The sequence below is a fragment of the Lutjanus erythropterus genome, chromosome 2 (assembly GCF_056507025.1).
Source record: "Lutjanus erythropterus isolate fLutEry1 chromosome 2, fLutEry1.hap2, whole genome shotgun sequence".
NCBI classification, from domain to species: Eukaryota; Metazoa; Chordata; class Actinopteri; order Lutjaniformes; family Lutjanidae; genus Lutjanus; species Lutjanus erythropterus.
This window is the reverse complement of record NC_139318.1, coordinates 13285832-13351150: the sequence shown is the minus strand read 5'-3', so window position 1 is coordinate 13351150 and position 65319 is coordinate 13285832. Positions and strand designations below refer to the sequence as shown.

Below are 65319 nucleotides of genomic sequence, written 5' to 3'. Positions count from 1 at the left end.
TCCCCCCACTTCCAGTTCTTTTCAGCAGATACATTCTGTCAATGTTCAGCATGTATCTTCATCATGGCCCCCAGCTGTGAGAGGTCAAATACCAGCCAGGAAAGGTCACAGGGATCTCCTACCTGCCCCATGACTGCCTCTCTAATTGCTCCTCTTTCTCTCATTTACTGGGCTTAATGGGGGCCGGGGGTTACAGAGCCCGGGTCAGATGAACAGAACACGGACTCCCCTTTCCCACCCTTATAATCCTCAGTGTTTGTCCAGACTGCTGCTCATACATGTGTGTGTCAAGCACATGGTGTCACTCCAGACTTAACCATCTCCTCCTCCCTCCATGCCCTGCATTTGAGCCTCACAGGCCAACATGGCCAGGCCTTGATTTGTTTCTCTTATTGGTACATCTGTTCTGTTGTTGCAGTGGTTTCCAATCTTTTCCTTGAGGGATCCCTTTTCTGCTGTTGGATCAACTGAATACCCCTAAGTGATGTATCTGATGGATATTTCATATTATATTCAATGCATAACAACAACAGCAGAGAACAAGTAATGAACTTTACAATTTATCCAAATATTGAACACAATATCTGCAAGTTTGTGTAAAATGAACAATTTGGGTGAATTCTGAGCTGATTATTGCATCAGAAATGCAGGGCCTTTTTATAAAATTTTTTGTTAGCATTGTGGGGTTTTTTTTAACAATCATAGATACTCTTTCTTCTCAATTGGCAATTGTCCAATTAGCGAGAGCGAAGTGAGAGTGAAGGTGAATATACCTTGGGTTCAAGTTTTTATCTAATAATTTATACTTTAAAAAAATAAAATTTAATTTAGTTTTCTTCACACACACATCTGCACACTGTGTTTTTTTATTTTCATAAAATGAAAAAGGCCTCGTGACCCCCCATGAAATCCCAGGTAGGGGTCGAGACCTCTAGGTTGGGACCCAGTGTGTTAGATTATGTGGATTTGGACGATGAAGGTTATGTTAGTCCAATACAAATCAGTCACACTTTGTTTTGGCATTTTTTTATGGAGACTGTGTTAACACAGAGTAGGATCTCATATGATGTTATCCACTGGCCACAGGAGCAACCACTACAAGCCATGGTTAATAGGGCGTGTTTGAGTGAAGTACTGAGGTCAGAGTTAATGATCCTGTTGAATTTTTGAAGAAAGACTCATAGCTTTTATAATAAGCACACAACTGCACTCAGAAAAACTTTGCACTCTTTAACATCATGCAATACATTTTATTTTAGTCCCCCTCCACTCAAAAATGTGTTTTTTTTCCCTTTTCTACAGTTTGATCTTTTAACTTAAGGAAGTTTCTAGGTGCTCACTTGAAACCTAATTTTAATTGGTGGGCCTATATGAGCGTGATTTGTGACATCTTGACCAGTTTGGAATGTGTCCTGGTCCAGTTTGCCACTTATATACTCTAAGTATGGTATATAACCCCAATTCCAAAAAAGTTGCTACGCTGTGTAAAACGAAAAACTGAACACAATGATTTGCAAATATATTTCAACTTGTATTCATTTTAATACAATACAAAAACAAGATGTTTAATATTCAAGGTGATTAACATATATTTATATGTATATGCACTCATTTTCAATATGATGCCTGTGACAAATTGGAAAAAATCACATTAGTTGAGACACAACAACAAAAGAGTGGCAAAGCTGTGGAATGCTCAAAAAACACCTGTTTGGAACATTCCACAGGTAACAGGCTGAAGAGCAACGTTTCTCAACACAAAACTGCAAGAACTTTAGGCATTTCACCATCTACAAAAAAGTGTGCTGTGGCCTGACAAGTCCATGTTTTAAACTGGCTTTAAAGTGGCTTTGTAGTAAAAGATTGTGGGTGATAGACTGGCCTTTCTGCAGTCCAGATCTGTCTTCCACTGAAAATGTGAGGTGCATTATGAAGTGCAAAATATGACAATGGAGTTCCCGGACTATTTAGCACATATAGTCATATATTGAGCAAGAATGGTGAAGAATTTCTCTTTCAAAACCTGAACATTTAGTGCCTTCAGTTCCCAAGCACTTACTGAGTGTTGTTTAAGACAAGGTCATAATGGTAAACATGCCCCTGTCCCAACATTTTTGTAACTCATGCTGACATCAAATTCAGCATGAGTGCATATAAACAAAAAGCAATCAAGTTTGAACATTAAATATATTGTCTTTGTACTGTATTCAACTGAATATAGGTCAAAAAGGTTTTTGCAAATCATTACATTCTGTTTTTTTTATGTTTTACACAACATGCCACTTTTCTGGAATTGATGTTGTAAAAGCTTGAAACCACCAGTGCACATACACTGAGAATGGACTGGAGAATGGAAAACAGGAAATGAACTAAATCTGCATTTTCATAGATTCTTGAATTTGTAATGAGGTAGAAGCAGTGCATTCCCACATATTGTTCTAGGCAGACATTTGCATATATCCTTTATTACATGTCTGGAGAGGATCTTTAAATACTTTACCCTGAAACCTCTCACTTAGTTTTGTTAAAGTTAAAAGGTCAAGGTGATAGGTCAGATGCAAAGGTCTTAAGTTCAAGTCCAATAAAACCAAAAGGACTGTATTTCTTTAGGATAGTTTTGAGTTGGTCTGGTACTTGTTTATTATCACCATCATAATTGGTGTGGACAGCTTACGAAGAAAGTCTCCTTGCTGCTGATGTTTGCTATGATTCTCTTGTCATGGAGGATTTTTTAATAAACCTCAAACAGACAGATTAAAGTCTGTTAACATGTGCATGTGTGCATCTACCTCATGTGCGAGTGCATTTATGTGCCAACGTGATAGGTTTAGATTGCATGTTGCCTCTTTGATGTGAGAGGATGAATGACACAGATTAAACTGTCAGACCAGAAACTGATAGAGGCCAGATGAGGCAGGATGGCAAGTCAAGGCCTCTGTGGAGCACTCGGGCAGCCTGCCAAACCAACAGCATCTGTGAGCTTATGTGTGGATTTGTGGGTGTTTGTTCATGGAAAAGTTACGGTCATACACTCTCACGTATGTGTAAGTGACAAGAAAATATGTGGAACCATTTATTTTTTATTGATTCTTAACAAGGGGGAATGTCAGGAATGTTAAAGGGTGGCTGCTCCTGAACAGTGATGACTTATTTATAGCTGACAACCCCGTTTAATATCAATTTAATTCACCTCCTGCCCACAAGCACACTTGCAAACACACACTCATCTCTTCAGTCTCGTGTCCCTGCCTGACTCCTTTATGTGTTTATGATGTCATCAAATAACAAGCTCAAGATTTACTTTTTTGTGCGTCATCAACCTGCTCATGTAAACACATTGTTATTATGACACACAAACACATGCACAGATACAATTTCTTGACAACTCTTTCTTGGCTTTCCATCAGCCACCCACATAAACAAACTGGAATGCCAGAGTGCATTCTTCTACCACAAAACACACATGGACATGTGTTACGGATTCCACTCACCGCTTTCTTATTCTTCCAGCTCATATACGTGTACACCCACTTTGATACGGTATGCTGACTTGGCTTACATAACAAACCTGCTGTCCTAAAGAATTTCAGTGGATTCAAATGAATTGTAGTTTGGCACTTTAAAGGGACAATATGGATTTTTGGAAGTGGAAAAAACCCACTTATCACCCACCAACATCAGATTTTTGTCTGCAATGGGAAAAAGGTACAACTGGCATTTATTCCTGGGTCAGATGACCCTCCAATAGACACAGGTATTTATCAGCTCCAGCTGTGATCGGCAACAATGCAAAAATGACGTGGATGGACTTGGCTTGTCGCCTCTATCTGTAATTACTGTGACTCTTTTGCCCCTTTTTCTATGCACGTGTTTTGCCTGGATTGACTTGGTTTGACTCAGTGTCTCAAAGCACCAGCACATTCTTCTGATATTTAAAAACTTTTTGTCATGAAGCAGTAAAATTAGGAAATGCTTTGTTTTCTTTAGCAGTAACCTTACACAACTCCTATCAGCTGAAAGCAAACATGAAACAGCAAAATTAAGCAGATAACTGAATGTAAAAACAGCAACACAGGAGTGAAACTAAACTTTAGACTACAGAAATTCAGTTAGAAGCTACAAAAGTACTGAGAAGTGAACATGCAGAGAAAAAAAACTCTATTACTTTCTCCAAAGCAACTAAACTCTTTGGCGACAACAGTAATTTTAATTCACAGAACACAGTAGATGCTGGTCTATCGCTGCCTTGATTGATCAATTTGCTTGCATTATTGTGCAGCTTCAGAGTTTTAAGCGGTTAGTTCTGACTTATTGAAGTCAACAATAGCAAAAACTAACTGTTCAAGGTAGCAATGAATGAACAACTCCCATTGTACAAAATAAATCTCAAGACGCCCTCTGCAAGGTAAAACTGCTGTTTTGCCAAAGTCTGGTGGCTTTGGAGAACCCGAAATTTGGCTTATATAACAGCATTGTAAATTTTAAACTGATAACTGATATTAAACTGATAGTGATTTATTTATTTATTTATTTTTTTGGCTAAAATACATTTTGCTCCTGATCCTGTCCACAGCAGTACAATGCTTAGCTTGCTAAATTAGTATACTCTGCTCTCCCATCTAATGTAGGTAATACACTGACTATGGATTAGTATCTCACACAACCCACTTCAAAAGACTAGACCAGACTATCCTTTTAAAAAGTGACATAATAAAAGGGGTAAACTAGCTGGACAAAGCTAACTAGCATTGGTATTCTAGGGGTCAGAGTTCAGCACAGTGAGGCTGAGATAACTATTAGACATAATGGTTATGTTCACATTCACACAAACAGTTTTAGTTCTTCATCCCTGAGATTCTCCCACTATGTTGAATATTTTCATGACCACGCTGCCTGACTTTGGTTCCCCTCCTATAAGTCACACTGAGAAATGGAGCAAATGAGAGGAAAAATCAAATGCAGCTGTTGGAGGTCCTTGGCCACAGGTTGGGGGTTCCAGTCTGTCTCTCATGTCTGGCCACTTTGCTGCTTTTTAAGGCACTTCTCAGCTCATTAAAAAAGTCTTTATTGGCATGCCAAGAGTCCACCTGTGAGTCACCAAAGCCGTGACGGCAACTTCAATGTACAGCCAGCACAAGGGTCACCATTAAGCAACAGTACCTCGTTTGACCGGACAAAGTAAAAAATCAAATCTGCATGGAGGCAACCTCATGTTTGTTTCTTGTAAAACACACTGCCACAAAACACTACGATGTCACCATGACATTTGCTGCCCTCCTGGTGGTTCTGTTTCATCTGTGAACTGACGCCAGTGACATTCATTGTCCACAGTGGGGTTGTCCCTCAGATCAGATGCCCTTTAAAAGAGACAAAGTACTTTGAAAATGGTGTGCAGTGATGGGTATTAAGTTGCAAGAGGTAGGTGTAAATGATTCTTACAATGTGTCCAGGAATTCTATTTTCTCCTAACTGCAGTGTCAATGTGTGAATCAGGAGGAAGACTTTATCACTCTGTGGCAAATACAGTGGCGGAAAATAAAGTATATTTACTCAAGCACTGTATGCTACTTAAGTACAATTTACGGAAATCAAGATTATACTTTTTACTACACTGCATTTGTTTGATGACTTTAGTTACTTGCAACATTGCAGATTCTGATTATTAATATAAAATATAAATAAACTAATAAAACATGATGTATTACCATAGAAGAATCTACCCAGCAGTGAAGAAGCTGAAAGGAGCTACACCTATACCAGCCGCAGAGATCAACACATTAAGGGATCATAAATTATAATCCAGTAACACAGTAGCGGGGGACCTGGGAGTGTTGGAACATGGGGCTAGTTGTAACCCTTTCAGCCTGACCAATCAGAAAAGTGTTGCTGTGATCAACATGGTACACTCCCATGTCCGTCTTGAGCTTGCAGGAGTGGTGTGTGTCATTGAGCAACGTTGTAGTGGTTAGGACCATAAAACTGATTTTCAGGTAAGAAAACAAAAATTCTATTGTGATTATTTTTGCCTAGCATTCATTGTATTATAGATACAATCATTTGACTTACATAGCCTAAAGTAGCAGTTTCTCTGGTTTAATTTGATGCTTTGTATTCATGCTACCTTTAAGGCCACATGCTAAAACAGTTAGCTATTGAGGCATCGAGGCTAAGTTGGGTGCAGTGTGTGCCTCATATTCCAAGGCTGTGGGTCCTCTGCAGCAGCATTAGCTGTGTAATGGCTGCTTGGGTTGGGGATAGTTGAAAGCTGTGTGTGTGAAACATTTTGCAAACTCAAGTCAAGTGAACAAACTGTCAAGTGGGTCAAGTGAGGATGCTGTCAGTTCTGGGCCCACCAAGTCTGCACCGCAGGGGATAGTCATGTACATTTTCCACAACTGTGGCAGTGACTGAATGCTTATGTAACAATACACATTCAGGAATACATTTAACTTGCACACAGAGTGCTTCTTTGTCACTTTAAATTGTTCACTTTATTCAAAAGTATCTATTCTTTATTCTACACTCATTTTATTTCATAAATTGGATAGTGTGGACCTTCAATCAACAAATTACCTCTTATTGTTAGATCTATCCCAGCTAGTGTTACAACTCACCTCAGTAGTGGGGTAGGCTGTAACACCAGAACTTTGATTCTACTCTATTTGACATTAACTCACATAATCTGTGACTGTGTAGATGTCCCAAACAGTGGACAAATATGGGTTAGGGTTAGGGTTAGGTCATGTATAAAAGTTTTAAGTATATTTTTATGCTACTTCTGTACTTTTAATTCAATTTTTTAACTGATTTTGAAACGGTCTCAATTTATCACTGATGCCTGTAGATATGACCCTCTGCTCCCGAGTCGGATTCTCTGTGAAATCAGATGAAACGAGCCTGTTTACATATTCCTAGGCAAAGTTATGATGAGTAGTACCTTAGCCAGTTAAAAAGTAGTAGGTGGAGATTTTTCTTGAGATAATTTTATTTTTGACATTAAATTTTTTGGTGGTAATTATAGTGCAAACACCACTACTTTTCTCCACAGAGGCCTCCAAAGTCAACAGACTATGAAAGTTCTTTGTAGTAGCTTTAAGTAAGATTGTGAATGCAGGGCTTTTAGTTTAGTTGTAACGGTATTTTTACACTGTGGTAATAAAGGACCAGTGTGTAGGATTTAGTGGCACGAAGCAGTGTGCTTGCAGATTGCAAACACTGCATCTCACTCTCCCCTTCCAAGTGCATAGGAGGGTGGCCACAAAAATGCAGAAGGTTGTAAGTCAAGTTAGTGTTTGGTTTGTCTGTTTTGTGGTACTGCAGAAACACGGTGGTGCAACATGGTGGCCTCCATGGAAGAGGGCCTGTGGTGTGTATTCATATAAATGGCTCATTTTAAAGTAACAATAACACAGCTATTCTCATTTCCAGGCGATTATACAGTAATGAAAACATACTTCTTCATACATTTCTACCATATTTCATCCATGACTGGGCAAATGATCCCTTCATATTTTCATCCTTTTTTCATGTAACTAATCAAAATTGGTCTATTTATTGAGATATTTGTAAACTACAGCAGGCCTTTGTATGTTCCCATTCCTGTGTACCAATGCAAAAATAAAATCACATTCCAACTTAAGGGTGTGCCCACATTTGTGGTTGGATTGTGGGTTTCTGCAGGAGAAAAGAGGTATGTGGGAAAAAATTAAACTGTTAAACCCTCCTGGCTTGCCCAACAATGTGACAGTAAGAGGGGATATGAGCCAACATCTGGCCCTCAGGAGGAGCTAAAGTTAGAAACACATGCTGATGTCATTACCGTAAAATGGGAGTTGTATTCATAAAGGCATGACCCTCACAACATCCCGATACTGTAAAAGTAGGACAGAGGGAGGAAGGGAAGTGGATGAATAATATGAGGATTTTAGGCTGAAGAGAGGAGAGGATGGATTATACATCTGGGTGATTATGTAAGTGACTAATATTGATGTTCTTTAACGGTTGATGTTGAGCCAGATCTTTCATGTCAGCATATATCTGCTGCTGGACTGTGAGAGCAAGAAGTGGGAAACAGACGAGTACAGGGCAGATCAAAGCTGTAACAAAGCTTGTTATGGTTTAATCAGTTCCACTCACCCTGAGCTGTTGGCCACATCTGTCCAATCAAGTCCCATTATCACCGTGGTGGGCTCCTGGCTCCAGAGATGGCTACAGCACTGCCAACCAAGCATTGGTAGGCCACCATATTTTGAGGACCACCACCTCATCAGAGACTTGTGGTTTTCATGAGATTTTCCATGGAACCTCTCTGGTCTGGATCTCTTCAGTCATTTGATCAATAGCATTAAACATGTGCTAATGATTAATAGATTGTGGTCAGTGTGCTTGGAACGCTGAGGCCGCTCTGATATGATAATGTCATTATTAGATGTGGGTTATTTAGACCCTTGGGGAAGTCTTTCATTTGGTTTAGGCTTCCTCACTGAGTGAGGTCATTGCATTGAGAAGAAGCAATTGAAGTGGAAGGCTCTTATTAAACATTTCAACAGGCCTAATCTGAGTAATGACTGCTGCATAGAATTGACCTTTCCTAAGTTGCTCTATGCTCCAATAACAGTTTAACAAGCTTGGTACCCAGCGGGCCCTAAGCCCTTTGTCTGGTCATATCTAGACGGGAACCCAGGATTTGCAAAATTCACAAACAAACACACGATTCACAAGTTACTGTATTATAATGTCCTTGTTTGTATTATTTTAAGGTACTTTACATATGTACTCAAACACTTTACATCTTATTGGGTTATACATAAAGGCAAACATATGCAATGATAGGCTATATGATTAGAAAACAAAAAAGAGAACATTTATAATAACTTAAATATGACTGTTTTTCCTGACTCATAGTGCTGTTTACTTATCTAGGCTGTTTTGGTGTGAGTTGTAGAGTTTTGGAGATATTGGTTGTAGAGATGTCCGCCTTCTCTCCAATATGAGGGATTAAATGACACTCTGCCCGTGGTGCTCAAAGCACAGAAAATATATTTGAAAAATTCAAAACCAGTGTCTCTTTCCAAAAATCATGACCTGGTTACTAAACATAATCTACAGACCTTGTTGTGCACAGTTTCATGTGGGAACTACTTTGTACTAGACAGAAAGTAGTTCCTACTTGAAATTGCTCACAACAAGGTCTGTAGACTATCTTGGGTCATGATTTCTGGAACAAGACATGGCTGTTGAATTTTTCAAATGTTTTATGTCTTTTTTTGGCTCTTTCAGCACCAGAGAACTAGTGCCATCTAGTTCCATTATATTGGACAGAGGGCAGACATCTCTACGGCTGATATCTTCAAAACTATGGAACTTATACTAAAACAGTATAGATGAATAAATAGCACTACAGGCCAGAGGAAGAATATGTATTGTTGATTTGGGGGTTAACCATCTGTTTAAGTTTGCTATTGTGAGCAAAATGTTAGGTAACCAGTCAGCTAAGTGATGATGAAGATTAACTATCTAGTTAACTTGCATTTTACCAACATTAGCTATCAGATGTAACTAACTAACAATTTATGGAGATTAGCTAAAACACTAGCTAACTAGCTAGCTAATGATTTATGATGAATGATATATTTTCTGAGAAAGGAGAAAGCTGACCAACGTTTCAAAAGGGGCGGGACTTAGGAAGGGTCAATTGAAACATTTATGCCTTGGCTCCACTGTAAAGCATTTTTAATGTCCTTCTCACAAAGCTGAGTATAGCAATGTAGACCTACTGTCACCTCTGACCCCCCTGTCCTCACGATCCCAGCCCCTACTTTTCACACAGACTACACCTCTTCAACTACTTGTCAGTCCCCTCTTGACCTTATTTTATCCCTATCTGCGTGGCAGCATGTCCTTTGCAGGTGACATGTGAGGGTTCAGACACATGAGATGATTCATTTGTGCTTGGTTACCCAATCTCAGGCTGCTCTGATGGGCTTCAGCTGAAGAGGCCAGGGGCAGGAGCAGGGGCCGCAGTGCATGATGCCTGTGATCTGCCATGGGAAACAGGCGAGGTTATGATGCCCTTGTGACCCAGGAGTGTGGGGATCGCACGGGTCAGTGGGGTTTTCCCCTCTTCTGGACACATTCAAGCTGTCATAAGTGTGGAAGGAATAGACTGAGGAAATTTGTGCACATGAAAGTGTGCATTCCAATCAGATTCCATTAGTTTATCATTACTGCCATTACCATCACCATCTTCACCAGGAACAGCATGGGATGTGAGTGTTCTGGTGCTTACCTGCGGAGAACAGTGTCATGTGAAATTTCTGTGGTGGTTACGTAAATTTCTCACACTTGTCAGTACCAATCTCCCAAAACCTCAAACTATCCAATACATATGTAATGTATATGCATGTATGTATAAGTCCAATTTTTAACGTGAAGATGAAAACCATATTATCAGTACATCTTGCTGTGGCTGTTTACATTCCCCAAGAAATTCAAATGTTCTACAGGGTTATTTCATGAGTGTATAATGTTTGTTAATTTATTTGATATTTTATCATATTCAATTCTAAATTTAATTATCTGTATGTATGTTATATATCGATGTAGCATAAATGGACTACAACTTTCATTTTATTGTGAACTATACACTGTATTGTATTATGACAAATAAATTACCTCGACAAAAAAAAGTATATACTACTATAATACTGCTGCTGTCAGATTCAAACTACTTTTATCCAACAGTGATCCATCTGTTTGAACTTAAGGACAATTGGGATTTGAGAACTGGGAGTGGTTTGAATGAGAAATGGTCTAGCTCAATGAAAAACAATTGCTATAGAGAAAACAGCGGTTTTCTACAAGGACAGGCTCACAATTGACTCCCGAATTTATTAGTGGAATCGGTACTACTTTTTGTTCACTTCTTCCATCATGCCTGGCCTTCTTACTTCACTCCTTTTTCCCCTCTCTTATTGGTGGTAAGAGAAGTATGCAGATTGTTTAGTTAAAGGGACAGCTCACCCCCCAAATCAAAAATACATATTTATCCATCCACATTGTTTGGGGGGTGAGTTGCCATGTTCTGGAAATATCATCTTTCTAGGGTAAAAAGAAAGTAGTTCTTATATGAAACTGCTCACAAAAAGATGTGTGGATTACTTTGAATAACCGGGTCATGATTTCTGGAAAGAGACATAACTGTTGAGTTTTTAAAATGGATTTTTGCAGCTGAGTGCCATCTAGTTTCATGATATTCAAGAGGTGGCAGACATGATATCTCCAAAACTTGACAACTCACACCAAAAGAATCTAATAGCACTGCAGGTGTATGTATTTTTGATGTAGGGGTGACCTGTCCCTTCAAGCAAAAGTAACACTATAATGTTAAAACGCTGTTAAAATCTTTAAGGATTTGTAAATAAGTAATAGAGAAGTAGCCTTTTTTAGGCATTGAATGTGCTCACTGTGCAGCAAAATGACCTCTATTAATTATTAGGCTACATATCATAATCTATTATTGGAATACTTATTAATTATGTGGGCATCAAGCAGCATGTTCATGATGTAGCTGCTGGAGGTACACTAAATATTAGCTGCAACTAGTACAACATGAGTGGTTGGGTAGTTTCATCAGTAACGTTACATTCCACCACTACCACTCCTGTTTTCAGATTTATGTAGACTACTTCCCTTCTTTTGTTCTCGTCCCCTTTTTTTTCTGTTATGTTCTCTCTTTGTTGTTTTCTTTTTATTTCCCTTATAATGGACTCATTAAACAGCTATTAATCAATTTCTTCCGGTGAAGTACTACTTACTTACTTCCCTCACACCCACAGTGGTACTTCGCTTTCTGGCTCTCTCTGTGGTTGGCGGAGCGATACCTCGTCGTCTCCATGACAACCGTTTCCGCGTCCAACATTTACATAACGGTAGTTAACTATCCTCTAGCTACTTGGAAACTGAGATTTCAGAAGTTTTGCTCGTTGGGTTTTATGTTAGGAAGGCTACAACTTGTAATGACATTTAGAAGACGGTAGGTCAAAGTTCTTCTTTTCTGTTATTTACAAAATGAAATTAAAAAAACGTCACGGACTTGTTAGTTTCATGAGACGCATTCACACAAGTGATTCGACGATCCCAAACGCTCGAAGCTGAACATAGCGTTAGTGCTAACAGCTAACGCTAGCTAAATAACTAGCTTAGCTAACCGACGGTTTTACAACGGTTTTGGAGTCTGAACTTGAAGTTCTTATTTTGCTGGTTTGGCAGTAGCGGTCGGTGTTGTTAATTTAGCATTCTCCTTTAAAAATAAAAGGCAGTAGACCCTTTTCACCACAATCATACTGACGTAAAATAGTAGAGTAAACACAGGTGTTACCAATGACGCTGCTTAAAGTTCCGTCCCATTTAGTGTAGCAAAGCCTTTCCAGTGAGCCAGCATGCACTATAGTAGCCCCCTGACCCTCTTTGACCTGAGTATAACGGAACCTTAATTAGTATCATTAGTAACACCTGTGTTTATTTCATATCAAAATGGTTGCTGTGAAAAAGATCTCTTATATTAGATGTTCTTATATCAGAACCAAGCACAACTTACAGTTTACATCTACATTGCATATAACATAAGCTACCTCATGTTTAGGCGATGGTCTTCAATAAAAGCAGGTAATGATTTCATTCTGCTGATGTAGAATATGGAAAGGAAAAATTTGCCTCGTTTGGATGCGCTGGTTCCCCCTCATCCCCCCAGCAAACCTCCAGATCCTAAGTCTCCAGGTCTGAGTCACAGGCGCAAACTCCTTCCAATCAGTGAACGCTCTGTGAACGTGCTCTATGGCATCTACTCAGATAGCATCACTCCATTGAAGTTTCAGGTAAAAGCACGTAAGCTCATGCAAATCAGAAACACATTTGAGCTTCTGTTATGCTCTGACCAAACCTGTTTTTATTGATTAGTCTTGTACAGTCGGAACGGTGATCCAGCAGAGATCACAGGGCCAATCCATCTTCGAGGTCAGTGATGTCAGCACAGCAAAAGGTGAGATACCTTACTACATGATATCTTTAGGCATGTAGGAATTTTAAGTTATTATTCCATATCAACCATGCATTTATTTTAGGAGCATATTATGCTCCTCTAAAACAGCTGTTCTCAACCTGTGGGTAGAGACCCCCAAGGGGGTTGTGGGATATTTTCTGGCAGTCCAAAGATGGCTATGGAAAATACAGTTAAATATTGTGGCAAGCTGCACAGAATGAGGGGCATGAAGCAGCTCTCAGCAATATCAGCCCCTTAAAGTTCACCCCAAAAACAAAACTACAAATTTCTTCATACTTGCAGTGCTGTTTATCCATCTGGATAGTTTTGGTGTGAGTTGCAGAGTTTCCAACAGAGCCACAAGCTCCCACCAAGCTTCAGAAATATGACCCTTATTTCCTGTAATATGGATTTTAAAAAAATGAGAACTACTGCAATACACGGTTTTACACTGTTTTCCTAGGTCCAATCTTCAAGACTCTATCTGACCAGTACTTCTGCCAAGGCGGAGCTGCACCCAAAGTCCAGATACCCTACCAAACCAATTCTGGGCAGATCCCTCGCAAGTTACAGATAGAGAGGTATGTACTGTTTGTGTACACCATGTCTGACAGAAGAGGACACTTCACCATCTTCTTTATTTACTGGTTATGTGTGAGTAAGTAAAAAAGAACTTCTACAATGCTGTACATATTTTGTGATTTCTCTTATTGTGCTTTAGTTGGTGTAGTGGGATCCATGAATTGTTTTATTTGGACTTCCAGTTGTCTTATACTCTTATATATTATTTCTGATAGACTTCGAAGGGAATACTTGAACCTAGACTTTGAACAGCTTCTGGCAGAGAAGGGCATAAACTCCAATCTCCTGAGGCCAAGACATCAGAGCAGAAGTGATCAGCCTGTGACTACACCAGACAATCCTGCATCACCCTACCGCCCTCTAGAGGTTAGTCTGGTCCTGCTGCAATCTAATCTGTGGGATTTGGGTTCCCCATTGCCATTAAATTCAGGGGTGAAAGTAGATTGAGATTCTTGCAGGTACCACTACTCCAACCTTCATCCCTTTATATTGTTTTCCTATCACCCCCAGCTTCCTGTATCCCTGAACATACTCATTTAATGCGCACCTGTAAGGTATAGAAAGAACTTCATATAGGCCTATCGTAAATTATTTAATTAAATAGTGAAAGTGGCACAGAATAATTTATGACAGTTGAACTGTTTAGAAGTGACTGTTGTTGAATTTTCAGAACATCAGGCACATAAATGAAAGAAGAGATTATGAGTAAAATGTCTCAAAATACTTTTATGGGAACATTTTTCCATCAAAGCAAAACACCTTGGTGTTGGTTTGGTCGTGAAAATATTAAAAGTACAGGAACACTACATCAAATGCACCATTCCAAGCGGTGTGTGTGTTTAAGAAGTAAAGATGCACACCTTCAGGCCATCTGGGTTCCCACCAGAACAAGTTAAAATCCCACTGGAACCATTTCGAAGCAGTTTATAAGAAAACTATGTTGACATAACTTTATCAAATGTGTTTTCTTGTTGGAAATTCAAATTATGATAGGTTGTTGTATGTAGGTTTTGGCAGGCAGCTCTTGCCCCTTCTTTCCAGTGCTGCATGCTGGCACCAAATCTTTTAGTGATATGGACTACTGTACCATTTGAAAACACTTTCACCCCTGCTTACATTCCATATTTTTGGGCACAGCACCACCCCATACTCATCTTTCCTATTTTTCTTAGATTTTTGACAATGAGGAGTATGACTGCCGGACTCCAGTAGACTGGATTGCCCTGGGCTATGCTGAACGATCACCTGATCGAAAACCTATTCCTGCAAAAGCCCTGCTGCCTACTGATGATGAGATTCCTTTTGGTAAAATGTCCTCAAAAATATGCTGGGTAAACAGTAGCTAGATGATGATGTTTTCTGTTCTTTGATGTTTATGCTTCTCTCTCTCTTTTGAAGATGATACAAAAAGCTCCTCCCTGAAGTATAGCTGGCATCTAGTTGGGGTTCTTGACTATTGTAAGGAGAAGTGCCAGTACCTGGTAGAGAAGGTTCACCACAATGCAAAACTACTAACTATGTTAGTAGGCACTAAGCACTGGGTTCCCAGGATCAGATTGTTATTCAGTGCTGAGGACCCACGTGTCTTTGTCGAACGGATCCAGTTTGCCCTGTGCCAGAGGGACAAGACAGAAGCTCTGTTTATGTACCACTTGACTGTCAACTGCATGCCCATTTGGGAGGGAACACCATCTATTGATGCCCACAGTCTCCAGCGTATCAAAAGTTATGTCCTTACAACACCTAAGCTCAGGCTGAAAAAGTGAGTTGGGGAGCAACTAATGATTATTTTTATTATTGATTAATCTGATGATTATTTTCACGATTAATCAAGTAATTATATGGTCTATATAATGCCAAAAAATGTGGGAAAACAAAATTGCCCATAGCCCAAAATTTGGAAATGTTAGATTTTTGCTTGAAAAAATGACTGCAACAATTAAGTAATTATCAGAATTGTGAATTAATTTTCTTTTGATCAATTAATCGACTAATAATAGCAGCTCTAAATGTGAGTAATGTCAGTGTCATTTTTGCTGCTGTTAGTTGAAGTGTTAACTACCCAATGGGATATTATTAATATTATGTGTGCAGTCTGGAGAAGTGTATAGGGGACCTGGAGGAGGAGGTCAGACTGGATTATGATCGCACTATGAACCGCATGATCTTAGACAAAGTAGTGATGAGCAACCCAGAGGAGTTTTCACACATCACCCTGCCACAGAAGGACCCTCAGTATGTACCACCAAAAGGTAAGATAGTTAGACTTGTGCTAATTTATCTGAGTCTGTGGGTGCAATATCAAAGAAATGTATTACCACCCAATACCTGGCATTTACAATCTAAACATGTTTGTTTTATCTATGTACAGGGTGCATTCCAATTCCTCCCTTTGCCTATAAGAAGAACCAAGCTTCTTTTACCGTCTGTTCCTTGCTAACAAAGCCAGAGGTGATCTGTGTGTTATCTGAAATTAGATCTGAGTGTAACAAAGTAGCAGCCATGAGACTGTTCAATGTCACCTCGCTCAAACCACTGCGACTGGACGAGTTTGAGGACAGGCAGACTCAAATGCACACTCAGGTATTGTAGAATTGGGATAGGTTTCTTCTGCCAATACTTGGCTATGAATTCAAAGTATTTTTGTTTGCTTTATATATATGTACACTGTAGGAATTTGAATGCATAGTTTGAATGTCTGGCAGTCACTGCTTGTGTAGCACCCATATTTAACCACTGCTCATGCTACAACAACCAGGGTGACTAGGACCGTTGTCCCTTATTCACGGTCAAACCATATCCAAATGATTAACAGCAATAACTATTGGTACTGATAAAAAAACAAACAAACAAACAAACAAACAAACAAGGAATTACCAGAAAGACAAACAAGAAGCATCATGTCTTTTCCTCTCTCTCCAGATAAGCTTGTTTCTTAGGGAGACATGGATGGTCACACTGAGCCGCTGCATCCGTTCCAACCTGGGCAGTATTGGCAAGGGCTGGTACAACATAAATGAGTTCAGCATGGAGATATACAAGATTTCCAAGCTGTCCAGACTTATGCTTGTGGTGCGCTTCAACATGCAGGACTCCCTGCGCTTCCTTGTGCAGGATTCTCTGGACAGCCTGACTCAGCTCATTTTGGACGCGTGCCACAGTATGCTGACATGTCCTCAGGACCTGGTCTGGGGGGACAATCTCTACATTAGCCCCTACAAGTAGGATGGCATGCACTTGCACCTATATTAGAAACACACATGGTCTCACAGTCACATTTATACAAACATCTTCCAACATGCTCGTGCTTATATGCAGCCATATTTCCTTATTGTTACTGTATCTTGGAGGCAGTTATACATTATATGCTCATTTCAGTTTCATTCAGTGTTTTAAGCTGTTTACACCTAACATTAATATGCGTCTTTGGTGATCTGATCACAAGTGGACAGCTCTGATTATGTCAGTTCACACCTGGCATTACAGTGCATCTCTAAATGTGTCTCAAGTGACCACTTGTGATTTGATCTTGCTTAAACAAATAAACACTGCATTTCATTTTGCAAAGAAGAAATCCATTGTTGTATTTAACCAGTTGGCCACCAATAGTTGCCAGCATGCTGGAAGTGCTCACTGATTTTTTACACAAAGAAAGAAATAACTTTATGTATAACATTTGAATTTACATGTAGGCTCAAATAATTAATCATTTGTCATATACAACGTTTCACAAAGTTTAGGACTTTTCTCCTCACCCAACAACTCTTAAATTGGGTGATTTTTAAGGAAGTCTGGGGACTTTCTCCATGGGCAACCAAAGAACACCCTACTGTTTTGGAAAATAATTACAATATAATAAAATGTTGTCTTCTTTCATAAATTTAGTGTAAATGGTGAAATCAGTTAAAACAGTGTGTTCAAGCAGCTGCTAAATGTTGGCAGATAAGACACACTTAAGACAGTAGCCACTGGTACAGCAATGCCACTTTTTTTTTTTTTTTTTTTTTTAACAAGAAAACAACATTTAATGCTTAATTTAAAAATAGGTCCAAATAAGTTTCTGTAGACAGGGTGTCACAAAATTTACCAAATCTCTCTTAACTTTGCAACTCTCAAAATAGCATGATTTTTAAAGGAGTCTGGCGATATTATGGTTACTGGTGCAATCATCTTCTGAGAGCCCAAACAGGTAATTTGCATTACAGTGAACCAAATGATGTACCTTTAGGATGTCAGTTGAGTAGGTGGTCTTTCAGTGTGCCCCACGACACATTATGGGTACACTGTTGAAAGAATCTGGTCACATCTGGTCCAGAAAAACTCAGAATGTAGTCTAAGCAATTGGATCTCATTACATCATGCACCCAAGATGCATTCCCACGTGTACTTAAAGCTGTCAACCTGAGATTGGATCACCCAGGATGCATGTTAATACAAAACTTTTTACTTTGCTAACTATTTATTATTGTGTTGGTAATACTACTCCATTCTCTAAAACTAGGCCAAAGAGGAACCCTCTGTTCCTGGTGGACTTGGTTCTGGATCAGACTGGGGTACATTACAGCACGCCTCTGGAGAATTTTGAGTCATGTATCATTAACCTGTTTGATAAGGGCATTGTGGCCACATACAACACACCACAGCTTGATAAGGTAAAAAAAAATGTAATGATCTGAATCACAGACCATTAAATTAAAAATAGAAATGCAGGGATATAAAGCTTGTTTGTGATAGGCTCATCTATTAATGGATAATGATGATGACAAGTATACTCTAAACAACAGTGGTGGAACTCTTCCTCTCTTGTCCTTGCCAGTTTGTGATGCACAATTTGTTTACTCGTGACGATCCAGTGCTTGAGTCAGTGACTTTGTGGGAACCAGAAATAACTGAGCTGAGGGAGAAGCTCCGCAATGTTCTACAACAAGCAGCCATACCGCTCAGGGCTTATGCTGCTGAATATGAGAAACACTTAGAGCTACATAACTTGAATATCGAAACCCTTCTCAAGTAAGTCTGCTCTAAGGTTCTCCCACAAATCAGTCAGATTTATGCTCCATTCAGCATGCTTTCCAAAATCAAATTGAGTAATTTTCAGTCTTCTCTGCCAGATCTCATACAAATGCAGAACAGACATCCCAAGAAGTAAAGAAAGAGGTAGAACAACATCTCAAAGACAAGAAAATGCTTGAAAACTCCCTGCCATCCTCCATTGTCATTGGTCCATTTATGGTCCGTGTGGAGGCTGTACATCAGGCTCTCTCTAACAAGAAAGAGGCTTTAGCCAAGGCGGTGTTGAACCACCTTGTTGTGAAGCTACGCAAGCAGGTTGATGAAGTAAGTTTAGAGGCCAGGAAACACTTAGTTAAGTACTTGTTTTTGTTTTGTTTTTTGTTTTTTTTTTACATCAATCTGAAAGCAATATTTTCCTGCCATTTAACTGCAACTTAAATTTTTACTGTGCGTATGTGTGTGCAGGCATGTGAAGAGTGTAACACAATAAGTAGAAAGTTACGTGAGAAGAACAACAGCATTGAGGAGCTGACTGAAAAGAGGGACTGGATGAAGCAAATCCCAGAACAGATCAAGAGTTACAAGGTGCACATTCAAGGCATGAACTGGTTATTTCTGTTATGTATCACATGAAGAGTTACTTTGTAGGGATGTACAACATGGATTTTTTTCAGCTGATACTTAAAACCATTAATCACCAGTTTGTCATGGTTGATACCCATAAAATAAAAAATAATTTCACATTTTTGTATTTTAAAAAGAAGTTCATAACCTGTAGAATATGCACACCTAAGGATAAGAAAGGCTAAGATATATTGCGCAAAGATTGATGATTTAATATTCCAGAGCTCTGAACCAAATCTAACTGACCTCACTGTTACAACAAAAACAGAGAACAGCTCTCACTCTTCAAATGTTCATTTATATTTTCTGCTGTAGTAAAGCACATTAAAAAACTTTTGTAGAACATTTTGTCTAAGAATTCAAATTAAATCCTTTGGTATAATCTGTCAAATCAAATGTTATTATAGCTGATATTTAGCAGATATTAATCATTTCCGTATGGGAATGATAAACAATAATATGAATAATATGAATTCTCATTATTGTCCAATAATTCATTGGCCTCGATATTTGTTGTGCATCCCTATTACTTAATCAATAAATTGGAATCTTTTTTTAATCTGTCCGCAACAGGAAGCTCTTGGCAAGACACTGTCAGACTACGAGCTATTGGAAGAATTTTTCTACAGTCTTTCAGATGAGGATATGAACAAAAAGTGAGTGTAAAGTCATCATGCTAATTTTATGTAAATTAAATGTAATTTATATCTTGTCATGTGGGATTAAGAGTGATACATAGTTATATAAAGAAGCTTTATAGTGATTGCTATAGTCATTTTCTCTGTTCAGGTGGATAGCTATTGGATGGCCTCACAGAATAATCACTCAGATGGAAGCAGCAGCCGTCCAGCATGTGGAGGATGAGCAGCACTTCCATAAGATACAGCTGGTCGACCAGAGCAACCTTGAGGATCAGATTAACTCTCTACAGGTCAGCTGAGCCAACTACGTTTTTTTTTTAATTAATCTGTGACTTACAAGATGAGTGTGAGATGATTTTTAGATGAAGTTTCAGAAATATTTCTAAACACAAACACTTGTTTGGATACATCTGAATGTACACCCACATTATTATTTGTATTTTTTCAAAAAATACAATTGCCCTCTCCAAACTTGTGTTAACAATCTCCAAAATCATCCCCTCTAGAGAGACATTCGTTTTTTCAGGTTCAGCAAAGTAAGTTGATGTTATGTGCTTCTAAATCACCACAACTGTGTTTATAGAGGCTGGTTGCTGGGTTTGCGGGCCATTCAGACATTGATCGTGCCCATGAGATGGCCACTGAGGTGAAGCGTACAAGCAAGCAACTAAAGGAGTGCCAGACAATGGCTCAAACCTACAACATCAGAGAGCGTTTGTTTGGTATTCCTGTCACTAATGTAAGCAAATCCATCAGAATCCAGAAAGCAAAATGATGTCTAGATACAGTTTGTCATTCCAGATGCCGGATTATTCCCCTTTTTTCTCAGCTGTCTCCAGTTTGTTGTATAATCTCCTGATTATTCAACATACTTTTTCTGACAATGAAATGTAAATGTGTATTACAGTATGATCATCTGCAGAAGTTGGTAAAGGATCTCCAGCCTTTTAAAGACCTATGGACCACTACCTCTGATTGGTTACGCTGGCATGAGAACTGGGTCAATAGCCCACTGTCTTCCATCGACCCTGAGCTGCTTGAACGCAATGTTACAGACGCCCACAAGACTATGCACAAATGTATTAAACAGTTCAAGGACATTCCCGGTAGGTGACACGTATATCATCATTCAATGCTGACAAAATGAAGTGTGATTGTTGATATGTGTGACATATTTTTTCTTTGTCTTACATAACAATAGACTGCCAGATGATGGCAACTGTAATCCGCAACAGGATTGAGGACTTCCGTCCTTACATCCCTTTGATTCAGGGCCTGAGGAACCCGGGGATGAGGAGCCGCCACTGGGAGATGCTTTCAGAACGCATTAAGATGAAAATTAAGCCTAAAGCCAACCTGAACTTCTCCCACTGCCTTGAACTTGGCTTACAGAACTATGTAGATGATGTAGCTCATGTGGCTGAGGTGGCTGGGAAAGAGTACACCATTGAACAGGTACCTTTGTATAGAAGTGATACCCTGACTACAGTATGTGAAGTATTAGGTTGCATTGTGTTTAGGATGTGTGGTAAATTCAGTGTCACTGTGGAAGTGTTATTTTTGATAATGTAGTTATAGTTTCATATCATCTAATATTCATGTGTTCACAAACACATCTTCCTTACATTATGAGCCACTTTGTTCATGAGTTGTACTTCCTGAATTGTATTTTTCCTCTGGGTGTGTGTTTTTTCCCATCCTTTTGTTATTTGCTTCAGTACTGTGACTCTGGGGATTCTGAATAATGAATAAATAGTTGGCATCTTGACTGAGACCATTTGGAGGTTTTCCCAGTATCTGCCTTTGAATACAGAGTTTAAAAAAATCTTGAAATTTAAAAGATTCTAAACAAAACATATTTACTAATTTGCATGAATAAAAAATGTATAAAGATTGTGAAGAAGAAAAACTTCTATTATATCAAAAAATAATAATAAGTATTGCATATTTATTTTCTGAGGAAATTCTCTCACATTGTATTATTTTAAAACAAATCCAGTCACTTTTCTTGCTAACACATGTTATTCTGTGAATATGTGCAACATGTCTCACTCAGGCCCTGGACAAGATGGAGCAAGAGTGGTCGTCGGTAGACTTTGATGTGTTGCCCTACAAGGAGACAGGCACCTACATACTGAAGAGCCCAGAAGAAGCATCCCAGATGCTGGATGACCATATTGTCATGACGAAAAGCATGTCATTCTCTCCCTTCAAAAAAACCTTTGAAGGTCGCATCAACACCTGGGAGAGCAAACTCAGAATCACCCAGGTACACACACACCCACACACACACAGACACACACGCGCACACAGACACACGCGCGCACACACACACACACACACACACACACACACACTTAATTACTTAAAGGGATAGTTTGGGTTGTAGGAGATATTTATCCATAGTCAGTATGTAACCTACAGAAGACATAGTTTGAACTAACCCTTTAAAAGTCTGAAGTCACACAATAACACAAACAAACTAACCAACTGAGGCAGCGGTGGATCTCACCTCCTGTCTTCTGTGAAGTAAAAGCACTATTTGTCTTATGTAATAGTGATTTTCTGTCAGAAAAGCCTGTCTAACAGCAAGGTAAAGAGATGAAAATATAGTTAGAAATCGTACACTTAAACTGATATTGATTCTTTTAGGTGGGCCTTTTTTAAATGGCTAAAATACATTTTGCTGCTGACAGTCCACAGCAGTTCATTTTCTTAGCTTCCTACATTGACTCTTGATTGACACTCCTGCTGCTTCTCCAACTGGGGGCATGCCAATGGCCATCTACAGTAGGTAATACACTGACTATGGATAAGTGCCTCATGCAGCCTCTCTTCAAAAAATTTGAACTATCCCTGTAAAGTCTTGTGTCTTTCATCAGAATCATGCAGTGTCTTATGCTGTGCTACTGCCCTCTTCTGGTGCTTGCAGGATGTGCTAGAGGAGTGGCTGACATGCCAGCGCTCCTGGCTGTACTTGGAGCCCATCTTCAGCTCTGATGATATCAACCAGCAGCTGCCTGTGGAAGGAAAAAGATATGAGCAAATGGAGCAATTATGGAGAACTGTGATGACAAATGCTTTTAATAATCGAAAGGTCCGAGCTTCCACAATACTTTCTTTTGTCTTTATACAGAGATGAGTGTAGAGCTAGATGACGATGATGGAGATTTTTTTGTTGTTAACTGTAAATGTATGTTTCTGTATTTATTGCAAGGTGATTGAGCTGTGCTCAGATGCTTGTCTACTACAAAAACTGCAAAAGTGCAACACACTCTTAGAACAGGTGCAGAAGGGCCTCAGTGAGTACTTGGAGACAAAGAGAGGCTCCTTCCCCAGGTAAGCCTCACCGAAAGTGCCTTGAAATTCCCCTGCCTCTCAATTTTTAGTGGTGTAACAGATTTATGAGTGTTTCAGTTCCACATACACACATGCAGAGAGGGTATGTATTGAATCACTTTTTCATATGATACACCACCTCACCAACAGTGAGTGGCCAAAGAAACTTGTTATGCTGTGGCAGCCCTGTAGCTCAGTTGGTAGAGCATCTGCCCCACGTATGGAGACTCTTAGTCCTCTGCAGCGGCCGCTGGTTTGACACCCGCATGTGGCCCTTTGCTGCATGTCATCCCCTCTCTCTACCCCCTTTCCTGTCTGCTCTTCAAGTATCCTGTCCAATGAAAGCAAAAAGCCCAAAACATAACTTAAGAAAAAGAAACTTCTTTGCTTGCTATTAATGTGTAAAGTACAGAAATAAGATGAAAAACATTTCATCAATGAAGTCAAAATGATGAAAAAAAATTCGAAAGTCGAAACAAACAACCAAAATTAACAACAAAATAAAGTCTAATTTCCCATATTAGTGCCAGGCATTAGACAAAATAAGTTGGGGTGGAAAAAGTTTTTTTTTTTGTTCAGTTTGACTTTAAAGTCAAAATGTTGAGAATAAAGTTCCAATACCATTTCAACTTTTATCTTTCTTTATGCACTCCTAGCACTCTTCATTACGGAAGCTATGATAGTAAAAGGAAAACAAGCAAATATGTGCAAAAAATAAAGGCTCCTGGAATCAACAATGACATGTACAACAACTAGATGGTCAGTGGTCTTTGGATGGTTTGTGTCCAGAAGTAAATTTCTATTCTAAATTATATTTGTTTGTAGGTTCTACTTCCTGTCAGATGATGAGCTCCTGGAAATTCTGTCCCAGACCAAAGATCCTACTGCTGTACAACCGCACTTGCGCAAATGCTTTGAGAACATTGCACAGGTTTGTTCTGGCTGGTTGTCTCTTCTCAAGGATTCCTCTCATATATTACTGAGAGTGTAACATGCATACCACATATGACTGAGACTTCTGTTTGTTCTCAGCTTCAATTCCAGTCAGATCTGCAGATCACACATATGTACTCTGGAGAGGGGGAGGAGGTGAAGCTGTTCCTGCCAGTGTGCCCTACTGGAAATGTGGAGGACTGGCTCAGGGATGTCGAGGAATCCATGAAGGCCACACTGAGAGATAACATTGACCGCTCACTCAAAGTCTACCCTGAGGTCTGCAACCCTGAATTTCACTTTAATGTTTTTTTTCTCTTTCATCAGTTTTCTGTACCATTTTAAGGTGAGGTATATTTAAGTAGTCCAGTTTTGTAAGATCTGTGTGTGCTGTCTTGACCCCACAGCAACCCCGTGCTGAGTGGGTGTTATCGTGGCCTGGTCAAGTGGTGATAGCTGGCTGTCAGGTCTTCTGGACTGCCGAGGTGTCTGAAGCCTTGGAGCAGGGAGACTTGACCAACCGCCTTTATCCCCAACTTCAGACACAGGTGTGAACTTGTTATTAGACTGGGCAATATTCAAATTAAATACCACTTCAAAAGTTTAGTTTGGATGATTTGAAGTGGGGCAGAATGAAGTGCTTGTCAATATTCAGTATATTACCTACAGTAGATGATGGTTGATGCACGAGATAGCACTATTTGGCTTGTAAAGCGGTGGCTTCCCGTCAGAAAAAGCTGTCTGACAGCAAGGTAAAGCTGTGAAAATAATCTTAATATAGTGTATACTGATATCTTTAGATGGTCCCTTTTTCTTTTTTTAAGTGGCTAATGTACTTTTTGCTGCTGACCATGTCCTCAGCAGTTCATTGCTTAGCCTCCATGCTGTTACTCTCTACATCTTCAAACTGGGACATGTTGATCGGTTATACACTGACTATTGATAAGAATCTCTATTTATTGCTCACATTTGTATTGAACATTGTTCACATTATTCTACAGTTTATGCTGACATTCTTAACATTTTGTTTATTGAGCTGGGTGACTTGGTGCGGCTGGTGAGAGGACGTCTATCTAAGATGCAACGAGCTGTGCTGTCCGCCCTTATTGTCATAGAGGTCCATGCTAAGGATGTTGCAGCCAAGCTGGTGGAGCAAGAGGTGTCAAGCATCAATGACTTTGAGTGGATCAGCCAGCTAAGGTTTTTTGCTTGTCTTGTTGTCCACTGTATACTATCATCCTACAATACTACACCCAGAATGAGTGTGATACTGTTCATCTGATACTGTTTGCAGATATTACTGGGCAAAAGATGACCTGTACATCCGCGCAGTGAATGCAGAGTTTTTGTATGGATATGAGTACCTTGGTAACTCTGGACGTCTGGTCATCACCCCACTCACTGACAGGTAGTCGTTGAGTTTAATGTTGTCCACTTCTGAATGTCATATACTGTTTTGAATACACTACTTTCTGCTTCTTTTAGATGCTACCTGACCCTAACTGGGGCTCTACACTTGAAGTTTGGAGGAGCTCCTGCAGGCCCAGCAGGGACAGGAAAGACAGAAACCACTAAAGATCTGGGAAAGGCCCTAGCTATCCAGACAGTTGTTTTTAACTGCTCTGATCAGCTGGACTTCATAGCTATGGGCAAGTTTCTCAAAGGACTAGCCAGGTGAGAGGCAATTAGTAAAGTATGGCAGAATGTCAAATGATCCAAATGGATACTTGAAAAGTCTCAAAAAGTCTGAAATTTAGATTTTGATATTCACGGTTAAAAAATGTTTGTCTGGAACTGTAGGAGAGGAAGCAGAATGAATGAGTGTGCCTGTTTTTTTCAGTTTTTCTGTTTTATTTGACTGATATTTTGTATCCTGTAACAGTGATCATTTCTGCAATGTCCAGTACATGGTCCAATACATATTTGTTTTTACGTTAAATCAGTAGCATACACTCTGCTTGGTAGATGTCGGTAGTAAACATGGTAAACACACCAACCTCTTTGGCTGCTACACTACATTCATTTTGCAACTTAAGTTATTTTTCAAAATTTGGTGATTTTGAATTTTTCTGATAAACTGAAGGATGAAGTGTTCCTTTATGAATTCTCATACCACTCATACTATTTTTTGTGTCTTCCATTTTGCAGTTCTGGGGCCTGGGCATGCTTTGATGAGTTTAATCGTATTGATGTGGAAGTGTTGTCTGTGGTAGCACAACAGATCACCACTATACAAAAGGCCCAACAACAAAGGGTGAGTAACTGTTTCAGTAACTACTGTATTCAGTACAGTAAGTATTTCCATTTTGTGTGAATCTGTTATGCTTGTTCCCACTGCATTTCAGAATAGAGATTTTTGAAAGTGTTTAGTAAATTTAGCAACATAGGAACCAAGAAATGAGCATTACACATATCTGAATCAAGCACGTCACACATGGTCATATTGCTCTAAAATGACAAATATTGCTTATATGTGTCTGTGAAAAGTAAATTATCTGTCATATCATTAAATGAATGACTGAATCAATCAATCAATCAATCAATCAATAAATATTTTATTTCTGTGTCTGGTCATTTTCATGATCCACTCCATATGGGATTATTTAGACACAAAAACTGCAAACAAAACATTCTGACATGCTCATCCATGATCATCAAAAAGCACAATACATCAGCATCATGCAGGCATAAATATCATTCCAATATAAAATATAATCTCACTCAGTTATCGCTCCAAGAGACAGAAACACAGCCCCATAAACACAAAACAACCAAACACTCTAAATTATATCTATAGTGCATATTTATATAAATTAAATTCTGAGGAAAATTATCTATCATGTGTTACTTGTCTCCTGTGTTCCCATGCTTTTAAAAAGAAACTCAGAAAATGCAAAAACTTTAGTGCTGATTGATTTTCTATTATGAAATTGTAAAATGTGTATGTCTGTAATGTTTTTATGTAAGTAAAGAATTTGATTTTTTTTTTTTTACTGGTACTGCATTTCACATGTAAAGACATGAAGAAGCAGTTTTATGTGTCTTTAAAATGACTGAGTTCATTTTAGGTGGAGCGGTTTGTATTTGAGGGGACAGAGATCCCTCTTGTCCCTTCTTGTGCTGTATTCATCACTATGAATCCTGGTTATGCTGGACGCACTGAACTGCCTGACAATCTGAAGGTTTGATATAATAACTGAAATTTAAGTAATTGTATAACACTCAGGATAAGCAGATGGAGCTCAACAAATGAGATTGTATCTCCTCCAGGCCCTGTTTCGTCCTGTGGCCATGATGGTACCTGACTATGCAATGATAGCTGAGATCTCCTTGTACTCTTTTGGCTTCAGTGATGCCAAAGTTCTCTCCAAGAAGATAACCACCACCTTCAAGCTCTCCTCTGAACAGCTTAGCTCTCAGGTACTGTATGGATTCAGAGGAGGTCAGAATTAGAATCAGTTAAACCTTCACATACATTTCTGTCTTCCAAAGAAATGCACTATTTGCCTAGAGATAATGTGATTTTGAAAAGGCAAGTTAAACTGACATACATATTTTATGAAAGATATTACTTCTCTAAACAATGTAATTTTAGAGCATTAGACTAAACAATATCAGCACACAACACAAAGTTACACAGTCAACATATTCCTGAGAGGATAGAGAAATGTGTGCTCACTATGTGTATGTATATAGAAATAACCAAGATATGAAGATGTGCTGACTTTTGACTATTGGTCTTGTTTACATGAAGGATCATTATGATTTTGGTATGAGAGCTGTAAAGACTGTGATCTCAGCTGCTGGAAACCTGAAGAGAGAAAATCCTGAAATGAATGAGGTAAGAAATGTTTCTTATGTTTATGATGGAAATTAATTGTCAGAACACATATCCAGTTAATATCTTATTCTTCCCCAATCTCGTTGTCTCCAAGGAGCTGATCTGTCTGCGGGCCATTCAAGATGTCAATGTACCAAAGTTCTTACAGGACGACTTGAAGCTCTTCAGTGGTATAGTGTCCGACCTTTTCCCTAAGACAAAACAGGAGCCAATCAACTATGGCACACTTGAAGAGTCCATGCGTAATGTCTGCACCAAGAGGAACCTCAAAGATGTGGATGGTTAGTGTTTCTGGAAGCACAAAACATATATTTTCAAATATGCAGTTACCTGTATTTTTAGGATGAGATGCCAGTATTGTGGTGATTACAGGTTATATAAATAAGTGTATTCAGCTGTATGAGACCACTGTGGTGAGACATGGACTGATGTTGGTGGGACCCTCTGGATCAGGTAAAACCAAGGTGAGTCTATGACTTGTCACTGTTGTTTACAGTTTTATTCAAAGATCTCCAAAGTTGACAATGAGTTTGTTTTGTAGTGTAGAATCTTGTATGCAAGTATTATTATGTGTGTTAGTGTTATGAGGTACTAGGTGCAGCAGTTACAGCTCTGAAAGGCCAGCCCTCTGTGAGTGGTGGTGTGTATGAGCCGGTTCAGATATACGTCCTCAACCCCAAGTCTATCACCATGGGACAGCTCTACGGGGAGTATGACTTGCTCACACACGAGTGGTAAGTGATACTTTGTTTAGTCTAGTGTAATTTGTTTATTTCATTTCAATGCATATTTTCTGATACCAGTATACAAAAACACTCTAACACTCTAATGCAAACTACCTATACACATTCCACTAGGTCTACATTCCATTGACTGAAAAAGGATCAAGAAAAAGAAAAAAACTGTGTTACCTGCTCCTTTTTTTAATAATAAAATAGCATAAATACAAATGATCTTTGTCCTTTACACAGATCATATAAAAATCAATAATACAAATAAAGTCACTTAAAAGATTCAGCCATACTCAAATACAATTGCCATGTGGTCATCTTAACATAAATATTAATGATTAAGTTCATAATGTTGTCATTGTCCATTTATTTTTTCTCTAGAAAATTTTCTCGAAATTGAATAATATTTTAGCACCATTTTAAATCATTGTTCAGGGATTTCCACAGTTTCAATCTATATGCATAAATATACATACACATACTGCTTTAATGTAGTTCTTGCATTAGACTGTTGAAATTAGATTTCATTTTATAATTTTTGTCAATTGTTCTTAATATAAACAACTTATGTAACTCCTGCTTTGTTTGAAACAAACATAACAAACTAAATATGTCAGACTTTACACTACTATACACACACCCTTTGCCTTTTTCTCCATCCCATAGGACAGACGGTATCCTCTCATCTCTTATCCGTGGAGGGGCATCCTCCATGGACCAGGAGAAAAAGTGGTACATGTTTGATGGACCAGTGGATGCTGTATGGATTGAGAACATGAACACTGTGTTGGATGACAACAAGAAACTGTGTCTTAGCTCTGGGGAAATCATCAAGCTAACTGATGTAAGGCTAAGGAGTTTTCACACACTTAATTTTTGTCCCTGTTTTGCCTTCTGTCCCATGTGCATTCAGACATTCTTGTGTCTTACCCCTGCAGGTGATGACCATGATGTTTGAGGTGCAAGACTTGGCAGTGGCATCTCCAGCTACAGTGTCTCGTTGCGGTATGGTCTACTTGGAGCCCAGTATTCTGGGCCTTGTCCCTTTTACAGAATGCTGGCTGAAGCAGATCCCTGAAGCCCTGAAACCATACACCGAGCAACTCAATTCCCTGTTTGCCAGGTTCCTGCAGGTAAGGGGGGAGGGGGGGGGGCATGACTGAGAGAGACCAGCAAGAAATCTTAAGACTTTTTCATATAGTAGATTATGATTGTATAAACAGTAGGGATCAATCAATCAAGTATTGTTGTACTGAAATAAAAAATACCTCAAGTAATGTTGCATGGTTAATTGTTTTATTTTACTTTATAAAAATGACAGCTACAGACTGCTGCATTGTTTTTGTTTTGCAGTTGTACTTACATAATTCAAGCATTCATTGCCACTGACATTAATGCCAATTTTTTCTATATGCTTTGATCATGGGTGGCTACTCTTATTTTATTTTATTGAAGAAGGAATGCAAAGGCACTTTAAGTTAAACAAAAATGAATTTAATATATATGTATGAATTATAATTATAATAATAAAAAATGCTCATTTTTCTTTGCTTTTTAATATTCTGATAGATATCATATTGTGGACTTTATATCATGGCATTATTGTACCTTGAGTTTTTGTACTATTACATACCTTATAAACAATGCACTGCTTTTGTTTTTATGTTTTTATTTATGTTTTTTGTAGGACTCCATCACATTTGTCCGCACATCAGTAAAGGAGGTCATCACATCCCTGGACAGCAACCTTACCTGTAGTCTGCTTAAACTTATGGACTGCTTCTTCTGTCCCTTCAACGTTAAAGAGGTGTGTGCAGCTCCTCTGTGTCAGAATAACTCACATTGAAGAGTATATATGGATTTCTGTCCAAGTAACCTGTTTGAAGCAGATAGAACGCTGTACTTTAAAATATAGGATTATGTTAAAAACTGCTATTTGAATTAATGTATTATTATCATATCCAACTGTATGGTCAAGTGTGGTGAAACAATACAGAAGATGCTCTACTATTGAAAAACACTGAGTTTGTTCAGTTACCTATTTACGTTATATTTCAGTAAATAATGTATCTACAGTCATGTCACTTGATTGGCCAATACAGTTACATTATACATTATACAGTACATTTTCTGGCTTTTGTCTTTTCTTGTAGGGTGAGAGGCCACCACCCCAAAAGAAACTGGACCGTCTCAAGGGACTGATAGAGCCCTGGTTCTTTTTCTCTCTGGTGTGGAGTGTCGGCAGCACAGGAGATGCAGCCAGCTGTAAGCGCTTCAGTGCCTGGCTGAAGAACAAGATGGCAGAAGAAAAGGTCATATCAGCATCCCTACTCCACCATCCCACTGCCAAATTATTTCTAATGTAATTTGCATTGATAGCTGGATTATCTCTACCTCTTTTTGTCCTGCAGATTCAGTTATGTTTTCCAGAGGAGGCCCTGGTGTATGACTACAGGCTTGATGATGCAGGCATTAGTAACTTTGAGAATGATGATGAAGATGAGGAAAGAAATGTAAATATGATGATGGATGCAAAAGCATACATATTATTCATGCAACCAAGACTATCAGATGCATTTTTGCTTTTCTTACAATCATTTCTTTCATTTTAGGTGCAGTGGGTTAGTTGGATGAAATCTGCAAAAAGTGTTGTAATCACCCCAGAGACAAATTATGCTGACATCATCATTCCCACTGCTGACACAGTGAGAATGTCCTTCCTCATGGATATGCTTTTGACCAATAAAAAACCCGTGAGTACTTTGATTGTAGTTGAACTCCAACTTTCTTTGACTAAAATAAATGTTAAAGAAAAGTCCAGCAGTATCACTTGTTAGTATAAACTGTGATCATTTTATACTGAAGCGCTTATTGAGAATTCAGTAAAACTGGTACATTTAAATGCATTGATTTCCTTGAGAAGATACCATTAGACTAAATTTGTCTGTACTTGTGACCCAGGTGCTCTGTATCGGGCCAACTGGCACAGGAAAGACCCTTACCATGTCAGACAAGCTGCTGAAGAAAATGCCTGCTGAATACATCACACACTTCCTCATGTTCTCTGCCCGCACCTCAGCCAACCAGACTCAAGATTACATTGACAGTAAACTAGACAAAAGGTATGTGTAATCTACTGTGCATTGTCCAACCAACTACACATTATTTACAATACAGCAATATGTTTGTGACTCACCATTTCATATACTTGTGTGTCAGGCGGAAAGGTGTATTTGCACCTCCAAAAGGGAAGCACTTCATCTTCTTCATTGATGATCTAAACATGCCCATGTTGGAGACTTATGGTGCCCAGCCTCCTATTGAACTGCTGAGACAGTGGATGGACCACGGTGGCTGGTATGACAGGAAACAGATAGGTGAGAATACTGCAGGGTTGGGTTTAGCTTATTGCATTAGTGGTACATTTCTCTAGAGTGTTTCTTCACACCTGCAATCTTAAAAGGATAGTTCAGATTTTTCGAAGTGAGTTCATGTGAGGTGGTTATTCATATTTGGTGCATTACCTACAGTAAATGGTGGTTTGCATGTCGATAGTTTGGATAAGCAGTAGGAGTAGGAAGCTAAGCAATGCCAGCAGCAAACCTTTTGTAGTCATTTGAAACAAGGCCCAGCAAAAAAATCAAGATCACTTTAAGTATATACTATTTAGAATAGCATATACTATAATATTATACTATATGTTCATTCATTATTTATTTATTAATTTATTTATATATTATAATATTTGTAATTTCACTGCTTTACTTTGCTGTTAGACAATTTATTGTTACTGTGATATTAATGTGACTTCAGTGAATCAAAACTAATCCTTAAAAACACAGAAATCACACAATAAATGAAATAATAATAATAATAATAAGAGAGAGTAATATTTGACTTATTTAACAGCAGTTTCCTGTCAGAAAAGGCTGTCTGAAGTAAAACTGTTTAAATATTCTAAATATAGTGTACACTTGCTAAAATACTGGAGCTTCTCCAAACTGGGAACATGCCGATTGTCATCTGTTGTAAATAATACATTGACTGTGAACAACTATCTCATACAATGCCATGTCAAAAAAATCTGAAGTACACATAATACATAGATAATGTATTATGTAATATATAGATTTGGATTTGTTATTTACATTCAGGAATATGAAATCTCATTAGCTCCTGTTTTTTTTCTGTCCTTCACAGGGACATTCAAGCACATAGTGGACATCAATTTTGCCTGTGCCATGGGACCCCCAGGTGGGGGCCGGAACCCCATTACCCAGCGCTTCACACGCCATTTCAACTTCCTCTCCTTCACTGAAATGGAGGATGCCAGCAAGAAGAAGATTTTTGCTACCATTTTGGGTAGTTGGATGGGTGAGTCAGGGCTGTTAATGTGTATAAATTTATTGGTAGGATAGATGTTGCAGGGTGGAGAATACTTACATTGTCTTGTTAAAAACAGACTAACAACCATCTATAACTGAATCTTTGTTCTCTTTCAGATGGAAATATGAGTCAAAAGGAGCCAGGCAGTGAGTCAGGGACACTAAGAAACAATGTAGACAAAGAGTACAGAGTGTGTAAAATATCATTTCATACCATAAGAAGAAGTTAGTATAGCTCATATGATGTATGAATATACAAAACCCATTTCTCAATAATTTTATTCATAGACTTCATGTAAAAGCAACAAATGTTGACCAAAAGTGGTGCAAGTGTCAGTTCTGATAAAGCACTGTCTCAAAATCTGACAGTAAACAGATTTTCCCATGAATTTCATTTTTTTATATTATCACTTCTCTCTTTTATCCTGCTGCTTAGGACCTGTGCCAGCCATCCAGCCACTGAATGAGTCTCTTGTAGAGGCTACTATCCGAGTCTACTCTACTATTACCTCCCAGCTCCTCCCAACTCCAGCCAAGTCCCATTACACCTTTAACCTCAGAGACCTGTCCAAAGTCTTCCAGGGTATCCTCATGGCTGAGGCTGGGATGATAGAGGTATTCACATGCAATAGAATGAAATCAATTTGACATTATCATATTACTATTATGAATGAGAAAGTCATTTGGTCCATCCAACAATGGAATAACTGTAGAAATGTTATGGGTGTCCCTGAATAGTCATGGGTAAAGAAGTTCAACCTAAGTAGAAATGTTGGAAGAATCCTCAATATAGAAGTTGCTTTGGTGATTTTAGGACAAACTGCAGCTGCTGCAGCTATGGTACCACGAAAGTTGCCGGGTTTTCCAGGACCGCCTGGTGTGTGCTGAGGATAGGGACTGGTTCAGTGGGCTCCTGAAGGACTGCATTCAGGAGTTTGAATGCAGCTTTGGAGAGGTTGTGCCCTGCACACCTGTTTTGTATGGAGATTTCCTGATTCCTGGAGCTGACCACAAAGTCTACACACTAATGCAAGACAAGGAAACGGTGAGTGGCGCTCAGAGGTGTTCACACACTCTTCAAGTATGGTAGAAAAAAAGGTAAAATTATAGTTTGATAGTTCTGATTGAACTTATTTACTCAAGTGAAGTGAAAAAGGCTCTGAAATGTACTCAAAGTATAAAAGTAAAAAGTAGCCCTCTGAAGGACATTTCTACCTCACCTTTTCTCTGCGGTTGAGTCTCCCTCCCTTGTTTGTTTCGTCTTGTGATGTCTTTCATGACGTTTTTGTCTTGTTACATCAGTCGTGCATGATACGCGCTGATGGATACACCAAGGAGTTGTCTTTTCTATGTGTTATTGTAAAGTTGCTTCATTTTACTTAATTTGTTTTTCCACTCTACAGAATATGAGGGTAAATGTGTACTTCAATAAAATTATTATTTTATTATTATTTTTAACCCTACATTACATTTTCTAGTTGATGAAAGTGATGGAGGAATACATGGAAGACTACAACCAGACCAGTACCACTAAGTTGAAGCTGGTGCTCTTCATGGACGCCATTGAACATGTGTGTCGTATCAGCCGCATCCTGCGCCAGCCCCTGGGCAATGCCCTTCTGCTTGGAGTGGGAGGGAGCGGGCGCCAATCACTCACCAAGCTGGCCTCATATATGTGAGATTGCCACACTTTACAACTCCCATACCAGCAGACTGAATACAATTTTCATGAAACAGAAGTTTTATTTTCTCCAAATATCTGCTTTTCTGAAAGATAACACTGTTGGGTTTTGCAAGTTTTCTTTATTAATATGTTGACTGCTGACCTTTTTCCAAAGCATACACACATTTCTAAATTGATGTCCTTCTTTATAGGCAGCTGTTTGTTTCCTTTCATTTCAGTACAATGTAAAAATCAGAATAAGATGGGATAACATGAGATAGATACAGTAGTGCGTAACACTCAACATTCGGTTGCCTTTGTTTTGTGCCAAAGTTGCATTACTTATTGATTATTGAGTGACAGTTCAGGTACAAGCCGGTGCTGCTTTGAAAATCCATAAAGTATAAATGATTGTGGCCTGGTCCTCATTGTGCGTTTGTCCATATTCAGGTCAGAATATGAATGTTTCCAGATTGAGCTGGCTAAGAACTACGGTCAGACAGAGTGGAGAGAAGACATTAAAAGCATCATGCTGAAGGCTGGCCTTCAGAACAAGCAGATCACCTTCCTGTTTGTAGACACACAGGTAACAACAGTATTCTCTTATCACCTACTCCATGTATGTGGTACTTAAACAGCACTGCTGGCACTTATTTTTAGTCCATGTGCATGAGAGCACAAACAAACATACAAAATGTCAATCTAAGTGGTCCAAAGTGTGTAATTGTTAAATAATGGTGTGTGTGTGTGTCTGTGTGTGTGTGTGTGTGTGTGTGTGTGTGTGTGTGTGTGTGTGTGTGTGTGTGTGTGTGTGTGTGTGTGTGTGTGTGTGTGTGTCCATAGATTAAGAGTGAGTCATTCCTTGAGGATATCAACAACATTTTGAACTCTGGAGACGTTCCCAACCTATATGCAGCAGATGAGCAGGAGCGCATCCTGACAGCCATGAAGCCAGTGGTGCAAGACCTGGGCCAGCAGCCAACTAAAACCAACCTCATGGCTGCCTACATCAGAAGGGTCCGCAGCAACATTCACACTGTACTCTGCATGAGGTGAGAAACAAAGTTTATTTTTTCACTTTCTGAAAAGCAGATTAAAAGAAGTGGTTCTGTTTCTTCATGCTCTTTGTTCTTCTTATACCCTTCAATCTTATTCTCTCCCCTCTCGTCCTCTACAGTCCTATTGGTGAGGTGTTTCGTGCACGGCTTAGGCAGTTTCCCTCTCTGGTGACATGTTGTACCATAGACTGGTTCAATGCCTGGCCAGAGGAGGCTCTGCAGGCTGTGGCCACATCGTTTCTTAATGAGCTGCCTGAGCTAGAAGCCAGCCCCACAGCCATGAAGGGACTGGTGAGTATGCTGTGTGTGTGTGTGTGTGTGTGTGTGTGTGTGTGTGTGTGTGTGTGTGTGTGTGTGTGTGTGTGTCAGTGAGTTATTGGTATGAAGGTGTAAAAATAACTTTTGCAAAGCAAGAAAATACCATACATTGAAAGATGTATGTTATTTAAATAACCATACAGTATATAGAAATAAACCTAACCTCCACATCAAAGTTAACTGTTGCCTAATATTGTCATGGTTTTGGATTTTGTTGGACACTTCCTGTTTTATTTTGGTAGTCTTGGTTCTCCCTCAAGTGTCTAGTCTTTACTTCCTGTCTTTGTCTGTTTTCCCACGCTTGATTGTCATGTGTTTCACCTGTTTGCCCACGTGTGTGTCATTAGTTCAGTCCATTTAGTCTCTATGTTTCTCTGTGTCTTTGTGTGTTCATTGTTGTCTCCTTTGTTGAGGTCCTGAGCCCTGTCTGTGTGTTTTCATGTTTTTTTTTTTTTGTTTTTTTTTTTACCATCTTGGAAGATACCCACGTCGCTAAATCTTCATTTTGGGTCCACTCTTTGTTTTACTGGTTGACTCAGCACATACATAACAAATATAGAATCTCTGTACAATGTCCTTTAGACAGACCTATATTTCCATTTCTTCACTTTGTTGGTTGTCACACTGAGCCCATGTTGGGTATTTCTTATCTCTTAGAATAAGAGATTCAACATATCACAAGATAAGTGCATATGCATGTGGGTCACTATGAATTGTAATTTGCTTGAGAATGACAATCAAACACAGTCAACATGAACATAGTATTTGACAGTATTATTGTCAACTTATGTGATAATACAAATTAGCCAGGGGGACCAACATGATAAAGCAGATACTGATGATAAGGAATAAATGTGGTATATACATTTTATGATTCAAGAGTGAGCATGTGAAAACAAACAGATTGGTTGCTTGATTTGTGAGTAACAATTGAGAAAATCAAATTTGAATGGATTAAATTATGGTCAACTTCATTGTCATTGCACAGAGTACACATACTGACACAGTGTTTAGCAACCAGAAGTCACTTGACAGAACTGTGACAGTAGTTACAGCAGGGTTTTCACTGTGATGTATTACCATACTTGAGCTACTTTTAAGTCTCTGCAAATGTAATTTATATTTTAGCTAAATAAATATATCAGCTACCCGAAAAGAGAAGGAAAAAAATACAATCAGAAATCTAAAATACTGAAATCACTTTTCATTAAGCACAGTCTCAGTCTAACTGATTGATTTCCTTCTCCAGACATTGATGTGTGTGAGGATCCACCAGATGGTAGCCAGGAAGTGTGAACAGTATCGGGCTGAGCTTTCTCGACACAACTATGTCACGCCCAAGAGCTACCTGGAACTGCTTAAAATCTTCTCAGATCTCATTGGACGTAAGAAGCAAGAACTATGCAGTGCTCGTCAGCGCATGAAGACTGGCTTGGACAAGGCAAGGGAATGAACTAGAAAAAAAAAAAAACGCTAATAGAAATTCGATATGCTTAATTAGCACTCTTGTGTGACTACCTGCTCTTCTGTGGTTCTGTAGCTTCTTCGCACAGCAGAAGATGTGAGTAAGATGCAGGAGGAACTGGAGACAATGAGGCCTCTTTTGGAGGAGGCTGCTAAGGACACTGAAGTCACTATGGAGACCATCAAAGTAAGGAAAAATAAATAGAGGCAGAAATGTCTGCGTCACACAAAAGTTTTTTAATTTGTCTCTGAATTATGAGGGGTGGAAGTAACAAAAATTAATTGCTTAAAATGGAGTTTATGTAAATCCATATGAATTGAAAAACAGAGGTGTAAAAATGGATGTTAAATGAAAAAATGGAGTAATAAACTATCAAGTGATGAGATCATACCAGCCGTGACTGATGAAAACAGAGCCATGTTTCATCATTTACCCCATTTTATATTCATCATTCACAACACAGAATGTCATTTAAGTAAGTTGCCTCATGGCCGGAAGTAACAAATTGCTTGCTGTAAGCGATGAATGTCAGGTTGGTGTTTATGAATGATGAATAGTAAACAGTAACACAGCCCAGTTGATTTTTACTTTTCACTTACATTTATCACTTACATTATTATACATTATTATATATAAGTGTTTATTCACTTTTTTTGTTACTCTCACCCTTGGTGCTACTTTCCTTAAATGATGGATGGCAATTATGTGTTGTGAATGATGAATGTAAGATGCTCTGTTTTCATCATATCACAACTATTTTATTTAAATCAGCTTTAAATGGATCAAAGCACTTGATAATTTATCACTCCATTTTTCTTTTCACTTGTATTTTTACCCCTCTATTTTTTCAATTCAAGTGCAATTTCATCAACTCCATTTTTATCAATTAATGTTTATTATTTTCACCCCTCATACTGAATTCACTAGACACTGGTATGAATTTCAAATCATGTCCTTCTTTCTGTATACAAATGTTGAAATTGACACAGTACAGCAAGTGAGTCGAACTGGGCACAAATGTTTTTTTCTGTATGTCTGCATGTGTGCAATATATGTGCATGAGCTGTGTTTTTTTGAACCTTTGGACCTCATTCATGACTAATACTCTACATTTCCAGAAAGACACAGTGGTTGCAGAGGAGACCCGGAAGTCTGTACAGGCAGAGGAAGCCAAAGCTTCAGAGAAAGCCAGTTTTGCAACAGCCATCGCAGCAGATGCCCAGAGAGACTTGGATGAGGCTCTGCCAGCCCTGGATGCTGCTCTTGCCAGCCTCAAGTCACTCAACAAAAATGATGTCACTGAGGTCAGGGATTGGTCATAATATCCTTCAAATAGTACAGCCTTTATAAAATTAATAAAACTTCCTGATTTTCTTTTTTCTTTTCATAGGTGCGAGGCATGCAACGACCTCCTCACGGGGTGAAGCTGGTTATTGAGGCAGTGTGCATTATGCAGGGCATCAAACCCAAAAAGGTACCAGGAGAAAAGCCTGGCACCAAAGTCGACGACTATTGGGAACCTGGTAAAGGTCTGCTACAAGACCCTGGCAAGTTTCTGGAGAGCCTCTTCAAGTACGATAAGGTAGAGCACGTATCTGGTGGACTTATTGTCATGTCATTGTATGTTTAATGATATTGTCATTGTCTCTCCAGAACATCATCTCTTTAAGACTTAAGTTATCTAAGTTTCAGTGTTGGTCATTTCCTGTTTGGGATCTGTGAGATGTATTAAAAGGAGCTTTTTCTGGCACTAATCATTGCTGCAGGAAAACATCCCAGATCATGTGATCAGTGCAGTCCAGCCATACATAGATAATGAGGAATTCCAGCCAGCCTCCATTTCCAAGGTTTCCAAAGCCTGTACCTCCATTTGCCAGTGGGTGCGAGCTATGCATGTGTATCACTTTGTGGCAAAAGCTGTCGAACCTAAAAGGGTAAAAACTGAAATCCACTTTTAAACTACTATCTAATATCCATGTGTGTTTTTTTTTAATAAGAATTAAAAACACCATCTAAATATTAAAAATCTAAATATTTGTATAGCAAGCTCTTCAGGAGGCCCAGGAGGACTTAGCGGTGACCCAGCGTATCCTGGATGATGCTAAAGAGCAGCTGGCAGCGGTGGAAAGTGGCATTGCCACTTTGCAGGCCAAGTACCAGGACTGTCTGGCCAAGAAAGATGAGTTGGACAAGAAGTTTCAACTGTGTGAGGCCCGCCTCATCCGAGCAGACAAGGTCAGAGGGAGGGATAATAAAAGATAAGTCAACAAGGGGGCAATTAGGATCATAGCAGCAATAGAAACAGACCAGAGCACTAGCTACGAACAGGATATATATATAAAACAAAAACATGCAGATAACAAATAAATAATAAATCAAAGTTACTAGGCTATAAACTGTATGTTAACCTAGACCAGTGTGCATAAATGTAAAGACTTTGCAAAACCAATGCAAAAGTGACAGTAGATACAATATATTTGCCATATATGTAGATTAGTTTATGTGCATAATGAATATAATCAACTGCAGATAAAAATATTTAATATTAAACATAATACAAATAATACATCTAAATTGAACAAGAGTTAAACAGTATGTGATATATATGTTCATATAATACCTATACATGTAATATAATATAAACAGTATAAGCAGTATCAAATGCAGTTAATATTGTCTAATGACAAATTTTTTCCCTCATATTCAGTGAATCTCAATATATCTGACTTATTTCATATTGATAGTTATGTCATGATGATGCATTGATCTTCTCCAGCTTATTGGTGGGCTTGCAGACGAGAAAGTGCGTTGGAAGGAAACAGTGCAACATCTGGATTACATGGTCAATAATGTGGCAGGCGATGTGCTTCTATCTGCAGGATATGTAGCATACCTGGGACCCTTCACTGTAAGTGGGTTATAAGTGAGTCCATGAGTGTGAATACATATCAAAAAGTTGCATTACCCATAACAGACTTCATATACACATATTTCACATCACAATTAACTGCATTTTTAAGATTCAATATTGTGAGACGTTCCTGTTGGAAAGTTGCTGTTTATTTTTGTGTTTCCAGTTGAATCCACTAAAAGTCAGACCTATAGCAATCAAACAGTTTGAACATAATTGTTAAGTATTGATGAAAAAATCATAATTGCGATTTTTAGTACGTGTGTCACTGTTTTTCCCAGACTTGCATGTATTTATGCTAATCAGTGCAGCACTATTGCATTATGTGCATGAAGATGGACTGTTTTATTCATGTGTTTTTAGGGAGAGTACAGGGTAGCAATGGCAGAGGAGTGGCTGCATTGTTTCAAAGAGCTAAGTGTTCCACACACTGATAAACCCAACTTGATCAACACCCTGGGAGATCCAGTCAAGATCCGCTCCTGGCAGGTCAGAACCAACCTGTCATCAGCTTAGACCTTTATGGTCTATACATCTTAAGACAGATTTTGACTTTTAATAGTCAGACCATCAGACTGACTTAGTTTTTTTGCATGCTTTTAGACTTAGATTAACTTAAGTACCTTTGTGATCATCATACTTTGCCATTTCTATGTGCACAGATATCAGGTTTGCCTAAAGATAACCTTTCAGTGGAAAATGGTGTGATTGCCCAGTACTCTCTGCGCTGGGCTCTATTCATTGATCCTCAGGGACAAGCCAACACGTGGATCAAAAACATGGTGAGGACACTTTTCTGTGTGCTGATCTGACCTTAACTGCAGAGGGTGCCAGTGAGACGAGAGACATGAAAAGTAGCCATATCAAGATTTTAATTAATCCCCTCGCATCCTGTGTGTAGCCACTTGCCCGTGTAGCAGTGGGTGTATTGTTAGGGTTACCCCTTTTCCCACATTACCCACAATTCCACAGGAAAGCTTCTCAATGTCTGTAGTTATATTTGATCCACTGCTTATTCATGCTTTCTTGCTGTCACTAAGGAGAGGGACAATGGATTGGAGGCTATGAAGCTAAGTGATGGGGACTTCCTTCGTAGCCTTCAGAACGCCATTTGCTTTGGTAAACCCTGCCTTTTGGAGAATGTATTAGAGGAGTTAGATCCTGCTCTAGAACCTGTCTTGTTGCAACAGGTAATTACACTCATTGATCTATTAGAAACAAACATCACTTGTATGAGAGTATAATGCAAATATCTATCATGCACTGTCCTGCTCAACTTTTTTGTTGCCTTTAGACATTTAAACAGCAAGGCAGCACAGTGCTGAAGCTTGGTGAGTCAGTCATCCCTTACCATGAAAGCTTCAAGATGTACATCACCACCAAGCTGCCTAACCCACACTACTCTCCAGAGGTCTCCACCAACGTCACACTCATAAACTTCACCCTATCACCCAGGTAACACATTTTAAACAGATAAAACAGAAAACCAAAATGTCATTGTATTGGTTATATTTTAGTCACATGAATTGTTACAGTTTTAGTGTAGTTTTAGTTGATGTATCTTCAGATTTTAGTGGACAAAATCTACAGTAGATTAAGTTGACAAAAATCAAATGGATTTAAATAAAGCAAAGTGGATGTTTTAAAGTTTCTCTAGAATTTCAAGATTCTTACTCCTTGAAGAAACATCTATTAACTGGTTAGTAACATCAAGTATATCGCATTTCTGCTTGTTTCTTCCATGTATTAAGTAGGCTACATTTCTTCAAACATGCATTCTTTGTTTTGTTACATCTTTGTTTCAGACAGTGAAACTTTATATGTAGACAGAGATGGGAAATAACTAAGTACTTAGTTATAATGTCCTAAAGTATATTTTTCAGCTGTCTGTAATTTACTTGAATATTTATTTTTCTGACAACTTTTTACATTTTAACACAAACATCTGTACTTTCTACTGTTTACATTCTCAAAACAGGCCCATTACTTTAGTTTAATGCAAGACGAAAACAATGTAAAAAGATGTATCAAGACAAAAACCAAGTAAAATGATGCAACAATATGAAAATGACTTAATACAAGTATCAAGACAAAACAGACAGAGAGGGAGTCTCTCATGTGGAGAAAAGGTGAGGTTCAGGTAGCTTTGCACAGAAACAGTCAGTAGAAATGTCCTTCAGAGGGCTACTTTTTACATTTACACTTTGAGTAGATTTCGGAGCCTGTACTTTTTTCACTTTTGCTTGAGTAAAGAAGTTGAATCAGTACTCCTTTTACCAGTCTTTTTTACACAAGTATCTGTACTTCTATTTGAGTATAGAATGTGTGTATTTTTGCCACCACTGCACTTAGATCATAAATTAAAAGATTGATTGACACTCTAAAGATACTAAGATTAACAACTCTGGGTTATTCACTTCTCTGATCAGTGCAGGACAGTGGTGGTTTGTTTAAGTTTGTATTGTATTTCAAGTTTAGTTAAAACTCTAGCTTGGGTTAGCTGATGAGATAACATTAGCTTGAAAAACAAAAACATTTAAGTGTGTTTACTTTTGCAGTTTTCAGGATGACTCGTCTGCAAATATCGCTTGAAGTTTGTTGTGTTTTTAGTGCTGTTTTCTTCTACGTTTGCTTTTCTTTTTCTCCCACATGTTGATTTTCTTTAGAGTTTGAGACATGCAGCAGGTCTGGCCAATCAGTACTATCAAATTGTGTGCTTTTCTAAACTTCCTACCACACAAAGAGATTAATTCTGATTTAATCCTTCCCTAACATTTTTGATTTGTTTTTAATAATTGATGAAAAGGTCAGTAGATTTCATCATAATTATTGTCATCATCAGGTACTTTTTATTTAGTTATTGTCTTGTCATCAGTGAAAACGTGATTGAAGAAAACTATGATGAAAATTATTAGTCAACAAAATCAACAGTGTAGAAAACCAATAATTCTCAAGAATCAATTTGGGGTATGAACTTCATTGTAATTATTTATGCCTTAGTCTTACTGATTGTGTTTGTGTAAATGTGCATTTTGTGTGTTCCCAGTGGGCTAGAGGACCAGCTGCTGGGACAGGTGGTGGCTACAGAGCGTCCAGACCTGGAGAAGGCTAAAAACCAGCTGATCATCAGCAATGCCAAGATGAAACAGGAGCTAAAAGAAATTGAGGATGAGATCCTGTACCGACTGAGTTCCACAGAAGGAAACCCTGTGGACAATGAGGAGCTCATCCAAGTGTTGGAGGCTTCCAAGATCAAAGCTGGAGAGATCAAGGTCAGACAATGTTACCTCTAACTAGCTCTAACTAACTGTTACCTCTAATTTCATATATGTCCTAACATGAAGTTATGGAATAACTATTGTAGAAATGCTTTTTCCCACATACGACTCATTGGAAAACCTTATATATGATAATTATAAGCTATTATTGTTTATTATTGTTTATAGGATCCCCATTAGCTGCTACCAGGATAGCAACTATTTTTCCTGGTGTCCACATATAAAACACAACATAGACATACATCATACATGAACACACCACTACCACCACCCAAATTCCCCTTCCACCCACCCGCAACCCAGAACATCCCTTAAATAATTTCACTAGATCACGTGTTAAACTCAAGCCTAGTGGGCAAATCCGTCCGCCTCATTTTTTGTGGCCTACAAGAGCTTGCAAAGGAGATAATTTGTCTATATATATGTCCTGGGAGTTCTGTTGAGTTTATCTGAGTAGTTATAACTAGTAACATTAATAGTAGCACCTGAGCAAAATTTCTCCCCGAAAAAAGAAAAGTCGTTGCAGAGGGAAGCAATTTTAATGAGAGATGGGACAGTGAGTATGAGTTTAAGTGAGTGTGACACCCCTGTACTAGATCATAGAATCTAAGACAATACAAAACATTTTTGCATAGGTTCTAGGTTCTAGGTACAGGAACTACCACATAACTTTGTGAAACCTGTCTGGTAATATGACTGTGTCTCAATAATATGTGAAGTCTTTGTGCATACATTTTGGGCCTAGCCATATGCAGACTAAACAGAACAAACTGAAACATATTGATTACTCAAGAATCTGTCCTCAGCTTTTAGCCAGGAGAGTTCATCATGCATTCCCTCTCTACTCGCCTTGGATAAACAGTGCCAGGCATGCAGCTTTGTTTTGCACAAGTTGAAGCTTGTGAAGCTTTACAGAATGAATGAGAACAGAGAATAGAGTCAAATGAGACAAAACTGTTGGATCATCTACTAACACAAGCTTGTTTACTGGCAGGCTAAAGTGATGGCAGCAGAGCAGACGGAGCAGGACATTGATGCCACCCGTCTGGAGTATGTGCCTGTGGCTGTGCGCACACAGATCCTCTTCTTCTGTGTATCGGACCTGTCCAATGTTGACCCCATGTACCAGTACTCACTGGAGTGGTTCCTTGGCATCTTCATGGCTGGCATTGCCAACTCTGAGAAAGCAGGTCTAAACATTTTACAGTATATTTCATTAACTCTGTTGCAAAATTATACACAGAATAGTGCATGTGCAGATGGAAAAAACATTAGGACTGGTTTATGACACTGAAACCAGATATAAAAAGTTTTTTCAGACTTTGTCTTGATGTGTCTCACAGATGCAGTGGAGCAAAGAATCACCAACATCAATGAATTTTTCACCTTCAGCCTGTACAGTAACGTGTGCCGCAGCTTGTTTGAGAAGCACAAACTCATGTTTTCCTTCCTCCTGTGTGCTCGTATCATGATGAATGAGAACAAAATTGACATGGTGAGTGACAGGGCAGTTTGCAGTCCTTCCCTTCACTCTTTAATTTCCTGCTGGACATCGAGTTAATCTAAGTATATTTAATGAAATCTGCGTTGTCTCTTTGTGGCAGGCTGAGTGGCGCTACCTGCTATCTGGAGGGATGCCCGTCCACGAGCTGACCAACCCTGCAGTGAGTTGGCTGTCTGAGCGTGCCTGGCAAGACATCCTTGGCCTCAGTGCTCTGGACAAGTTTAGCAACCTGGCAGAGAGCTTCACAGAACATCTGCAGGGTTTCAAGAGAATTTTTGACAGCAACCAGCCTCACAGGCATGCATAGATAATCACTGTGTTAACAAATGTGCCTTTGTCCTCTGCATTTGGACTGTGCAGAAACTGTCAGTATCTAATGAGGTGTACATGTGTGTGTGTTTTCCTACAGGGAGCCCCTCCCAGGAGAATGGGACACAAAACTGGACTCATTCCAGAAGCTCTTGGTCCTGCGCTGTCTGAGGGCTGACTGTCTTGTTCAAGGCCTGCAGGACTTTGTCTCAGATCAGCTGGGACAGCGCTTCATAGAACCTCAGGTAGAGTCCTCTTGACTTCACATTGATGTTAAAACTAATATGTATGTTGGCACTGGGCCTGGAATTTCACCATTTTAGGGGCAAGGCCACGTGGCCCTTGGTGTTGTCGATTTTTCAAAGGCACAAAGATAAAATGCCAAGGCAGCAAGGCCATCAAACAAAACAAAGATGGAAGTAATTAATTTAATTACCATTTTTATTTCTGGGTAAACTATCCCTTTAAGGATGAAGGATGGTTTAATTTTTTATTTTTTTTTATAAATTTGTTACTGAAATCATAGTAAATGTCAGGATAAGTTATATGTAGTACTTACTAACAACATTTTCAACAATTTAAGAGTATTTTACACCACAGCAGATAGCAGTCATTATTTTGAGATACAAAGTCATTATTTTTATCATTTATTTATATACATTATATACATTTATCATGTCATTTATTTTAGTTCTTCATTATAATGACTTACAGATTTTATTTTTTCATCACATTGGTGGAAATGGACATCCATAGTGAGAGACAGGACATGGACAGCAGAGGAGATTGGCTATATAATGGTATATAATAACAATCTTGCTGTTTGTCGCTGTTAACAGAGACACCAGTCTGCAGACGAAACCACAGAACTGTAAAGTAACATCATACTTCATGATCGAAGAAAGTACCCAAGTACTTGTAAATTCATCAAGTACCTTAATTCACAGGAGAGTTTAGGCTGAGTATGCAATAAACCAATCAGGAAGTCGGCTCTTATCACCTTTAAGAAGCATGACAGCAGATTTAGCAGGAGGAAACAAAAAGAAAAGATATTTCAAGCAAGGAGACAGATCTCCTGGTTCAAGAAGTTAAAGTATGAGAGTGCGCAATATATGGAGATGACAGGATGCCTCCAAAGCAGCTTCAAGTGTAGTAATAGTAATAGTTAATTTTACATGAACGCCTGCTAAAAGTAATACATGAACCGTAAATGTCATGCAGATATGTAGCTGGATATGTTTACACTAAAGCACCTTGAAACCTTGAAATTAAGTTATATTGTATCATTCATTATTATCTGACAGCTGTGATCCCATCCTGTGCACAATTTGCAGGTCTTTTGAGATTTATTGGGCTTTATACTTATAATAATAATTCCTGTTTCCTTATTAGTGAGAATAATTGTACACACACACACATGTTTAATATTAATGAAAGGTGTTTGATTGTGTGATTGTATTGATTGTGGTAACATGCATGTGCACCTCAACCAAGCATGAGACACACACACCCGCACACTTTTAACTTTTTACATTTTATTGCCAATAGAAAACAGGGCATATATCTTTTTTAGGGGCATAAGGCCAAACTGAGGTTGTATGGTGGCCATGGTTATCGTTGCTGCTGTGAAATTCCTGCCCTGGTTACATGGCTTCTAAGACAGTGGCTTAGAGGTGTGGTAATATGAATATAATAATATGAAAATTATTTTATTTACTTTTAAATCCCTAAATGGCCTCGCCCCGCCCTACCTCTCCGAACTGCTGCAGCCTTATACACCCCTCCGCTCTCTCAGGTCAGCTGATCAGCTGCTCCTGAGTGTACCTAAAACTAAGCGAAAGCTCAGAGGTGACCGTGCCTTTGCTGTAGCAGCTCCTAAACTGTGGAATGATCTGCCTCTCCACATCAGACAGGCCTCCTCGCTGTCTGTTTTTAAATCACATCTTAAAACCCATCTTTTCTCCCTGGCTTTTAACATCATGTGAGATGTTGAATTTATTGTATGTATGTGCATATGTATGTGTGTATGTATATGTACATATATATATGTATATATATATATATATATATATATATATATATATATATATATTTGTTTAATTTTATTTTTCTATTGCTTTAAATTGTAAAGTTGTTTTATGTCTTTTAATCTGTTCTTGTATTTTATTTCTGTACAGCACTTTGGTCCACTGTGGTTGCTTATAAAGTGCTTTACAAATAAAGTTGGATTGGATTGGATTGGTGATAATGGTTCAGTTTATTTTGACTGGGTCTGCAGCACTGCAAACATTGTTTATTGAGGACACAATTAACTAATAACTTGATATCTGGTTGTTTGATCTATGGTACTGTATATGAAAGCATTATTCATAGCTTGTTACTCCTTCTTTCTCCATCTCTCCTCCAGACGTCAGACCTGTCTGTGGTCTTCAAGGAGTCGTCCTCCTCCACCCCCCTCATCTTCGTCCTGTCCCCTGGCACTGACCCTGCTGCTGACCTCTACAAGTTTGCTGACGTCATGCAGTTCTCCAAGAAAATGAGTGCCATCTCTCTGGGCCAGGGCCAGGTCAGAGCCTGAGGGATGCCTGGGATTTCTCTCTCCCACTCACTCTGACTGTCTCTCTGTGACTCTGAAGGAGAGCCACTGTGAATCACTTTCTCACAGAACCAGGCCATTCTCATTTGTCTCATTAAGAATGGCCACCTTGGTGCTAATTGTCTTCTCTACTTCTGACCATAGGCAAAGACAGTGTGCCATACTACTTAAACAGATGCTAGATTACAGGACACCATACACAAACCCAAAAAACAATCATATTAACATAATGTGCAGGTTTTATGATAAATGCAGAATCATCCTCCACAAACCTAAAGCCTAGGGACCAATCAAGCAATCCCCGTGGCTGTTCAATAGGTGTTTATCACATAACTTGCAATTATGTGAGTAGGAATACTGGCTCATGCTGAGCTGTTGCTTCACCCTGTCCTCAATTTCTGTCTACGTTGGACTGAAAGCTCTTAAGCCTTCCTGAAATCTCTTAGAATGTCAGGGAGATGTGCTGTATCCCTCAGTCAAGGTATTCCTTATGTTGACCGCTCCTTAAATAAGGATCAAACTTTAAGGAAATGTGGATGCTGTGTCTTAAATTAAAGCCTCATGTTGAGCTTACCGTAATTTGTTTTGTTTTTTGTTTTTTGCTTTTGGCACAACTCTTGTTGTTGTCTTCACATGTTGTTTGTATGATTCAGGGCCCCTGGGCTGAGAGCATGATGCACACTGCCATGGAAAGAGGTCAGTGGGTCTTCTTCCAGAACTGTCACCTGGCACCCAGCTGGATGCCTGCACTAGAGAGACTCATTGAAAACATCAACCCAGTAAAGGTCAGAACATATCCTTGTGTATGCTATTTCATATAATGTAGAGTATACATTCACTTTGACAGTGTTAAAAAGTAACTTTGGTATATTTCAAACTGGACTTTAATAGTATTTTCCCATGTTTTTGTGTCTAAGTAACTAATGGGGACAACACTTTTTGAAATTCATCCAGTATTGAGGGAGAGTGCTGCAGCCAGCAGTGAAACATGAAAGTGAAACTGAGCTACCACATAATCCCTATGTGCAACGGCACTATGTCAAAGTATGTCCAAAAGAAGTCGTCATTGTCATTTTCATTCAAACTCAACAGAAACTAAATAAATGCACCACAAACATCCTCTTGGCTTGTCTATCCACTGCTCCTATAATCATCAACACTGGTCTGGTCAAAATATACCTTTTTTAAAAGGTTTAGATGAAATGAAAGAGCAGCAGGGTGAAACGGCGCGTACAGCAAGAATATTTTCACATATACTTTTGTGACCAAATAATTATTTCAACCAAATAACCGGAGCTGGTGATTGTTGGAGCAGTGGAAAGACTTGCCAAGATGTTTTTGATCAGTTTTATTTTGTTTCTGTCATGTTTTAATGAAGATGATGATGTTAAAGTACAGTTTTGGAAAGGAAGTCTAGTTAGTTTGGCAAGAGCAAGCTAGCTGTTTTTGGTGAAATATTACTCTATAAAATAAGTCCAACTCTGTGGGGATCCTTTCCATAGTGTTGTCAGACTCTTAGAATAATAATCTGAGCCTGTCAGAGGTAAAAACATGCAATTTTAGTGGATGGTGCGCAGTTGCCTGGAGGGATTATATTATAGCTTAGTTTCATTTCTGCTGGCTGCAGCAGTCTCCCTCAATACTGGACGAGTTTCAAAAAATGTTTACTTAGACACAAAACATGGGGAAATAGAGTCCAGGTTGAAAATACTAACCGACCACCATGCCCTTTAATTACTTTCCTTTCTACCCCCGGCCACCACATGTCCCACAACCCCAAAACAGGTGCACAAGGACTTCCGTGTGTGGCTCACAAGTCTTCCCAGCAACAATTTCCCAGTGTCCATTCTACAAAATGGCTCAAAGATGACCATAGAGCCTCCCAGAGGAATCAAAGCTAATCTACAGAAAACCTACCTGAGGCTCACCAATGATTTCATCTCCTCTTCCACCAAGGTCCCCCCAACGTTCACTCACCATCCTGCTTATTACATTCGCTCTTTTTTTTTTTTGAGAACATCTAGTATCTAGTAGTATATTCAATGTATTCCTCTCCTCTTTCTTCCTCAGATGACACACTTCAAGTCTTTGCTCCTTTCTCTGTGTCTTTTCCATGGAATTGCTTTAGAGCGAAGGAAGTTTGGCCCACTGGGCTTTAACATTCCCTACGAGTTCACTGATGGAGACCTGAACATCTGCATCAGCCAACTAAAAATGTTCCTGGACGAGTACCAGGACATCCCTTACAAGGTAGGGGAGAAAAAGCTTTTGTCTATGTTCATCTACCTGCTTTGACCACAGTTCCAAAGCTACATAGTTTGCATTTTCTCTCTTGTTTTGTCTGTATCTTGCTGTCCTTTTTTCCTCTCTCTGGTTTTTGATCCTGTCCTCATAGTCTTCCTAACTTGATCAGTTTATTGCTGTTGTGATATGTTTCTCATCACTGTGGATAGTTGAGATAAAAATTGAGATAAACACATGCTTGTTAGTAAGAAAAAAGTTTTGCCAAAGTGTGTGTGTGTGTAAGTGTGTGTGTGTGTGTGTGTGTGTGTGTGTGTGTGTGTGTGTGTGTGTGTGTGTGTGTGTGTGTGTGTGTGTATGTGTTTGAGAGTCTTCATGTGTTGTCTCCCCTCTTTGTCCTCCACCTGTCCAGGTGCTTAAATATACTGCGGGGGAGATTAATTATGGCGGCCGTGTGACAGATGATTGGGACAGACGATGTCTGCTCAGTGTGCTGGAGGATTTCTACTGTCCCACTGTGCTTATTGATGATCATGTCTACTCTGCGTCTGGAGTGTACCGGCAGATAGACACAAATCTGGATATCAAGGTTAGATAAATGCAGGAGCATTCTAAAGATTGTGATAAGAGAAGTGCATTAGACTTGACCTTTGTCTGCATCAGTTGGTATATTTTCAAGGGTTGGGTATCACCGAATATAATGGTGAGTCTCCGATAGGTGATACACAGCAAGACAGTCATCTATGAAACATAATTAGATCTTTGTAATTAAATAACATTTTCTAAAAAAAAAAAAAAGTACAAATCATCTGATTTCAGCTTCTGAGATGAGAATATTTTCTGCTTCCTTGACTCTTCAGTGACAGTAAACTGTATATCTTCATCTTGGGCATTGAAAGACATTGATCAACATTTTTTACCATTTTGAGACATTTTTTGGATCAAACATTAATTGATTAATAGACAAAATGATCAACAGATTAATCAGTAATAAAAAAAATCATTAGTTGCAGCCCTGAGACAGTGTCCTGATTATATATCGCAAGAGGCCACATGATGGTACTGAGTACAGAAAAACTGGGAATACTCCTACTTTTGTAAGTTTGCTCTCTGTTTCCTAAAGTTGTTCTCTTGTTTCCTTTCACAAACAAGAAAAGAAGGTGAGACTATGATTACTTGTCATTTTGCAAAAACTGTACTGTAGCTTTATCCAGTATATCAGGTGTAGATGTTGTACATGTTGAGTCAGGACACCTGCAGGTCAAGGTCAAAAATAGAAATTTTAATCAAAACTAGTCTCAAATGCAGTTAAATTGTTTAGATTTTCAGTTGAAAATACTATGGTTTCTGAATTTAACTTAAAGATAGAATCAGTAGAGCCGCAGAGCTGTTGTTAAACGCGTCAGAAAGATAGTTGATTCTTGAGTCTCATTCCCAGGAGATCAAAAACCCACATTTTGGGTTGGTAAAGTGTCCCAAGCAGCAAAATAATGAAAAAGATACAGCATCAGATACAACCACCACCACACACTTACAGGGGGTCAGAAGCGATGATTGAAAGGGATTATGTTTGTGTAATTGAAGAAAAAATGATGCATATTATGCCTTTAATGACATGTGCAAGACCACAGCTTGTGTTTAAGATCTTATTAACATTTCTTAAATGACTGAAACTGATATTCTATGGTGTGCAAAATATCATACATCAAATCAAAACACGTCAACTTTGGAACTGCAAACTAACTGATGACAGCAAGTGACCTGTTGCCATGGCAATTCTGACCCTAGGGTTACTTGGCATACATTCGTGGTCTGCCCATCAATGATACACCTGAGATCTTTGGTCTCCATGACAACGCTAACATCAGCTTTGCCCAGAATGAGACCTTTGCCCTGCTGGGGGCTGTGGTTCGTCTCCAGCCTCGAGCTGCATCTTCTGGGGGCAAAACTCTGGAGGAGGTACAAATATCTATTTATTTTCTTTATTCTTACGTAGTACTACTTGCATCATATTTTACTATATTATGGTAATTGAATACAGAATGAGAGGTGAGAGCAGAAATAGCATCATTTTCTCCATTAATTCCCCTGGGGAATGTTGAGTAGCCTGTTAGGAACATCTCTTGTGTCAATACCTTTTCTAAATGCATGTACTTTGGCTGAGAAATATTATGTTTCACTGGATATGCAACTCTTCTGCACCATAGATAGTGGAGGACATAGTGACAGGCATCACTGAAAAGATTCCTCAGCCATTCAGTGTTCAGGAGGTGATGGAAAAGTACCCGGTCCTTTATGAAGAGTCCATGAACACGGTGCTCATCCAGGAGGTCATCAGGTAACATAACAGGCTGTACCATTAGATAACATCACAAACCACGCTGTGGGTCTCCTTGCTACAATGACACACGTCACTTGGATGACTCCAAAGTACTCGTATCAGCAAATTAAGTTGTCCTTATCTTTTATGTAAATGACCAGTTCTTTCACAATATTTTAAGAAAATACTGTTTACAGTTTGGTAATTCTTTTTCAGTAAAAGAAACTGCAATCTGTGCTGCGCTCAAAGTGTCTTTTGATATTTAGCTCACCTTACTTTTGAGGTAAAAATAATAATTAAATGTATAATCAGTACTGTTGTATCGCTATTTATGACCAGTAGCTAAAATTGTACCCTTCAAAAGTCACAGCCAGTAACCATAATTATATGGCTTTGCACTCATACTGTAATAATAGCAACTTTTTCATTTGGCTGTGTGTGAGCTACTACCAACTTAGAGAGAGTTTGGGAAGTCAGAAATCTCTGAACCTGATATTTTGTTTGCTGTCAGCAGTCTTGCAAGTCTCTCACTCCTTTTTATACCATGGGGTAGTAAAAGCTTTTCTCATTTTTTTCCTTTGAGTGTTGTTATCCTCATGTTATAAACAAGATCATTGGTGGCCAATATTTGTTTTGTTCAAGTCTTGTGTACAGTTTGTCTTTGGGCTAATCGAGGAATTAAATTTGCTTTTATGAACTCCATCTGAGTTACTTTTTAAGTGGTTTACACAGTATTACTCATTTTTATTTGTAAATAATTTTAACAGTTATGTTAGAAGCACTAGAAGTCAAATTTAAGTTAGATTAGGCTGTAACAACAGGTTTGGATAATTATTTCACTACCTGATTGAGACTTTCAGAATAATTAATATAAAATATTTTTTAAACAGTCATCATAGTGAAGATTTGGACTCCAGGGGAACAGGTGGGGATGGTTAGTCGGTTTGGGGTGGTCTGGTGGGAGAGTTGGGTGGGATAGCTTTTTCAAATGTAATCATTTGAATACAATGAGGGGATTGGGATGGGTGGGGTACATTTTACATTTGTAATAATTTGAATAATGCAGCTGCCCTTTGGTTGTATACATTATGGTATGCCTTTTTCTAATATGTACTGCAAACAAATTCATGGTGGGTTAAATGGAATTCAATAAAAATGTTTACTTTACATTTTTACTTACCTTTATGACTTAGAATTGTTATATAATTATCCTCACTCACCTTGACAAAATGAATAAACATGAGTCCTGAACATGTTCTTGTAGTAGACTGGCAGTAGTATACATGAATGACAATCTGAGTCATGCTCAATCAGGTATTTCCAGTTTAAATCGTTAGTACTTCAGCAGTTGTTCCCTGTCTTGTCTTTCAGATATAACAAGTTGCTGGCCGTCATCTCTCAGAGTCTCAGTGATATTATGAAGGCTCTGAAGGGTTTAGTAGTGATGTCATCAGAACTGGAGCTTATGGCTAACAGCCTGTTCAACAACACGGTGCCTGATATGTGGAAAGCCAAGGCAAGAGAAACACAACAGTTATTCTCCTTCTGACTGCTGTAAAACATTATGTAGCATAACATATTGAAGACAGTCGGCTAATGGATTCATCACAAATGAATCCTTCTTACATTTATATGCATTTTAGCAATTTTTTAGACAGGGTTGCTCACAAAATACACAACACAATTCTTCATTTTTAATAGGATCATTTTAAGGAAATGCGGTAACATTTTATAATAATTATCATCAGTAAATGGTAAATTGATAGTTGCTGATTATGGTAATAAATATGCAACATCAGGATAGACTCAAAATAAAGGCACACAGACTACTTGGTTAGGTTTAAGTAACAAAACTACTAGGGATGGTTTAGGAAAAGATCATGCTTTGGGTTAAAATAAACATATCACTTGTAAGTTCATGTATGTGACTTAAGATATTCAAATAATGTTTACAGGGTTTACAGACTAATTATTAACCATTACCTAAGTCTTGCAAATATAGTGTAGTGTTCAAGATACTGGAATCTCTAATTTTAATATGGTACCTTGGGAAATATCAATATTCACTACCATTTTTGATACCACAAAGAAAGACTGGCTCACATCGATGGCAGAAAATTTTAGATTTTTATTAACATAAATGTAACAAGGCAAGTGATGAGAAGAAGACAGCACTGTGACTAAGTGAGAGGAGCTGGGACTATGTGGGCACTGCAGCTGTGTTTGTGTCAACTCACTGTTGGACAGAAGAGAGAGCAAGAAAGTGCAGCTGGTACTGGAGCATCGATACTGCAAAAATGAGTATTGACAGCATTTCAAATATTCAGTATTGATTTTCATTGATATTTCAATATTTTTGACAACACTAATATAGTCCTGAAAATGTTAGAATGTGTACAACACTAAACTGTTTACTAATTTAATCAGAATATAATTGGGCTATTCTCTTATCAGCTATGATATAATATATAATTTAGAAATTAATTATTTCATATTGCAAAAGCTAAGTATAGCATTACTAAACATAATAAGTACAATTAATTTCAGTGTTTATTAACAGTGAAGTAACTATTAAATATAAGTTGTGCCGTTAGGGTCTCTCTAACATAAAAAAATAAAAAATAAATAACGAAAGAGTGTGACCAGAAATGCAAATCCAAAATGTCAAAGTAGAGAATACTGTGGTGTGCCTTGAACTGAGATAGTATTGTGACATTCATCTGTGTGTGTTTTTGCACACAGGGATGGGACTCAGATATTTGACATTTGAGAGTAATTTCAGTGTTTGGGATATCAGGTGAATCTTGGGTGACATTTCTGTGCTGCTCTAATAATTCCAGGCACTGCTTTCTAAGAATACACAGCTCTTTTTTTTGCGTCTCTCTCCCTCCAGGCCTACCCGTCTCTGAAGCCTTTGGCCTCCTGGGTGTCCGACCTGCTTCAGAGGATCAATTTCCTACAGAGATGGATCTATTATGGCATTCCACCTGTCTTTTGGATTAGTGGCTTCTTTTTCCCCCAGGCTTTCCTCACTGGAACCCTTCAGAATTATGCCCGTCGCTCTGGCACCTCCATCGACACAATTGGATTTGACTTTGAGGTCAGACAGTAAGCTGAATGCCTGACTGTGACTGTCTGTGTCATTCCACTAAAAACATATTGATTTTTATTTACCGCCACATATTTACCACTTTTAACTGACCACTTATGAATGTCAACATGTAGCTTTGATGTATGTTTTGTTCCGGCTCTCATCGTGTTTCTTCCTCATCTCTCTTTTAATCCCCTTCAGGTAATAGTGAAGTCAGTGTCAGAGATAACAGAGAAACCAAACGCGGGCTGCTACATCCATGGTCTATTCCTGGAGGGGGCTCGCTGGGATAATGAGTCAGGTCAGCTCACAGAGTCCAGGCCCAAGGAGCTCTACACAGAAATGGCTGTCATCTGGCTGATCCCCAAACCCAACCGCAAACCTCCGACCTCTGGGGTCTATATCTGCCCCATCTACAAGACCCTCACACGTGCTGGTTAGTACACACAGTATCAGACTGGACTGGATTCATCTATATTAACTAATATTGCTTGTTAGATTAGATTTGCTTATGTAGATTTATGAAATGTATTTTTAAATGAAAGAAATACTTAAGCTAACTGTTTATCAGAAGCTTAAAATGACATTTCACCCCAAATTCAGAAGTACATATTTTTCCTCCAACATATAGGACTATGAATCCATCTAAATAGGTTTGGTGTCAGTTGCTAAGTTTTGGAGATATCAGACATAGAGAGAGTCTGCCTTCACTTGAAAAAAAGGACCTAAATGGCACTTGGTGCTCAAAACACCAAAAAATATATTTGAAAAACTCAATAGCAATGCTTCTTTCCAGAAATCATGACCCAGTTGCTCAAGATAATTCACAGACCTTGTTGTGAGTGTAGGGGTGAACAATTCCTTTATTGAGGTCATTACTAGAGCCAGTGTTTGGTTTGTCTGTCCTGGGCTACTGTAGAAACATGGTGGTGCAAAATGGAGCCCTCCATGAAAGAGTACCCACTCCCTCTGTAGATATACAGGGCTCATTCTTAGGTAACGAAAACACAACAGTTCTCATTTTCAGGTGATTATTCACTGAATGAAGACATACTTATGAATGTTATATTCTGTTCCTGCCATATTCTGCCAATAAATCCCCATAAATCCTACACACTGGACCTTAAAGCTCAGTGTATTAACACTGTTTTTCAGTGGTGTTGGTGCTGCTCGCCCTAGTGTTTGTGTGCATCTCCTTTTGGTGGTTTTATTACCCACCCAAAATAGACTCCAGTTAGTGTCCTGTTTCATGAAGCGTCTGAAAGTGCAGCTCTGTATTTTCCACCCACAGCACGTAGCCAACACCTTGTGCTGGCACGTTAGAAACTGCTCAGAAACACAGGGCAGTGATGGAAAAATACCAGCAAATGTCTTCATGTCACTGAACCGCTTCGTGTGCTTTTGTAGGGACTCTCTCTACAACTGGTCATTCCACCAACTATGTGATTGCGGTGGAGCTGCCCACAGATCACAGTCAGAGACACTGGATCAAACGAGGAGTCGCCCTCATCTGTGCACTGGACTACTAAATACACACACACACACACACTTTTTATATACAAGGAAAAACACCTGTCTTTATACTGTATACTTTGTTATATAACCCACAACAAAGATGATTGCAGTTATGGTTGCTTAGACAGAATCAAACACAGATACTTTGCACCTTATGTCACTAAAAATGAGCTTTAATCTGCACAATAAATTGTTTTTCACAATGCAATATTAGTGTAATTCTGTTATGTAAGATTATGTGATGTAAGATTAGTATTAGGGATCCTGCTTCAATGGCTTTCACCGTACACGGGGTGTCTACCTGTGACAGCACATTGAATATCAGACTTCTTAATACCAACATTTAATTAAATTTAAGGCCAACTTTCTAGTAAAAGTAAACGATGGTGAAAATACAGGCGTGCTCTTCTGAGTAAATACATATATTAAATATATATTATTTAATATATTATTAAACTTAACAGGATAGCAGTGGCATTCAAATTAAACTCTTGCCTTTGTAGTGGACTTGAGACCACCATTACAGCACTCAGTAAATAAAGACCTATAGCAACCCTTCTTACTGTTGGCCCTATTCTGTTTTCTAAAATATAAAATTCAGAATTTCAAAAAAATAACTGGATCATACAAGCAGAGTTTTTTTCATGGCAAAATGTTAACCACTGTGAGAGACCGTGTGCCAAAACAAGCTTGATGTCATTCAAAGCAAAGCAGCTCTGCCCTAAGTGTCTAATCACTGTAACAAATCCAGACATCCACAACAAAAATGTTCTGAAAGAAAATGTGGCAGTGTCTTTAAATAATGTGCATACAGAGCATCATAAATAACCAAATATTAGGCTTTTCTAAACATGTATGAGTTATGCAGTGATGTAATTATCAGAAAAGTGTAATGAAACCACACCTTTCTGGCTGTGTTCATCAACACTGAACAATAAGGCTGTACAAACACAGAAAATCAAAGTATTTCACTTTTTCCAACTCATTTTCTGTTGTTACTTTTACAGGAGACTAAAAATATATAGGAATAATAATAATATTTATTCAGGTTATTCAGTAGCACTTGTTGGTTTACTTATCTTCCTGTGTAGATGTAATCGATTTGTTTGAGCTCCAGTACCTAGCTACAGTCCTGGCAATTATTTGGCAACACAATAATAAACAGGTAAAGTGTAACATACATCATAACAGCTTAAATCCATTCATTTTCATAATAAATGTATTACTATTAATGTTATCGAAAAGTCAGCTCGTCTCTTGTACTCTGAGCATACAGCCATGTCCTCTTCTCCAACGTGCTCACGCAACACTGAGCTGATTATACGTGCTGCTCCTTTAAGGCGTCCGCATAGGGCCAGTTGAGAAATCTGACTTTACTGTTAGAGGGTGGTGCTTGTACAAACAGTGACAGTGACTGGCCATGTGAGCACAGCCACAGGACTCCGGATCATCGGGAAACTGAGATCACCACCAGGACCAGCTGAATATCCTCTACACTGCTGTGAATTCAAGTTTTTAATTTTTGTGACATTCAGATCTTCTAAAATATTTGGATTTCTCTGAAGAGATTCACACGATTGACAGAATAGTTGTTGAAACAAGTAGGCAGGTATTTAATTCGGTGAGAGGAAAAAGTAGTTATTGTGTAATTTTAACCAAAGTAATTCGTTTTCTAAGCTGTACTGTAGCTACATACAGTGGGATTACTGTGTGGATCCGTCCAGGACCTGCGGTGACCCGGACGACCAGACGCTCCAGCGGTGCTCTCGGATTCCACTCAGCTCAGTTACCGGAGGGCAGCAGGAGTCATCGCATTACTTTGGTGAATTACTCACTCTTTCTTCTGCTCCCGCTGGTGGCAACAAGCCGGTGTGAACATGCTACAAAATGGAAACGAAAAGGAAAAACCGCTTCAAGCGCCGAAGGCTGAGCCGGAGCCAGACTCCCCGGCTGACGAGCCCAAACAGCAGCAGCAGCAGCCCGCTGCTCCCTCCGCCGCTGCTGACGGAGAGGTCGGGGACAGCAAATCCACACAGTTCCCCCTGCCCGTTTATCCCAAACTGGAGATAAAGCGCAACGCAGTGACGGACGATTATAAGATCTCCAGTCAGGTTCTGGGCTTAGGGATCAATGGGAAAGTCCTCCAGTGTTTCAACAAGAAGACAGGAGAGAAGTGCGCACTGAAGGTAAAGAAGTCACCTGACACTATGAGTATGTCATAACAGAGTAGTAGACACAGCTCAGTTTGCACAACTCATAATTAAACCTTAGTCAATACTTTTAAACCCTAAAATATATACACTTACTGCATCATTGAAGACTTAGGTCCAGTTATGATCACTTGAGAAATATTAAATGCTCTGTTACACCTAGGTATTGATGTATTAACAAACATGAGTTTAATGTAAGACATTTTGACATTTTGTGTCTGGATATAGTTTCATTTAATGTCCAGTGTCCAAACCTGTCGACCAGATTAACACTTCATTGTTTGTACAGTATAAATGTAAACCTACTTGTAGATTCACCAGCAAACTAATTTTAAGAAGTTACATATGAGCATGAATATATTAATAAGGGTGCTATCTGAACATGTAATTGGGTTTTGTTACATCTACATTACATTACATTTGACTACCAGTTTTAGTTACTTTTCAGATTTTCTGATGAAGAAACACTTAATCCTTCAGTTTATGGGTATAGAAAATTCTCCCTCTTCTTAAAGGTAGAATATGCAGGATATGTCGATTGCTATTTGTAAACACAACATTCAAATTTGGCCCCTCCTCCCTGGCTCAGGAGTGAGCAAGACAGAGACAGCAGCAGCGCTCAAAGAAGCTAGAGAGTGAAAAAAGTGAGGGAGCAGTATTAGTGAGAACGAAATAAAACCTTTTCTGAGTCTTTCACAGCCGTTACTGCATTTGAGTGTAGCTAAGCCCCGACCTTGATCAAACAGACACACAGACCTGCAGCTCATTATTCATCCATGGCATAAACAGCGAGCAGAGGACAGAAATGGAGACAGAGACGTAACCTACAAAAAATGTATGAACATTCTCATTGTCCCAACCCTACAACCTGTGTGCTATTATAGGCTGGGGCCTACACACTACTGCCCAAAGGTTGACATCCAGAAACAATCCCGAACACATCAAAATAAGAAAATACAGGCAGAGGGAAGGGTCTCTGCAGATACAGACAGCAGAAGAATTAATTTTGAATAAGCCTATACATTGTTTTTTAGAAAACCTTGCATATCGTACATTTAAGCAAAATAAACTATTCAAACATCCTCTTGGATTAGCTGGAAAATGCACTGTCACAAAGCTGAAAACAGGGATAGTTTTTGAGTTCATAAAAAGTCGACTTTTTAGGGATACATGGTTCTCACAGGACAGCAACACTACAAACATAAGGTGATTTTATAGCATATGATGCATTGCTGTAGATTAAATTACCCAACAGTATATGAAGCAGTTAAAGCTACTGCATGGAACTTTCATATTTTGTTGATTTTGGAAGTCCCTGTAGACAAATGTGATAATGTTTCCACCATAATAACCACAAACGTTCTACCCACTGTAAGTTTGCCTGGGAAAATGCACAGCCTCATTATATGGGTTCTAGGAGAATCCGACTAAGTGGCAGGCAATAAGAACAAATATACAGAACAGCCAGTCTTCTTACAGATGGTCTTTAGATCCTTAAGAGGAATCAGTTTCATAACCTGTTAAAACTCCAAAATTTTGCTGATAATGCTGAGATACTTATACTTGTTTAAATTTTTGAATGCAGGACTTTTACAAGGGACAAAAGAAGCAGTGTAAGGGAAAATGCAGAAAAATAAAATAAAATAAGATGAGATAAAACAGGAATACTGTGTTTAAGTGTAAGTGTTTAAGATTTAAGAGTTTTGAAAGGGGTTCACTTGTGAGCCTGTAGACAAGATTCAAAAACCCTGACCTGTATTGACTTCAGCTTCTTGTCACAGACGTACAACACTGTAACTTGTAACAGACAGACTATTACAGGCATCCATACATGTCTTATCTACGTTTTTGCATGTACAGTATGTGTACCTCGTGCTGCTGACATTGGGTTTGACATGTACTGTACGTGTTGCCCACTGAGCTCACATGCTCATGTGGACAGGCTGAATGTGATCATGGAGCGGCTGTGTTTCGTAGAATCTCAGCCTCTCTGGATCAGATGTAAGTTAAGGGGTGTGTGGTCACCTGGTCATATTCTGTGACATGTTACGCTGCTTCATAGAGGCACATGGACTTTGACAGTGACACCTTATTCCAGGCAGCAGTGGAAACTTGGGCACGCCTTCATACGCGCCTAGATGCACACAAGCACGGGTTGTCAGGCTGTCACCTGTCACCACTGGGTCGCAGACTCAGAAAGATTTACTGGCTTACAGTAATCCATCTGGATCTGAGCTGCCAAACCAGGCAGCAACAGTGTCACAAGCAGAACTGCAGACCCGAGCACAGGGATGGAAAGAGAGACAGGGGATGAGAAAGGGAGATAAACTGCTGCAGAAAATAGGAAGTCACAAACAAAACAATGTAAGGCCAAGAGGGATGGAAAGCTTGATAGCATCATGTCAGACTGGAAGACAGAAGAACACAATCACAGCTTAGAAATGAAAAAGAAGGAAAGAAAGACAGCAGAGAGAATGAAAGTCTTCAGGCAACTTGCTGAATTGAGATATTTTTTCATGCCAGAGCTGCTTAAAAAAGTAGAATTTGTAAGAGATGTTTACATGATACCACAGCACAAGACTGTTTTGTATGAGAAACTTGGCTATGAGGAAACTGGTGTGTTGAAATGGGAAAATATTTTCTGTGTAGTCATGTGACTGCTGACAGCATCCATTACAGCATCACCTGTTGCCTAACAGACCTCAGCTTCCAGTGGGAAAGCTAACAGCAGGTCAGGGTGACCCTCGGCTTAGAGAACACACCACAAACCTCAGCATCTGAAACTCCCTGTGCTCTCTGAAGACTCTTAAAAAGTTTCAGAGAAAACCAACAAAACACTCAAGAAATCACAATATGCCTTCTCTACTGTAGCTCATACTGGTGTCTGGGTTGGTTTGCTTGCAAATTATTCTGGACTAAGTTAACATTTTTGGTGACACATTGTTTGAGGGATGCACATAAGACTTTCATTATATTGTCATAACCACATTATGACACCTGTCATGAACATGAAGGTGCCTTTATGAGTGTTTTGACTGAAGTCAGTGGCATTCAGGAAATTATGTCATATTTAATGGACAGTTGTCAGTGTTTGACATTTGACATTGACATTAATCAAGACAAAAATATTCATACTTTATTATACCAACTTGACTTTGGCCAAGACAAGATAACCTGTCAGTGTGTTTGTTATGACAGCCTGACACGATTAAACTCCAACAAACTGTTTGTGTTTACTATGCTCTCATATGTGATTGGTTTTGACACTGGCCATCATAAGGCCATTATAAGTGTGACATGAATATTTTCCTTGTTTTCAAGTAAAGTGGTACCATTTGGGCTTGTCATAATGATGTCATGAAATGTTATAAGGCCAGTTTGACAACAGATTGTCATTTCAAAGATATTATTAACTTAATTAGTTGTTTTTCCAAAGACATCTCGGTGACACTTTAGTTGAAGCAATGTGCAATAGACTGTCATTACACTGTTATTATCATGTGATGAACATGATGGAGTTTTTATGATATTTCTTCATGATTTTTATGACTGTTAGGTGCCATTCAGTCAATTATGTATTTTTTAATGAAAAATAACATTGTTTGAGGTGCCTTTGTTAAGACAACTTGACATTAATCAAGCCAATAATTTCTTAGTTACGACATCTTGACATGAATCAGACACTGGTTAACCTACTTTAGTAAACTAGCTAACTGTTATCTGTCCATCAGGTGACTCTATAGGCTAAATAAAGGCCTCTTGGTACAGTACACTTGTCACATTGGCTTTAGAACATTTAATGGCACCTTTCCAGTCTATGTGGTACCATTTTAGTCAAGGCCAAGGGAATTATTCATGACATACTTATAGTGGTCTCATGATGGTCAGTGTTAAGACATGGTTATAAGATTGTCATGACAGTCCTTTGTACAGCCTGTCAAATAAAGTCACCCTTTTTTAGAGTTTTTATTGCGATTTAAGATCATTTAAAGCCCTTTTTAATCTCAAGGCAAATAGAAGGCAAAAGAAAGTAATGGAGAGTGTTTAATGTGGAAGAGGGTGAGGAGAGTGACCAGCTCACTGGCTTTTTAATTAAGTGTTGCTCTGAGCGCTAAACGTAATGGATGGGTATAGGTTTAATCCACTTTGCAGCTAGAGCTGGAGGGGAGCCATCCTTTTAATGTAATGCAGTTACAGTCATCAGGATTCTTTTAATTTGGATTTGTGTGACTCCTGGGAGGAGAGGGACCTGGGAGATCCCTGCAGTGCATAGCAGTTGTCCTGAGCCCTGCCATTAACTGTTAATACCATTAGAAGCATGTATTTGGCCAGTGATTTTTCCATTTTAGCGTCTTAAGTGCCTTCCAGCTTAGCACATGGAAACCTGCAGGTCTGTGTAAAGGCTTCCATTCATAGTCCGAATCTTTATGTTCACCTCTGTGGTCAGTTCCTTTTTCATGCTGGTGGCACATCTGGGTTTCCTCTCGGACCCACAGAGACCAAACTGTCATCAAAAATCCTCGGTGGTTTGGTCCAACGCTGCTGAAAACTGCGCTCAGATCTTATGCAGGCTCGCTCCAGGCAGCCGGTGCTCTTAAACAAGTTAATCAGTCTCAGAGCTTTGGGCTTATAAGTCTCCACTGACTCTCAGGCTTCAGAGGCTCGTTGTGCAATTCAAGCTCATTATCTGCTCTGACTGTAACACGGAGAAACACACTGCAGTCCAACATATCATCCTGAATGAGTGTAACAGGCATGATTGAGCATTGTTGCAATATTAGCATGGAGGAACTTGTTTTTATTGGCTAGTGGGGACATTCACTGGGGATTTTACTTAAAAGGTTTTGTGTAAAGTTCACTGTAGTTTACGTCTGATACCAAGGAAAAACATACAACAATAAGCCTGTGGTATTCTTCTTACTGTAGTTGAAAGGTTGTAATGTATAGACCTTTTTCACAGCAGCTGTATTAATATGAAATTGTAAACACAAGCGTTACCAATGATACTAATTAAGGCAGCAGAACCTTTCCAGTGAGCCAACTTTCACAATAGCAGCACGCTGAGTCTGTCAGCCCTGAATGGAACCTTAATTAGTATTATTCATAACACCTGTGCCCTACTATTTCATGTCAAAATGGCTGCTGTGAGAAAGTATATATAAAAGTAAAAAAAAGTATTATAATATTCCAAAATCTACACAGGAATTATTAGCAATTAGCTGTGCTGTGTGGTACATCAGTCTTTTGGTCCAGACTGAAATATCTCAACAATGTCCATGAAATTTTTGGAGCCCAGAGGAGAAATCCTTTTTTTCAGTCTAAATCTTCATTAGGTACAACTTTTCATTGTCCAGTACAAAAAGAAATGACATTCCCATCAGTCTCAGCTGTTCTATTTTTTTAGTCTAATAATAAATACAAACAAAATGTCAAGAAAATAAATATTCTTACACCTATTTTCCTTAAACGGAAAAATATACAACCATAATAAGACCAACTACAACTTGCTTAATTGCCTTGTTAACTCACTGTGACACACACGTTATTCAGACTCGATAGAAAGGAAATAAAACACACAAAAACCATCTTGGTTTTGCCCAACCTCCCCCTCACTTCTCTTCCACTTAATGCCTCTCCTGTCCCTGCCTGCCATGTCTTCATCATCTCTGAGTTTCAGAGTCCTGGTCAGAGCTGCTGTAAATCACCTCAGTG

The 65319-nt window shown here is 38.8% G+C and overlaps 2 protein-coding genes across 2 annotated transcripts in view; both read left to right on the top strand.

Moving 5' to 3' along the window:
• Window positions 1-12695: 12695 nt before the first annotated feature.
• Window positions 12696-57877, top strand: dnah1 (dynein, axonemal, heavy chain 1). The gene is made up of 76 exons (XM_084728858.1): window positions 12696-12875; window positions 12958-13039; window positions 13503-13620; window positions 13837-13987; window positions 14794-14926; window positions 15020-15383; window positions 15716-15873; window positions 15993-16204; window positions 16544-16842; window positions 18123-18273; window positions 18438-18631; window positions 18733-18958; window positions 19100-19219; window positions 19832-19914; window positions 20048-20189; window positions 20483-20638; window positions 20807-21005; window positions 21101-21354; window positions 21956-22168; window positions 22832-22996; window positions 23117-23238; window positions 24064-24169; window positions 24271-24450; window positions 24579-24719; window positions 25208-25371; window positions 25466-25579; window positions 25657-25845; window positions 26320-26425; window positions 27240-27353; window positions 27442-27591; window positions 27926-28012; window positions 28107-28293; window positions 28385-28476; window positions 28592-28746; window positions 29410-29587; window positions 29682-29876; window positions 30431-30550; window positions 30897-31055; window positions 31155-31256; window positions 31356-31496; window positions 31705-31865; window positions 31963-32120; window positions 32944-33117; window positions 33565-33743; window positions 33943-34173; window positions 34607-34803; window positions 35242-35377; window positions 35635-35843; window positions 35969-36140; window positions 37417-37608; window positions 37708-37818; window positions 38751-38936; window positions 39023-39214; window positions 39399-39566; window positions 39676-39867; window positions 40409-40540; window positions 40907-41032; window positions 41206-41325; window positions 41584-41733; window positions 41838-41998; window positions 43590-43815; window positions 44816-45011; window positions 45165-45316; window positions 45426-45622; window positions 45735-45879; window positions 48042-48200; window positions 48884-49015; window positions 50016-50186; window positions 50301-50480; window positions 50884-51060; window positions 52260-52430; window positions 52679-52809; window positions 54163-54307; window positions 55685-55891; window positions 56084-56318; window positions 57290-57877. Exons 1-76 carry the CDS (start codon window positions 12696-12698, stop codon window positions 57409-57411), a joined length of 12495 nt encoding a protein of 4164 aa, XP_084584984.1. The 3' UTR covers window positions 57412-57877.
• A 913-nt stretch (window positions 57878-58790) lies between these two features.
• Window positions 58791-65319, top strand: part of mapkapk3 (MAPK activated protein kinase 3) — a 22346-nt gene continuing 15817 nt past the window's right edge. The window contains exon 1 of the mRNA XM_084728845.1: window positions 58791-59583. Coding sequence (XP_084584971.1) covers window positions 59275-59583 — 309 coding nt within the window. The 5' untranslated portion in view covers window positions 58791-59274. The remainder of the gene's footprint in view (window positions 59584-65319) is intronic.

What these genes read in the sequence shown, in the direction of transcription:
- dnah1 (XM_084728858.1), top strand. Translation starts at nt 12,696, where the DNA reads ATGGAAAGGAAAAATTTGCCTCGTTTGGATGCGCTGGTTCCCCCTCAT. An exon ending in ACAGTTCAAGGACATTCCCG is followed by an intron (nt 21,006 to 21,100) that starts GTAGGTGACACG and finishes ACATAACAATAG; the next exon opens with ACTGCCAGATGATGGCAACT. An exon ending in AAATCATCAAGCTAACTGAT is followed by an intron (nt 29,588 to 29,681) that starts GTAAGGCTAAGG and finishes TTACCCCTGCAG; the next exon opens with GTGATGACCATGATGTTTGA.